General features: G+C 34.0%; 6 protein-coding genes across 6 annotated transcripts; 5 read left to right on the top strand and 1 right to left on the bottom strand.

The window, feature by feature from the left end:
- The first annotated feature begins 1,931 nt into the window (after positions 1-1,931).
- On the top strand, positions 1,932-10,324 carry LOC132552660 (uncharacterized protein CCDC198-like). The gene is made up of 7 exons (XM_060216847.1): positions 1,932-2,136; positions 5,118-5,206; positions 6,051-6,134; positions 8,162-8,269; positions 8,740-8,838; positions 9,292-9,373; positions 10,080-10,324. Exons 1-7 carry the CDS (start codon positions 1,932-1,934, stop codon positions 10,322-10,324), a joined length of 912 nt encoding a protein of 303 aa, XP_060072830.1.
- A 15,927-nt stretch (positions 10,325-26,251) lies between these two features.
- On the top strand, positions 26,252-34,762 carry LOC132552625 (cholesterol 24-hydroxylase-like). Its single transcript, XM_060216814.1, has 14 exons — positions 26,252-26,439; positions 27,235-27,312; positions 27,631-27,712; positions 27,951-28,024; positions 28,524-28,610; positions 29,213-29,351; positions 29,872-29,985; positions 30,599-30,755; positions 31,029-31,094; positions 31,774-31,846; positions 32,285-32,480; positions 33,172-33,263; positions 33,408-33,477; positions 33,834-34,762. Exons 1-14 carry the CDS (start codon positions 26,309-26,311, stop codon positions 33,978-33,980), a joined length of 1,506 nt encoding a protein of 501 aa, XP_060072797.1. The 5' UTR covers positions 26,252-26,308; the 3' UTR covers positions 33,981-34,762.
- Positions 34,763-37,514: 2,752 nt separating this feature from the next.
- On the bottom strand, positions 37,515-43,439 carry LOC132552633 (uncharacterized). Its single transcript, XM_060216820.1, has 3 exons — positions 43,367-43,439; positions 41,326-41,433; positions 37,515-39,534 (listed from the first exon to the last, which is right to left on the bottom strand). Exon 3 carries the CDS (start codon positions 39,493-39,495, stop codon positions 37,837-37,839), a length of 1,659 nt encoding a protein of 552 aa, XP_060072803.1. The 5' UTR covers positions 39,496-39,534; positions 41,326-41,433; positions 43,367-43,439; the 3' UTR covers positions 37,515-37,836.
- A 2,079-nt stretch (positions 43,440-45,518) lies between these two features.
- On the top strand, positions 45,519-49,316 carry LOC132552639 (uncharacterized). Its single transcript, XM_060216827.1, has 2 exons — positions 45,519-45,585; positions 47,646-49,316. Exon 2 carries the CDS (start codon positions 47,663-47,665, stop codon positions 49,307-49,309), a length of 1,647 nt encoding a protein of 548 aa, XP_060072810.1. The 5' UTR covers positions 45,519-45,585; positions 47,646-47,662; the 3' UTR covers positions 49,310-49,316.
- Positions 49,317-56,950: 7,634 nt separating this feature from the next.
- On the top strand, positions 56,951-58,705 carry LOC132552623 (uncharacterized). Its single transcript, XM_060216812.1, has one exon. It carries the CDS (start codon positions 56,951-56,953, stop codon positions 58,703-58,705), a length of 1,755 nt encoding a protein of 584 aa, XP_060072795.1.
- An 11,118-nt stretch (positions 58,706-69,823) lies between these two features.
- On the top strand, positions 69,824-70,918 carry LOC132552621 (uncharacterized). The gene has a single exon (XM_060216810.1). It carries the CDS (start codon positions 69,824-69,826, stop codon positions 70,916-70,918), a length of 1,095 nt encoding a protein of 364 aa, XP_060072793.1.
- Positions 70,919-72,089: the final 1,171 nt, after the last annotated feature.

The raw sequence follows: 72,089 nt of genomic DNA, 5'->3' as shown, positions 1-72,089 counted from the left end.
GTTACTGTGTACAGTTCTACAGACAATATGTTATGTTACTGTGTATACTGTGTACAGTTCTATAGACATTATATGTTACTATGTGTACAGTCCTACACTATATAACACAGTTTCTGTGTACAGTCCTACAGACACTGCATGCTACTGTGTATATTCCTAAAGACATAAGATGTTACTGTGTACAGTTCTACAGACACTATATGTTACTGTGTACAGTCCTACAGACACTGCATGCTACTGTGTATATTCCTACAGACACTAGATGTTACTGTGTACAGTTCTACAGACACTATATGTTACTGTGTACAGTCCTACAGACACTAGATGATACTGTGTACAGTTCTATAGACATTATATGTTACTATGTGTACAGTCCTACAGACACTGCATATAACTGTGTACAGTCCTACAGACACTAGATGATACTGTGTACAGTTCTACAGACACTATATGTTACTGTGTACAGTCATACAGACACTAGATGATACTGTATACAGTCCTACAGATAATAGATGTTACTGTGTACAGTCCTATAGACACTAGATGTTACTGTGTACAGTCCTACAGACCTCAGTTGTTACTGTGTACAGTCCTATAGACACTAGATGTTACTATGAATAGTCCTACAGACACTAGATGTTACTATGAATAGTCCTACAAACACTAGATGTTACTATGTATTGTCCTACAGACACTAGATGTTACTATGAATAGTCCTACAGACACTATATGTTACTATGAATAGTCCTACAGACACTAGACGGTACCAAAACACTAGATGTCATTGGATAAAGTTATTCCAATTCAGTTTTCATTTGTAGTTATACGAACGCCGTTCTATGTATGGTTTATGGACTGTCAAGTCTCATTGACATTGTTACTGGGTTATAATATACACGAATGATTTATACTAGTATTTTGGTTTGATAGATCCAGGTTTTTAGTCTCATTACGTCAACCATTTAGTTAACTTAGGGAGTGTCTAGTTGAAAATCCAATACTTAATGACTTGTACTAAAATAAGTTTCGTTTGATGTTTTCCTATGATTGTTACGCTATTGATTTGAAATATAATGTTTCACGTAGGTCATCAATAATTGTGTTTGAACTAGATTTAATAAAGCGCTCTAGCCCTGAGTACAGTTGTTGCTTAAAAGGTATAATTTCTTTTTTTTCTGAAAGATTTTTTCTCTGAGTAGATAATTCAAAGAATTTGGTTAAATAACATCGATTCCATATCTGATATCGCCTGTTGCTTTCATGTGAATTGTAATAGAAGGACAATATTCCAATATGCTATGATTTAAACGAAATAAAGATGAAACAAAATTCTTTTCTGTGTCCCATGATTAGATTATTTGTCTTTTAGAATTTTCTAACTGATTGTGATATATAAAAGTCTTTTGACAGATTTACTTACCAACCAGAAGAAAATGATTATCATTTTCTATATCATTTACTAATGATTTTAATATCTTAATTAAAGCTGTACTGATTTGCCGTGATTCAGTGATCGATACACCTCTCAGTCAAGCATGGGAGACTGAGAGAGGCCGGAGAGGCTGCACTCTACGCTTTAATGCTTATAGGTGTTTTCCTAAGACTAATGCAAGGTATCACATGATGCCAGCAATTTGTAGCTGTTACAGGTCACTTTTTAGTCCCTTTATGTATATACTGATATCTCAGTTTCGTGCTTTCCTTATCCTTTGAGGCTGGAAACTGGTATTTAGAACTGCCCATGTATGTTATTGCAGATTTAGTTTAGATCACGTTTTGTTGTTTTTTCCAGATCGTTTACGGTTAAAACCAGAATCACAGATCATAATGTCACGCTTAGTATCGCTCTGGGGATACGCTACGTAGATTTCCATCTTCACCAGATTCTAACATCCATCACATTATCAACCGCCTGAAACCAGAGCCTCGGTATGGGGTGTGGACCGTCCCACCTTGTTCACGAAGAGGGAGGAGCCGCTAATACACCACGTGATAAGCCCAAACCTCAAGAGACCAAAATCGTGTCCAATGGCCACCCAGTAGCAGTGAAGGAAAACAACGCAAAGAATAAAGAAATACGAAAAACCACAGACACAAACGCCAACCGAGACGATGTTATCACAAACAATGCTCCTGGTAAGTAATGATATCATTCAAATCACTGTCCTCCCCTACCATTGGTTAATCTCAACCAATCATTGTAATGATGTACATGTGTATTAAACAGCATTTAAAGCTAATATTAACCAATCGTTGTTGTCGTTACGTGCCGAAGAAACTTAAATGTTAATATTGACCAATCGTTGTAGCCGTTATGTGTTAACGAAACTTTATGTTGATATTGACAAATCAATGTTACCGTTCTATGCTAATATTGACGCTTAGCTTTTACGCATTGTATCACGGTATGCTAATTTTCTGTTACATTTCTAATTCGCATTGTAAATTTTCCATATGATTTAATGTAAATATTTCATTTGTTTGTATGACGCATCAGTAGTGTTATCGATTTGGAGTAAGGATTGCAATTTTATGTACATATAGATATTTATTGCTGTTTATCTGGAACAGTCATTGTAATTGCTCTGTCTTAGATGACAATGCAGACACTAAATGAATAGATGTCAATAAAGATATAGATTTTTCCTCAATTTTTGATGCCATAGAGACAATGTGACACATTGTGTTAGTTTTCTAGCACCACAAATGCATCTGTGTGTATTGATTCCATATTGCCGTCACATATTTTAAGGCATGTGTCAAATTAATGACACTATTTGACATACATGAATAACTACTCAAAAAAGTAAGAGATTGGCAGACATGTATAGCCTGATGGGTGTTATTAAAACATGTAATTGGAGACGATTATCACGTGCAACTGCTCTATATAACACCTTGTAGTAATCTACATCACTGACAACAGTTAAGGTCGGTCTGGGGATGAGGAATAATGTGTTCCTGAGACCCACCATTTGTTTATTGAAAATTTTGTCATTATTTATTCAGAGGACCAAAAGCGATTATAAAATATTCTGAAGTATTCAAGAAACGTCAAGAAAATACCAACATGGCAACTTAACCCAATATCAACTCAGATTCCATAAAAATATCGATGAAGAACAACCATTTAAAAATGTAACTGTGTTGAAAGCAATGACAGAGAAGTCAAAGATGTTTTTGGCTACTTTCAAAAATCATGAAAATTAGAAAAATAAAAAGATATATAAAAATACGAAGTAATGTATATCAAAGCAACACCAAGTTTGGTAAAGTTTTCAAGAAATTTGGACAACGCAGATACAAGGCAAAGAGAAACTAGAGTAAGATTCCAGGTACGCATTTACACGTGCAAAAACTAGTCGTAATCAAAACCTGAAATATAACAGCACACACACACACACACACACACACAACACACACACACACACACACACACACACACACACACACACACACACACACACACACACCACACACACACACACACACACACACACACACACCCTCACACACACACACACCCTCACACACACACCCACCCTCACACACACACACACACACACACACACACACACACAAACATCGCCTGTTGAACGCGTGTTGAATTAATAACGAACTCAATTAACCGCATGCATAGGTTTGTTCTCACCATTCTTCACAGATCTTAAACTTAGACTCAATGACATTAATTCTCTTTATGAAAATAATTCAAAGTTCCAGAGTTGATTCATTTGCATTTTATTACTCATATAGTTTTTTACTAGTCTATTGTAGAAATTAAAAAACAAAATGCTTGTGAAACCTAACCTCTATCACTTATGGTCAAACCTTACACCTTGCACAACAAGTGAATCATTTTGCTTGGGGATATTTTAGATAATTCGGTCGACAAACTCGGTATGGGGAAGAAAGGACACATGCCAATACTACAGCATGTGTTTCACACAACTCTCAATAATCAACAGCACAGTGAAAGTTTGACATGTGTGTGGCAGTAGCCCAATAAAATCTGCATACATTACTCTTTAAATCGTTTGTAACACGACAACGATCCTGTGCCAGGGTTTTGGTTCACCACGTGGCATTTGATATTATCGGCATATAATGCTCTTAAGCACTGTAGTAAAACGCACAGCCAAATTAAGTGCAATATCAACCTATGTTCAGACTTATTCAACACTATCCTAGATGCTCTGATAAAACCAAATTACTGTGAATTCAACGCCAAATTTCAAATCTAAACAGATGATTACTGGTACGGTGTGTGAAACTTATTGATAATTTCTAATTTGTCTTAGGGTTATATATAAATTGAAGTTACTAGACCTAACTTTATCATCTTTTGTTAGTTTCCATAACACCTTTTCTCACAGTTAATTTTGATTATACGCTGGTGTGAGGTAACGCAATATCAGAGAAGGCTCACATTAACGAAGAATAAATGAATAATTAAAAAAGAAAAATCAATCAAAAACAACAGGTGATACTTCATTACATTAAATATAATTTACCACCATCGTCTGACATATACCAATAGGGTTGCTACTTTTTGGATGCAGAAAAGATGAACAGGTGCTTATCTAATTATATACTTAGTTAACAAGCGATATTTGTGTCAAATCGGGAATCTTGTTCTCAGACCAAACCTGATTTCTGGTTTCACCTCTGATTGTAATATTAGGAGTGAGTAATTTATTTTATCGGTTCCTTAGTTTCCGTTTTAATCGTTGGAGTTCAGATAAACCCATGTGCATTAGTGAGGTGGTATATTTTTCAATTTTGACTTTTCGGTCTTTCACCTTGCCGATACAAGTTTATTTATTCTTAGGATAACGGTTCCAAATTTGACTCGTAGCTACTTACATGACATAGAAAGGGCTGAAGTTCTCTTTTCTGTTAAGAAAATTGAACATTAGACATATGTTCGTGTGTACAATGATTACGTTTATATAGTCCATCGTAGCGTTAAATAAATCACAAACATTTATTCCTCGATATCATATCTCTTTTGATATTTGAAGATACAATAAATATGTATTCATTGTTCACGTCACTCAATATGTGCATTTTCATGACGATGATTAAGTAAAAATCGGGTTTTGATATATTTTCAGCTCTTCCCAAGTCTATCAGTTTTTCTGTGGGAATGGACGGGGAGGAGAAACCGAGCCTCATCGCCAAGCACCCTCCTATGAAGCTAAAGGTAACAGAATAGAATATCATTTCGACCATTTTGGTTCGCTCTCTGTCGAGTCCTATTTTTCACCTTTACATCACTAATGAGTCCTAGAAGGACAAAACAGCTGTATGATTAAGTTTAACTCAGGTTTAGGCTCTGCTCCATCTTACTCTAATTTTATATACAAGGTGTCGTCAATTGACAGGCAAACTCATAACACAGAGTTTCAAAAGATGCATGTTGATGAAAATTATCGGGAGGTTTTACCGTCGTCATAGTGATCTCATTGAGAATTTGTTTTTGTGCGATATGAAGCTTAAGATATATGGTGCTCCATATTTTGCCACTTGGTCCCATTTTTATAAACCATGTTCGCGCTTGAGAACGTGACTTTATTACGTGAATTGACCAAAGTTTACATGACGAGTGTCGTTGATGAAGCAGAAAACACTGACACTTCAGGAACACCTGGTCTTATTCTCCTTGTACTTTTCCAGGTGTCTCCGTCTTTCTTTTGATCACATTTACCCTGGTTTTATTGAATTGGTAGCTTTGAGTAAAAATCTTTTATTTTCCCACAATAAAATTGCATTAAATCTAATCATGACGTACACTCCGATTACTTGGTGATAGTAAGGGCATTCCATTTAATGCATTTAATGTTCACCATTGTTTTTTATTGTCTTCAAATATGAGTTCACAGATGCTGCCTTACAACGTGCCTGGCAATGCATTAGCATATGTTTCCTCATATGAATTTTATTTTTATAATTAATAGAAAATATGAATTTATTAATGCTGTCTTTTTTTCCCTTTTCCCGTTTATGTTTTTATTTGCTTTTGATGTTTCTGTCGACATCTGTTTCAGCGATTAGAACCCCTGAATATGCCTATACTGACTCCGGAGCTTCTCAAAGAAAAACAAAGGCTTGCAGACGAGAAAAGAGATAGGGTATAGTATATATTTGTACTATAACAACACATGTAGTATCAGAAAGTCTAGTGCACCTCCAAATCTAGGGTTTGACTTTCCTTGTGATTACTTTGGGTGCCTACTATAGATGTACTTCAAAATTAAGGCCCGTAGTATCACTGACGAGTTCTATAAGGACGAAACAGCTGTATGGTGCAGTTTCAGTCGTTGTTTAGCTCTACTGTATCTAACTATGAAATTGTAGTAAGATGTGCTATTCACTTGTGTGTTTTTTGTACAATTTGCTTACCTTAACCAATGAATATTCTTTTTTACACTTTTCTTTCCTCTTTTTGAAATGTTTTTGTACATACTTATGTTATAATTTGATATAAAATCGGAATAAGACATTGATTACATAAAGTACAAATAAAAATATCTGACAGTTAATATATAACAATTAAATCTGGAATAATTTATTTTGCTGGTTATACATTTATTTAGACAATACTATACAATATTTGTTCATGAACACATGCATGGAGTTAAAATTGTTCTAGGGTACTCGAATTTAAAAAAAAAATCATGTTGTTAAAAAAATTGGAAGTTAAATAACACGAAATGATAGATGACAAATTGCTACCGCTATATTTACATAAGGCCATAGTCAAACTGTGTACCGTTTTTACAACTGATATTGAAATTGCTTTCTGCTTTTATGATATGGTGTTCACACCTTTATGAATGTTGCGTGAACATTTATACTTCATAGAATTACTTATTCATAGGCGAATAGTTCACATCTATTGTAGGGGTAGTGATGATTGTAGCACGTATCATTAGAGAGGCATGAAAGGCCGTATGTATATACTAGTGAATTATTGATTCCAGTTAACACACAGTAATTCGACATGTATGAACGCCACTGATGGTCGAGCTGAAAGTATACCTAGTCTTACCAGCTTAATACGAATTCATACATATATTTAACAAGGAATACTATCGAACTTTCACTCAAAACTAATTTTCATTCATCTCCATAATACATATAATCTTATTATTAATATGTTTGAAGAAAATTTCAGAAAAATCAATTTGTTGAAAATTGCAATGCACGTTGTCAATACAGGAATACTTGTTAGTACACATAGGTACCCACCTGGTACTGATAAACGCGATAGTACCGGGAAGTATCGATTATGTGTATTGTGTGATATTTGCCTTCCTTAGTAATGACCAAATATTGACCATTCTAGTCTATACATTAAACATTTAAATGCTTTTATTGTGCGATGTTTTTACTGGATACGTTGCCTTCAGACTAAGGATACATTCTATCTATAATTAATAATCCGGTCGTAAAGTGAGGTACACGTATAAATCCGACAAACACACTCCCGATACTATCCATTGATCGTAGACTCGGGAGACGTGATTCAACTTTATGAGTGTATTGTATTTTTTTTTTTAAATATGGAAACTTACAATCGGAGCAGTTTAATGTTCAACTGTTAAATAAAAAGGTGAAGGCATATGAATTACAAAAGAAAATCAACACGTTAGGTCCTTAGTCGTTTTTACCTTGATGAGGTTTCTCTGAATTTGTTTAAAGTGTTGATGTTTCATTATCAGTTAAGTTATGCTAATATAATGGACGTAGGATAACAATGTTTTGTAATCAAACTTTATTTCCCCTTAATGGAGTTTTAAAAAATATTACAACTGTACAAACTAATCGAAAACAGTTTTATTCCTTTTTCACTCGTGCCTGAACTTTACTCTAGATATGTCAATACTTATCGTGTAATGACAGTCGACATATCTATACCTTGTTTGGTCTTCAGAATATGCTCATAAGATTTGTTTAATATAATATCAAACAAAAGTTTACATGGTTACTACGAAATTGCCCCTGCACTTATTAGGAAAGGGATTAGGAAATGATAGCCTGGAACAGTTGGTAGGAATATTGAGATCTCAGGGTTAATGAAAAATCTGTCGAATTTTACTTTCTCGCATGTCTTTCATGCTGCTGAAATATATCACCCGCCTGTTTGATATTACAGGAACTGCAGCGTAAAGTTAGTGCTTCCCGAAAGTCATCTAAACGGCGGCGAGAGCTGATGGCAGCTAAAGATTTTGAATTGCAGCAAATGCAAGAACAGGAACAGACGGTAGGATTCAATAATTGTTCGAATATTTTACGTGTCGATGTTTTCTTTGTTGTTTCAGAAATCTGTTTGAGATATGGTTTCGTATTTCATGACTGTAGCTTTTTGGGTTTGTTTTTAGTGATTTTGTCTGTACTCTTAATCCACGAATATTTATGTCCACGAACTGTCTAAATTTGTTTCGGGAGGTGAAAAAAGAAGTAAAAAACCGAGCCTCACGAGTTTATATGCAGTTGGGTGTATTTTCTGCTGGTACAGACATACATAATACATTTTTTTCCTGTAAAAACAATTATCTTTCGTCATAATTCAGAATTGTATCTGTCGTCTTTTCTGTTATTGTTTGCGACAACAACGACGATAATTGTCAAAAACAAAAATGTTTACATAGCCCAATTATGAAATTAATAATCATTATCATCTGTCCCTGATTCTCAATTTATCCTAATGTATTTATGAATTTTGTTTAACAGAAAATGCAGTCGGCCGAGGCACTACGACTGGCTAAACTGAATGATATTAAAGAGAAACAGAAAATACGCGAGGAACGCGCTAAGAGAGCTAGGGAAAAGGTAAGTTTCGAAAGATTTAAAATGTTCTTTGAAATATTTTCTGAATTATGGCATTTTATAGAGAGTAACTTTCAATTTCAATGTCCGATTACGACTTTCAAACAATCGCTGCAGTTTGTCGGCGATAAATTGATTATGTGAATTTTGCTAGTAAAATCTACGTGCTAAATCGATGCTGCTATAATGTTACAAACACATTAGGTATGTTTTATTATTGATTTTTCTCACAAACATTTAAATAAAGCATGAGCAAAAACATTTGATGACGTCGACAGTCTTTCGTCCGTCAATTCAATATTTTTTTTTTGGTTCATATTTTCGCAGCTGTATAAAAAAAAGGTCATTTTTCACAGAAGCCATGAAATTGACTTCAGTTTTATCAATATTTTAAAATTTTCAAGTTACTTAATACAGAAGTTTAGTTTCATGTTTATAACCAATTGTAACTGTTAGGCCCAACGGATGAAGCAAGCTGAGCAGGCAGACCTTGGTATTTTAGAGGTGGAGAAGGATGATCACTTTAACGCAGATGATGGTAAGACACGTGTTGTTTAAAGTGGTATGGTACAAAGATTTCTCAATAGTTCATACCAGATTTCATTGGTTTAATTTTGTCTATTACATACTGCACTCTGACTTTTCCCTTTTTTTGTTTTACAAAAGATGTAAATCCCGAACATAAAAAAAAAAAAAAAAAAAAAATCCTCTTCATATGATATTTTTAAATCCAGGATCATTACGGATGATTTGGAAACATTCTTGAAAATATACAAAATTTATTCAATAATTTGACACAAATAACATTACCATCTATATGTAAATAGTTGATTCAGCCGGCTTTGATTTTTCTATATCACTCCCTAGATTTCTATACTATAGGTCCCTAACATCATTGACGAGTCTTAAGACAACACAGCTTTCTGATGCAGTTTAATTCCTTATTTGGTGTACAGTTGTTTTATACTTTGTACTATTGTAAACTAGATAATCCTGTATAGTATAGAACATTGGAAATCCAATCATAATCTGTGCTATGCTAAGTGTTCATTATCTCTCTGTGAATTTGTGTTGATAAAGTGGATTGGTATATGCTGAATAATTTAGATTAATTTAGCGGAACAGCCCTTAGGTATCACACAATGGTAATAACAACTGCGCCCATATAATATCATGGTATGAATAATGGATGGAATCCATGCTGCTTTGTAATGATAAATTCTGCACTCCTTTCGTCTTGACAGCCGATTCCTGGTTAGATGGCGACAACAACAACTCCAGGGAAGACCGGTCTGAAATGGGTGACAGAGTTTACTCGGGAGGGCGATGTAGCCCTCAAAAGCAGGTGCTAGACACGACAAATCACCGTTACCCCAGCGCTAGCACCGTCGATAGTTTCGACAATGCTTATAACAGAAAACCGCCCAGTGCTTCAGCACCTCGTCAAAATCAGCTACCAGAGGAAACGGACGATTTTTTCGATTCTTGACACGGTATACGTGCTGCACTATAGGATCTATTACAATTCGTTGTAAAGTGTCATATTGCTCAATTGAAAAGAATATTCTTTCTTAGCTATCCTGTTGACGTAATGCACTGGCCTGCCTTTCAGGTCAGGGTCGTTAAATTAAGTTATATTTTTTATTCAAAAATGTTTATTGCATTTATTATATTTTTTGGGATAAATCAGTGGATTTCACATCATTGATTACGTATAATGTGAGGTTTAATTATAAAATTTTCAAAGAAGTAATAATCAAAATAAATACCATTCTTCAGTTTAAATTAATAAATTACTTCGAACTTAATGTGAAATTCTCTGAAATAATTGCGTTTGTAGTACAATGAAACTATGATGCTTTCACCATTACTTTTATTGATTTCATTTCACTATTGAAAAATGTGCTGTTTAAATCTTTGGGACCATCCATGGCATTCTATAAGTAATGTTCTTAAAAATAGAAGAAGACCACAAATTAACTAATTTCAAAAATCTCGTCAAGAGTTGTTTCAAGCAAATCAGTGACGATTAGAAATTATCATAAAATGTCAGTTGTTTATGCAGTCTGATCTACATATTTATTTAGTATTTTGAAGATGAATACTGTTTCAAGAATTCCAACATCTCATAATTAAGTGATGTTAGTAACTTTAACAAAATAATCTGAGATGTACCACTGCATTATCTTCATATTGCATTCTATTGCTATAAAAATACAACTGAACACGTTATTTTATGAACAAAAAAATATTGATAGACACCTTCACAGCATTGGCATTAAAGCACTGAACTTTGGATGAAATTCGAATAAGGTGACATTTTGTTAAGCCTGGTATTAACGTTCATTTATTTCGTATTAGGGATTGTAATGGATATGACCTGTCTCCAAAATATCCTTGTATATGAGCCTTAGGAAGTGCCTGTATGTAACCTGTTACCTGTCTATTGATAGCATAGGCATAGAATGGGAATGAGTGTGATAAGTGAGTGTATTATTGATAATTTGTAATATATAATATCAGATTAAGTGAAGGCACTTTTTGAGTGACAAGGTGATGCAGTATTAAACAATTTAATATGATGCCAGTGCTTATGTGTTTTGACTGTCAATCAGTCTGTCTTTCGAAAGGTCGGTGCGGTGGTTAGTTTCATGTTTCATTTCTATAAGTCTCATAGTACACATGTGATATATTTGTACATGTAAGTATTTCTTCAAATCACTGCCCTACGTACACAGATATCACTTTCTGACTGGTAATATGGGACAAATCTACGAGTATCTAAATTCATGAGTTTCTTGAATTGATCATCACTTACATTGAATATGCTTTATTCGAATATTTCATATTTTTTCTTAAGCATACCGTTTGATAAAATGGAATATAGAAGCCATCAGAAAAAGATTATTAAGGACACTATTTTCACGTTACTGGTCCTTCAACACTGCTCTTTGAACGGAAAGGAAATAGAATAATACAATATTACGGCTTGAATAAAAATTCCAAAATGAGATTTTCTTGAAAAGTAGGCGATAATCAAAATATTCGATTAAAAACTGAAAATGAAAAAGCTCGTTTCTACCTTGGATTTTACGACCTGTTAAATTCTTAAATCTGTAACACTTTTCCTATTCTTTTACTTAAACATCTTTGAAATAACATCGTTTATATTTCGAAATGGCTATTTTTTTAGCTATTATTCGTCTTTTCTTCTCGTCAATTATTCACGGAAACACGTTATACTGCCTTTATCGTTTCAGAGTATCCATTAACATTCTGTTGAAATTAACTTGTTAAAATATGTGTCATGATATTGCTGTTTAGTATGCTGATATACAATAAAATTCAGATGGTATATATTTTCCTCCTAAGCAAACAATTCATTCTGACGTATAAACTGTACAGTGTTCACACTTTCATGTACTGACATTATTTTGTGTATTTATTTACTTTCATTACAACTTTGTGGCAATTCAAAAGATAATATTTAATTTATTTGATTCAATTTGATATGGTGCTTTGTATTTTTTCATTTATCATCTTCAACGTTTTTATTTTAGATAGGTGTGTGCATTTCAGTATTGAGGTGAAATAGTCCAGTTGTATAGTCTTAACTTATAATCAAGTGTTATTGTGTTTTTGTAGTTTAATTTCACATCACTAATTAAAATGGGAATGAAATAGAATCACACCATAGTTTCTTCCATTTTCGGTTTTCAAATTATGCAAATGTAGATGAAATAGACAATATATTTCCAATGAGCTGGGGCGATTAACAATCTTTATGCGTTATTTAAAAAGAAAGGATAATCTCTTGAAAATATTTTCTTTGGACTGTTAACATGATGGCATTCCAACAGAATTCATCTGTTTAAACCTGTCTATAATTGTTTAAAACGTGTAATTTAAAAGACAGTATGTGAAGTCAAATCTTATCATTTTGGCGTGAACTTTATCCAATAAGTTTGCAATGAAATATGAGAAGATAAAGAGCAAACTCAGTGAGAGTAAGAAAATAAGAATGTGTATTAGTGTTCACTTATCTCTACAAATGTGATTAAAATTTACCTTATCAAACGCCGACTGGATCCCATGAAATAGCGGTTAGTTTCTAATTAATTTCTTTTGTAGTGTTGTGTTGAAAAATAATGTGATATTTACCAATTCCGTCCATGTATAATAGTAATATAGTATGATAAACACATTGGAATATATTTATTTACTTGTATATATGTACTTGTGGCACCTGTTGATGTATTTACACTGGAGTAGATACGGAAATTATTGTATACCTCATGCCATTGTATAAACCAACTCATTTTTTGAAAAGTGAAAAAATATGTCAGTATTTGCAAATGAACCATAAAAAATGTTGTATTTGCTTCAAATTACGTTCTATATGTTGCAAATTATAGCTGATCTCTTGCTGTACGATGCTCTGAAGTAATCTAATATATACAACATCATTTGATCTGTGCTACTTTACAAAATATTGTGTTTTGAATCATAGTAATATGGATCTCCGTATATTTGTTGATTAACTGTCTCAAATAATTGCCTTGCAACACAGAAACATTTGCATGAATGCATTTTTACAAATACTATCGTTACTTGTGAACTGTTTTCCAGTTGGAAAATGTTTGATTTTTCTTCCGTTGTCCTATTTTAACAGTTGGATACGAACAATAATTAAAAAGAATTGCTATTAAGACGAAATTTACTGCATCGTTTTCAAATGATGTTTTTTCCTTTACCGAACCACAGAAATTCACGATCAAAGACCCACAGACACTCGTTATCATTTTGTCTATGATTCAATATTGATAAAACAGTTTATTTACATCAGAAAAAACCCAAAAGACAAAACTTTTTATTTGCTGTTATTATTGTTGAAGAGTGTTATTAATGACCTCCGGCTATAATGTACCTTAACAGCAAACATTTTAACAAATTTCTTTGTTTGAATTTCTTTTTTTTTCAAAGGAAATAGTAAAATAGCGTACATCTTTGAAACTAATATCGGCAAAATTAAGATTTCATTTTCAAGAAATACATAATTTTGAAGTAGCACGCCAAAATTATACAATCACTGATGGTCTTTCACACTAATAAATAACTGTTAATTTGTCATTCTGTGATACAAACATTTCCATATTTTTGTATACAAAACATGTTTGAGTTGAATATTTATATTACACAATAAATAATAAATGAATCCTTTGTCATTTATTTTGTCCACAAATCCATTGCTAATCCAATACACTTGTAGAACTATGTCATCTAGTTCCATGGTTTGTACAACGCGAGGAAGACAAAGGGAGACAATCGGAAGTTAAATTTTATATAAGATGTATATTCATACCAGGATAATCCTTCTGTTTAGATATAACAATTATATTGCGTTGAGAGATTATATAATAACAAACAATATCTGTTGAATGACTTTACAGACTTAAATATATTTCTGATCTCAAACTGAAAGCTAAGCAGATTTGCCAATAAAATAGCATGGATAGCATTTCCTTGGCTACATGCATGGGTTTATTTCCTTGCAAATTATTTCCACTCTATTTGGATACATTCTTTAACGATGCATTCGTAATGCAAGCATTCAAGGTAAAACTACAACACATCTGAAAAAAGATTAGACATAAGAGAGATAATGTGACATATATTGAACATTCAATATCAGTAACCGTTTTTGTTGATTGCCTTTTTCATATTAAACTAATTACTATATATCAATGTTTACGAAACGTCGCAGACCCGTGATGAGGTTCATGTAAGCCCCTATATTGTGTTAAGATATTAAGTTTGTGTATACAGGTGGTCGTTAAAATTGTTTTTATATATAATGTATAATGATTAGCGAATTGGTTTAACTGCATTGTAATTGATTTATTTGTATTTGAACAATGTTACCTTTCCATTCATGCAAACTGCCAGTGTAACTTACAGGTAATGGCTCAATTTTTCTTGATTACATGTTGAATTTGCCGCACAGACATTGTTTTGCTACTATCGATAAAAATGGGGTGCTTCACAAAAACGTTGAGAATGATGTTGTTTTTATGTTTACTAACAACATGCGCATTCTCAAATATGAATAATCATTTACTCCTTTATAAATTAGTGTCGAGTACACTATTTTAGAACATTTCCTTCAGGTTCGTAATGTCAATAGAAAAGGCATATACGTTCTGCTAGGTCTTTCGAGGTCTCGCATATCAATGACCAAGTTTTAAAAAAAAGTAGACGATTTGACTACAAAATATTGTTACCATCTGGTGTATTACTTGGCCTATAATCTGTTTACCATCTCGTCACACTATTTTCGACCTTAGTGTACGTACGATTATAGTACAGCCGGAAAAACTGGTCGATTCCGTACCGTCTCGCACACTACGTACGTCAGTACTAGTACGCCCCACTCTGGTCATTTGTCTAATGTCTAAGATGGCCGTGCAGTCATCGGAACGTCACACTCAAATTCACTGTTTGTATTATAAGAACTTCTATTCTATAATCGAATAAACTTTTCATGCGACGTAAGATTAAAATATTTTCTACATTTCACTTTACAAAAGAATGAATTAAAAGACGTAAACAGAAATCAACACGGTCACATTGTAGGTTGTTTTGGTACTGTGTTATCTGTTGTATGACCTTCCGCTATCATATTTCATGTTTACCAAAACTCCCTGGTTGTTACTTGTCCTATTTTACAACCCACAGGATGTGTCATTTGTGGCTTCCTAACCTTTCAGATAAAAATTATGTAAAACCCCCACCAAATGCCTGCAATTCTGAGCATATGGCACGTAACACACAATGCAGCTGGGACAAACACTAAAGATTAAAGGCACGTATTTTTACGAAATCAACACTGCTTGCAGGGACTAAATGGGTTGATATTCTTTTCATAACTGATGAAAAGCATTATGAAATTTAGATATCTGGTACAAATAGTGTAATTTCTGTAAATTATGATATTTTAAAGTTTTCAATACGTTTTATTAAAGTCAAAAATTAAAATGAAGTATGTGCAACCAGACACTAATTCATTTCATTATCGTTTGGAGAGTGAAAACAATGTCTTTGCACTTGTAATCTTAGAGTCAGATTAATTATAATTAATTAATTTCGATTTCACACGTTTAACGTGAAACAATAGGTCATTTTACAAATTAAGTTTTGGCTAATTACATAATTATACATAGTATGAAATCATATCAAAGCGGCGGAATAAAACGAGTCTCGAAAAGGTCACGTGATGAACTCGGCTATCTCCGATCAAAACAGCGATGTGTAGTAGACACAACAGCGAGTGTCGACTAGCTTTAGTTTGAAGCTGATAACATTCATCAATTTCTCTCGGAGAGTGTTAAAAATAAATTTGTGAAGAGTCTAATTTCAAGTTTTACAATGCTTGTGCATAATAAAACCCATTGGAAAGAATAACGAAATCTAACAGTTTAGTCCCTTTAAAATAATCAATACTAAACATAGGCTTCCAAGGTGAGCCAACAGGCAATTGACTTGGACTTGCAGTATGATGCCAAATCTCGCCATGCTTCTTTTCTCATTTTAGGTCACAGTTTCTTTGACATTACTCTTTAGTTACAACTACAGCGATTTGCGTAAAAGATATGGACAGCTGACAGAGTAGTTTTCATAAAAACAAGTGAGGTATCGACTTAATAGATAATCGAAATTCTAAAGATTGATAAGAAAAAACCACAAACACACTAAATATAGCTTCCTTTATATGATATTTTAATTTTTTTTCTCATTTGGTGTTGGTGCAGAGTATAGCTTGCCAATTCTTTTAAGCATATCTAAGTACAGATTTTAAGTAAATGGGCAATGATATTTAAGCATTAGAAGTAAAAATAGCAAAAAAAAATCGGTCAGATTCCTTAAAATACTCGAATATATTTCCCATAAACTCAGCTATATATTTGTTAGGTATATTTTCATTTACATATGTACTCCCGACGTGACGTCATCAGTAAAATACAATGAGAAATATAATCGAATTTTTGGTTGAAGTTTTTGACCTTGACCGCGTTATTTGCTTTTGTTACTTTTATACATCCTACCAAAGGTGATTCTGAAATGTAATAAGAATACTTCTTAATTTGATATCATAAGCCAAATTAAAAGCTTTCAGAGGCTTTCATATTTTTCATTAAAACTGTATAACGTATAACAGTTGTCTATGAAAACTTAATGCGTTCTTAAGTTCCCTTAAAGTTTATGTCATGTGACACCTCGGTCATTATGTAGTACGGTCGCGTTAAGTGTTTCTGACGTAATCATGTCTCAATTTGAATAGATATATAAATGAGCCGGTTAAACTTTTTAGTTTACAAGACTGCCCGGCGTAGCGATACATACACACACGTATATAACAGGTTTTACTTAAATCATTATCAGAATAAGTAGTCAGTTGGCATTCAGATAATCGAAACCATATAAAACAGCGTATATATATAAATGTAATAGTTGAAACGGCCGAGATATATTTTGTGGCTCTGCCTTTGTACAGACACCGTCCGCTTTCATTGTGCTCTCAAGATGAGTCTACTATTGATGGATGTCTTTGGGATTGTACTAGCTATTCTCATTTCTGTATATTTACCAATTCCGTCCATGTATAATAGTAATATAGTATGATAAACACATTGGAATATATTTATTTACTTGTATATATGTACTTGTGGCACCTGTTGATGTATTTACACTGGAGTAGATACGGAAATTATTGTATACCTCATGCCATTGTATAAACCAACTCATTTTTTGAAAAGTGAAAAAATATGTCAGTATTTGCAAATGAACCATAAAAAATGTTGTATTTGCTTCAAATTACGTTCTATATGTTGCAAATTATAGCTGATCTCTTGCTGTACGATGCTCTGAAGTAATCTGATATATACAACATCATTTGATCTGTGCTACTTTACAAAATATTGTGTTTTGAATCATAGTAATATGGATCTCCGTATATTTGTTGATTAACTGTCTCAAATAATTGCCTTGCAACACAGAAACATTTGCATGAATGCATTTTTACAAATACTATCGTTACTTGTGAACTGTTTTCCAGTTGGAAAATGTTTGATTTTTCTTCCGTTGTCCTATTTTAACAGTTGGATACGAACAATAATTAAAAAGAATTGCTATTAAGACGAAATTTACTGCATCGTTTTCAAATGATGTTTTTTCCTTTACCGAACCACAGAAATTCACGATCAAAGACCCACAGACACTCGTTATCATTTTGTCTATGGTTCAATATTGATAAAACAGTTTATTTACATCAGAAAAAACCCAAAAGACAAAACTTTTTATTTGCTGTTATTATTGTTTAAGAGTGTTATTAATGACCTCCGGCTATAATGTACCTTAACAGCAAACATTTTAACAAATTTCTTGGTTTGAATTTCTTTTTTTTTTCAAAGGAAATAGTAAAATAGCGTACATCTTTGAAACTAATATCGGCAAAATTAAGATTTCATTTTCAAGAAATACATAATTTTGAAGTAGCACGCCAAAATTATACAATCACTGATGGTCTTTCACACTAATAAATAACTGTTAATTTGTCATTCTGTGATACAAACATTTCCATATTTTTGTATACAAAACATGTTTGAGTTGAATATTTATATTACACAATAAATAATAAATGAATCCTTTGTCATTTATTTTGTCCACAAATCCATTGCTAATCCAATACACTTGTTGAACTATGTCATCTAGTTCCATGGTTTGTACAACGTGAGGAAGACAAAGGGAGACAATCAGAAGTTAAATTTTATATAAGATGTATATTCATACCAGGATAATCCTTCTGTTTAGATATAACAATTATATTGCGTTGAGAGATTATATAATAACACACAATATCTGTTGAATGACTTTACAGACTTAAATATATTTCTGATCTCAAACTGAAAGCTAAGCAGATTTGCCAATAAAATAGCATGGATAGCATTTTCTTGGCTACATGCATGGGTTTATTTCCTTGCAAATTATTTCCACTCTATTTGGATACATTCTTTAACTATGCATTCGTAATGCAAGCATTCAAGGTAAAACTACAACACATCTGAAAAAAGATTAGACATAAGAGAGATAATGTGACATATATTGAACATTCAATATCAGTAACCGTTTTTGTTGATTGCCTTTTTCATATTAAACTAATTACTATATATCAATGTTTACGAAACGTCGCAGACCCGTGATGAGGTTCATGTAAGCCCCTATATTGTGTTAAGATATTAAGTTTGTGTATACAGGTGGTCGTTAAAATTGTTTTTATATATAATGTATAATGATTAGCGAATTGGTTTAACTGCATTGTAATTGATTTATTTGTATTTGAACAATGTTACCTTTCCATTCATGCAAACTGCCAGTGTAACTTACAGGTAATGGCTCAATTTTTCTTGATTACATGTTGAATTTGCCGCACAGACATTGTTTTGCTACTATCGATAAAAATGGGGTGCTTCACAAAAACGTTGAGAATGATGTTGTTTTTATGTTTACTAACAACATGCGCATTCTCAAATATGAATAATCATTTACTCCTTTATAAATTAGTGTCGAGTACACTATTTTAGAACATTTCCTTCAGGTTCGTAATGTCAATAGAAAAGGCATATACGTTCTGCTAGGTCTTTCGAGGTCTCGCATATCAATGACCAAGTTTTAAAAAAAAGTAGACGATTTGACTACAAAATATTGTTACCATCTGGTGTATTACTTGGCCTATAATCTGTTTACCATCTCGTCACACTATTTTCGACCTTAGTGTACGTACGATTATAGTACAGCCGGAAAAACTGGTCGATTCCGTACCGTCTCGCACACTACGTATGTCAGTACTAGTACGCCCCACTCTGGTCATTTGTCTAATGTCTAAGATGGCCGTGCAGTCATCGGAACGTCACACTCAAATTCACTGTTTGTATTATAAGAACTTCTATTCTATAATCGAATAAACTTTTCATGCGACGTAAGATTAAAATATTTTCTACATTTCACTTTACAAAAGAATGAATTAAAAGACGTAAACAGAAATCAACACGGTCACATTGTAGGTTGTTTTGGTACTGTGTTATCTGTTGTATGACCTTCCGCTATCATATTTCATGTTTACCAAAACTCCCTGGTTGTTACTTGTCCTATTTTACAACCCACAGGATGTGTCATTTGTGGCTTCCTAACCTTTCAGATAAAAATTATGTAAAACCCCCACCAAATGCCTGCAATTCTGAGCATATGGCACGTAACACACAATGCAGCTGGGACAAACACTAAAGATTAAAGGCACGTATTTTTACGAAATCAACACTGCTTGCAGGGACTAAATGGGTTGATATTCTTTTCATAACTGATGAAAAGCATTATGAAATTTAGATATCTGGTACAAATAGTGTAATTTCTGTAAATTATGATATTTTAAAGTTTTCAATACGTTTTATTAAAGTCAAAAATTAAAATGAAGTATGTGCAACCAGACACTAATTCATTTCATTATCGTTTGGAGAGTGAAAACAATGTCTTTGCACTTGTAATCTTAGAGTCAGATTAATTATAATTAATTAATTTCGATTTCACACGTTTAACGTGAAACAATAGGTCATTTTACAAATTAAGTTTTGGCTAATTACATAATTATACATAGTATGAAATCATATCAAAGCGGCGGAATAAAACGAGTCTCGAAAAGGTCACGTGGTGAACTCGGCTATCTCCGATCAAAACAGCGATGTGTAGTAGACACAACAGCGAGTGTCGACTAGCGTTAGTTTGAAGCTGATAACATTCATCAATTTCTCTCGGAGAGTGTTAAAAATAAATTTGTGAAGAGTCTAATTTCAAGTTTTACAATGCTTGTGCATAATAAAACCCATTGGAAAGAATAACGAAATCTAACAGTTTAGTCCCTTTAAAATAATCAATACTAAACATAGGCTTCCAAGGTGAGCCAACAGGCAATTGACTTGGACTTGCAGTATGATGCCAAATCTCGCCATGCTTCTTTTCTCATTTTAGGTCACAGTTTCTTTGACATTACTCTTTAGTTACAACTACAGCGATTTGCGTAAAAGATATGGACAGCTGACAGAGTAGTTTTCATAAAAACAAGTGAGGTATCGACTTAATAGATAATCGAAATTCTAAAGATTGATAAGAAAAAACCACAAACACACTAAATATAGCTTCCTTTATATGATATTTTAATTTTTTTTTCTCATTTGGTGTTGGTGCAGAGTATAGCTTGCCAATTCTTTTAAGCATATCTAAGTACAGATTTTAAGTAAATGGGCAATGATATTTAAGCATTAGAAGTAAAAATAGCAAAAAAAAATCGGTCAGATTCCTTAAAATACTCGAATATATTTCCCATAAACTCAGCTATATATTTGTTAGGTATATTTTCATTTACATATGTACTCCCGACGTGACGTCATCAGTAAAATACAATGAGAAATATAATCGAATTTTTGGTTGAAGTTTTTGACCTTGACCGCGTTATTTGCTTTTGTTACTTTTATACATCCTACCAAAGGTGATTCTGAAATGTAATAAGAATACTTCTTAATTTGATATCATAAGCCAAATTAAAAGCTTTCAGAGGCTTTCATATTTTTCATTAAAACTGTATAACGTATAACAGTTGTCTATGAAAACTTAATGCGTTCTTAAGTTCCCTTAAAGTTTATGTCATGTGACACCTCGGTCATTATGTAGTACGGTCGCGTTAAGTGTTTCTGACGTAATCATGTCTCAATTTGAATAGATATATAAATGAGCCGGTTAAACTTTTTAGTTTACAAGACTGCCCGGCGTAGCGATACATACACACACGTATATAACAGGTTTTACTTAAATCATTATCAGAATAAGTAGTCAGTTGGCATTCAGATAATCGAAACCATATAAAACAGCGTATATATATAAATGTAATAGTTGAAACGGCCGAGATATATTTTGTGGCTCTGCCTTTGTACAGACACCGTCCGCTTTCATTGTGCTCTCAAGATGAGTCTACTATTGATGGATGTCTTTGGGATTGTACTAGCTATTCTCATTTCTGTATATTTACCAATTCCGTCCATGTATAATAGTAATATAGTATGATAAACACATTGGAATATATTTATTTACTTGTATATATGTACTTGTGGCACCTGTTGATGTATTTACACTGGAGTAGATACGGAAATTATTGTATACCTCATGCCATTGTATAAACCAACTCATTTTTTGAAAAGTGAAAAAATATGTCAGTATTTGCAAATGAACCATAAAAAATGTTGTATTTGCTTCAAATTACGTTCTATATGTTGCAAATTATAGCTGATCTCTTGCTGTACGATGCTCTGAAGTAATCTGATATATACAACATCATTTGATCTGTGCTACTTTACAAAATATTGTGTTTTGAATCATAGTAATATGGATCTCCGTATATTTGTTGATTAACTGTCTCAAATAATTGCCTTGCAACACAGAAACATTTGCATGAATGCATTTTTACAAATACTATCGTTACTTGTGAACTGTTTTCCAGTTGGAAAATGTTTGATTTTTCTTCCGTTGTCCTATTTTAACAGTTGGATACGAACAATAATTAAAAAGAATTGCTATTAAGACGAAATTTACTGCATCGTTTTCAAATGATGTTTTTTCCTTTACCGAACCACAGAAATTCACGATCAAAGACCCACAGACACTCGTTATCATTTTGTCTATGGTTCAATATTGATAAAACAGTTTATTTACATCAGAAAAAACCCAAAAGACAAAACTTTTTATTTGCTGTTATTATTGTTTAAGAGTGTTATTAATGACCTCCGGCTATAATGTACCTTAACAGCAAACATTTTAACAAATTTCTTGGTTTGAATTTCTTTTTTTTTTCAAAGGAAATAGTAAAATAGCGTACATCTTTGAAACTAATATCGGCAAAATTAAGATTTCATTTTCAAGAAATACATAATTTTGAAGTAGCACGCCAAAATTATACAATCACTGATGGTCTTTCACACTAATAAATAACTGTTAATTTGTCATTCTGTGATACAAACATTTCCATATTTTTGTATACAAAACATGTTTGAGTTGAATATTTATATTACACAATAAATAATAAATGAATCCTTTGTCATTTATTTTGTCCACAAATCCATTGCTAATCCAATACACTTGTTGAACTATGTCATCTAGTTCCATGGTTTGTACAACGTGAGGAAGACAAAGGGAGACAATCAGAAGTTAAATTTTATATAAGATGTATATTCATACCAGGATAATCCTTCTGTTTAGATATAACAATTATATTGCGTTGAGAGATTATATAATAACACACAATATCTGTTGAATGACTTTACAGACTTAAATATATTTCTGATCTCAAACTGAAAGCTAAGCAGATTTGCCAATAAAATAGCATGGATAGCATTTTCTTGGCTACATGCATGGGTTTATTTCCTTGCAAATTATTTCCACTCTATTTGGATACATTCTTTAACTATGCATTCGTAATGCAAGCATTCAAGGTAAAACTACAACACATCTGAAAAAAGATTAGACATAAGAGAGATAATGTGACATATATTGAACATTCAATATCAGTAACCGTTTTTGTTGATTGCCTTTTTCATATTAAACTAATTACTATATATCAATGTTTACGAAACGTCGCAGACCCGTGATGAGGTTCATGTAAGCCCCTATATTGTGTTAAGATATTAAGTTTGTGTATACAGGTGGTCGTTAAAATTGTTTTTATATATAATGTATAATGATTAGCGAATTGGTTTAACTGCATTGTAATTGATTTATTTGTATTTGAACAATGTTACCTTTCCATTCATGCAAACTGCCAGTGTAACTTACAGGTAATGGCTCAATTTTTCTTGATTACATGTTGAATTTGCCGCACAGACATTGTTTTGCTACTATCGATAAAAATGGGGTGCTTCACAAAAACGTTGAGAATGATGTTGTTTTTATGTTTACTAACAACATGCGCATTCTCAAATATGAATAATCATTTACTCCTTTATAAATTAGTGTCGAGTACACTATTTTAGAACATTTCCTTCAGGTTCGTAATGTCAATAGAAAAGGCATATACGTTCTGCTAGGTCTTTCGAGGTCTCGCATATCAATGACCAAGTTTTAAAAAAAAGTAGACGATTTGACTACAAAATATTGTTACCATCTGGTGTATTACTTGGCCTATAATCTGTTTACCATCTCGTCACACTATTTTCGACCTTAGTGTACGTACGATTATAGTACAGCCGGAAAAACTGGTCGATTCCGTACCGTCTCGCACACTACGTACGTCAGTACTAGTACGCCCCACTCTGGTCATTTGTCTAATGTCTAAGATGGCCGTGCAGTCATCGGAACGTCACACTCAAATTCACTGTTTGTATTATAAGAACTTCTATTCTATAATCGAATAAACTTTTCATGCGACGTAAGATTAAAATATTTTCTACATTTCACTTTACAAAAGAATGAATTAAAAGACGTAAACAGAAATCAACACGGTCACATTGTAGGTTGTTTTGGTACTGTGTTATCTGTTGTATGACCTTCCGCTATCATATTTCATGTTTACCAAAACTCCCTGGTTGGTACTTGTCCTATTTTACAACCCACAGGATGTGTCATTTGTGGCTTCCTAACCTTTCAGATAAAAATTATGTAAAACCCCCACCAAATGCCTGCAATTCTGAGCATATGGCACGTAACACACAATGCAGCTGGGACAAACACTAAAGATTAAAGGCACGTATTTTTACGAAATCAACACTGCTTACAGGGACTAAATGGGTTGATATTTTTTTCATAACTGATGAACATTATGAAATTTAGATATCTGGTACAAATAGTGTAATTTCTGTAAATTATGATATTTTAAAGTTTTCAATACGCTTTATTAACGTCAAAAATTAAAATGAAGTATGTGCAACCAGACACTAATTCATTTCATTATCGTTTGGAGAGTGAAAACAATGTCTTTGCACTTGTAATGTTAGAGTTAGATTAATTATAATTAATTAATTTCGATTTCACACGTTTAACGTGAAACAATAGGTCATTTTACAAATTAAGTTTTGGCTAATTACATAATTACACATAGTATGAAATCATATCAAAGCGGCGGAATAAAACGAGTCTCGAAAAGGTCACGTGATGAACTCGGCTATCTCCGATCAAAACAGCGATGTGTAGTAGACACAACAGCGAGTGTCGACTAGCGTTAGTTTGAAGCTTATAACATTCATCAATTTCTCTCGGAGAGTGTTAAAAATAAATTTGTGAAGAGTCTAATTTCAAGTTTTACAATGCTTGTGCATAATAAAACCCATTGGAAAGAATAACGAAATCTAACAGTTTAGTCCCTTTAAAATAATCAATACTAAACATAGGCTTCCAAGGTGAGCCAACAGGCAATTGACTTGGACTTGCAGTATGATGCCAAATCTCGCCATGCTTCTTTTCTCATTTTAGGTCACAGTTTCTTTGACATTACTCTTTAGTTACAACTACAGCGATTTGCGTAAAAGATATGGACAGCTGACAGAGTAGTTTTCATAAAAACAAGTGAGGTATCGACTTAATAGATAATCGAAATTCTAAAGATTGATAAGAAAAAACCACAAACACACTAAATATAGCTTCCTTTATATGATATTTTATTTTTTTTTTCTCATTTGGTGTTGGTGCAGAGTATAGCTTGCCAATTCTTTTAAGCATATCTAAGTACAGATTTTAAGTAAATGGGCAATGATATTTAAGCATTAGAAGTAAAAATAGCAAAAAAAAAATCGGTCAGATTCCTTAAAATACTCGAATATATTTCCCATAAACTCAGCTACATATTTGTTAGGTATATTTTCATTTACATATGTACTCCCGACGTGACGTCATCAGTAAAATACAATGAGAAATATAATCGTATTTTTGGTTGAAGTTTTTGACCTTGACCGCGTTATTTGCTCTTGTTACTTTTATACATCCTACCAAAGGTGATTCCGAAATGTAATAAGAATACTTCTTAATTTGATATCATAAGTCAAATTAAAAGCTTTCAGAGGCTTTCATATTTTTCATTAAAACTGTATAACGTATAACAGTTGTCTATGAAAACTTAATGCGTTCTAAAGTTCCCTTAAAGTTTATGTCATATGACACCTCGGTCATTATGTAGTACGGTCGCGTTAAGTGTTTCTGTAGCGATACATACACACACGTATATAACAGGTTTTACTTAAATCATTATCAGAATAAGTAGTCAGCTGGCATTCAGATAATCGAAACCATATAAAACAGCGTATATATATAAATGTAATAGTTGAAACGGCCGAGATATATTTTGTAGCTCTGCCTTTGTACAGACACCGTCCGCTTTCATTGTGCTCTCAAGATGAGTCTACTATTGATGGATGTCTTTGGGATTGTACTAGCTATTCTCATTTCTGTATTTGTTTCTGCGGCATGGTATGTTCATCGCCAACATCAGAAATATGACCACCTTCCCGGCCCAAAACGCGACAGGTCAGTATGATGCATATGTTCATGATATTAATTTTTTATCATTTTGAAACAGAATTTCTCATTCCTCAATATTTTTGTTTTGTTGTTGTTTTTGTTGTTGTTGTTGTTTTTGTTGTTGTAGTTGTTGTAGTAGTAGTTGTTGTTGTTGGTGTTGTTTTTGTTGTTGTTGTTTTTGTTGTTGTAGTTGTTGTAGTTTTTGTTGTAGTAGTTGTTGTTGTTGTTGTAGTAGTTGTTGTTGTTGTTGTTGGTGTTGTTTTTGTTGTTGTTGTTGTTTTTGTTGTTGTAGTTGTTGTTGTTGTTGTTGTTGTTGTTGTTGTTGTTGTTGTTGTTGCAGTAGTAGTTGTTGTTGTCTTTGTTGTTGTTGTAGTAGTAGTTGTTGTTGTTGTTTTCCCTGCTGATTTTCCATGGGTAATAAAAAAATATTAAACAGTTGTAAAAGGAGAAAATAAAATTCGTGAAAACCATATAAGCATTGACGCATCGCCATTATTGCTTCTTTTCCCCTATCTTTGACCTGTCATCGTCATATCATAGAGCAATCCAATCGCAATACGTCCGTAATTTGCCCGTACGACCGTCCGTAAATATATCCTTGTTGGCGCTATTGCTTGAAAAATACTATATGAAAAGCTTATGGAACATCATTAACATCAAGATTGAATTTCGCAGTACATTATTTACTCTGTATTACAAACTGTAGTCGCAAAAATGGCATGTGAAATATGAGTATGCTTCACTCTTTAAATGGTACAGGTAAACTGCTTCTTGTTAACGATATATACCTTACATATGCAGTTTCTGGAGTGGACATATTCCATCTATCTCAAAAACTATTGCTGCCGGCGGTATCATAGATGACTACTTCCTTGAAGTGTAAGTAAATACAAGTTTTTGTTTATTCCGTTGGTAATCTTAATGTACGAACTTATATGTCAACGAACTGCTGAATTAATGCAAGTAGATTTATAGATTTGTCCATTGAAATCCACGGAAATTTAGCCACACGAAAATTTATGAGAGAACGTTAACACTGTTTTACTAAAAGAATTTATATATATATATAAATTACTCTTGGGAAATACATTCTTTCTAATAATTGTTTACAGTGTCATTCTAAATGAAAAAAAAAATGTTTCCAAATACGATTCTCATTTGTTAAGTTACAATATTGCAATCATAATTTATTTTCAGATCCAAAACCCATGGGCTGATATTTCGTATCTGTCTCTGGCATCAAGTTTTGGTCATCGTTTTAGATCCAGAATATATAAAGGTAAAATTTCATATACATACAATTATTTGTTAAATGCCTATAATTGCATATCAAAACTACCTACTCTCATGTTTTTGAGTTTTGTTTGTTTTTTCTCGATTTCCATAATGTCTTATGGAACTGTGATATGTATGACAGCATATGGCTGATGATATGACAATAGAACAAACGAAATGGATGAAGTAAAACTGTTGATTTCATGTTTCATTTATATACACTAGAATTTATTCCTTTTTAGGATGTTCTTGTAAGTGGAAAACACCAGAAATCCAAACGTCTGTATTCAAGACTTGTCAACCTGTTTGGTGTAAGGTAACGTAAAGAAATTTTTGTTTGGAATAAAAGAGAAAAAATATCCTATTCTAATTATTGTTATTATTTTCAATATCTCGGAAAGATGATAGATTTATTTGCTACAGAAATTATAAATTCATATAAAAGTCCAATCCATGAAACTGTACACGACGTTGTTTTGAGATAAACGAATACTGCGAAGTTTTGGGTTGCGCCTTCGAATCCTGTTTCGCTACTGTTTACTTCGGCCAACTTTAATCTTTCAACTGGGTTTCAATAATCACGTTACTGATATAAACTGATATAGATTTACACGATGGAAGAAAACACGGCGGATACTGTAATACTATGCACATTTGTCTTATTTTCTTTGTACTTCTTCATGATTTCCAGTGTAAATTTGGTCTAATTTTGCCCTGTTTTTAATTCGTTTTTAAATATGAGTTTGCATCATTTTGTTGATTGATTGATGTTTGACCTTATTGTTTTTTTTCTCACTCTGCTTTTCCTGTTTCAGATTTATTGGACTTGGAATTGAAAGTCAGATTGATAGGAAAATGTGGATAATACAACGAATGCATCTTGATAATTGGTTCAAACCACAGTAAGTTACGTTTCTAGTATTGAATCCCCCCCTCCAAAAAAAAAAATATTCTGATGGGTGTATAGATGAATAATTGAAAGGACGGATGAACATACGGACTGGCGATTGAACTTAGTGTTTATGCTTTATATTATTGCACATTTTGGTGACGTCTGAAAATGTTTACTTTGCTTAATTTAATTAATTATTTAACAATGAAAAAACAACGTTCAATATTATTCTAGTGCCTATTCGCATTATTACAATCGTGTAAGAAGTCATCAACTGACGGACAAACGCATGACACAGTGTTTCAAAAGATGCAGGTTGATGACATTACTTTCTTGGATTGACCAAGGTTTACTTGGCGGGTGTCATCGATGAAGCAGAAGACGCTTACTCTTCCGGAATACCTGGTCTTATTCTCATGTACGTTTTTCAGCAGTCTCAATGTAAATCTTCTCTCTGTTTTATTGACTTTGAGTTTGGATTATGATTACATTGACAGATCTGTTTTTGTTGATTTTGATAGAATGTATTAAGAAAACCTAAAACGTGAAAAGTCATCCTTGTCGTTTCTGAAATTATCAGTCGTTATAATTCATTTTACTCACTACTTTCAGCTACCTTCGAAAATTTGCGTCTGATTTCAATGAATATTCCGATCGCTTCATAGAGCACATGGAAACACAAGCGGACGGAAAGACAGAGATACACATGTTACATTCTTTTAACAAACTTTCGATGCATCTGTTATACAAGGTTTGTCTGAAATAGAGTATAATAAGAACAACACAGATCTTACTTGGTGTAAGGTTTGTCTGATAAAGTCACGTTGTGTGCAAAGGCAGATACATTGTAATCAATATTTTTCTTTGTTAATTTATAAACAGTACATTAAAAGTAATACAAAATTGTTATATATTACAGAAGGTTGTGCTTTAAGATAACACGTCTTCAATTGTTAAAAAGATTGTATTTCGACAAAATTAAAAAAAAGTATATAACTGAAATAAAGCTCAACTCAATGTGATTATCATTTTGCATGTAATGTAGTTGTTCGAAAGTACAGTGAAGTTTTGTGTGATAGACAGTTGGAGGAAAACACTTTTCTTTTCAACGTAAACAGCTGCTTCTGTCTCTTGTGATCAAAGGATCAACAAAGTAAACGACTTTAAGATCAAAATATTTGTCATAATCGCCAAATGGGACATACTCTGTCAGGAAGAGTAGTATATGACAAACATATCGGGTATTTAAGAGAATCTGACTCTTATTACAGGTTGCGTTTAGTGTCGACATGGGACCATTGAGTGAAGAGGATCATCCCTTTGTCAAAAAATTTAAGACAGTTTTATCCGGATTTGCAGCGCAACTGGAAGATCCTTTCGTTGCTGTATGCATAACACGTTTTTTATTATATCGGTCGATTTAAATTGTCAACAAATTTGAGGTCTTATTTTTAAATGGTAATGATTTGAATCTTAATATGTTCATAAATATTTTTGACGTATTGGTTAATGAATCTTAGATTACAAATTATTAAAGTGGTTATGAGAACTATCAGTCATGTTATTCAAACAGTTTGCAAACGTTGTGGTCGAAACACTAACAAAAAATCAATTAACACCGTATGAAGATTTCCTTATCCCTTACAGAATACATATATTTCATTTTAATTTATATTGCTGGGAATTATTTCTTAAGGAAAAAAGAACATACTGAGAAATTCATTAGGTAATTATAGGATATTGTCTATTTAGATTAGGAAGAAGAGGATCAATAATGCGAATCAATAATGAACAAGTGAAAGTGCTGCAAATGTTCCTTATGTATAAAAGCATTAACTTGAGTTACAGTTTGCCAAAGTTGGAAATAAGTAGTAGATTTCTTGACTGATTTAGCATCATGATAAGAGAAATTAAAAAAAAAAACATGTTTCATTTATCTTGAATATAGCTCTTACTCTTACCGTCATGCTTTTAAAATAACTTACACTAAATGTTTAGGTAAATCCGTTTAAATGGCGATTTCGTCGAGATGTACTGGACGCTTTACGCTATATCAGACAAACCGCCAATCAAGAGCTGATAGACAGGAGAGTAGCGAAAGACAAAGGCGGTTATTTCCCCGAAGATCTCTTGGAGTACATCATGAAACTTAAAGGTACTGGGGGGAAATGTGCTCTGTCGCTTAAAGATACATTATAAAATTATCTGACTAGGCAAAAGGTTGTAAAGAAGACAGGCACGACAAAGTGAACAAAGCTTTTTTTCACTATTCCAAAAATAAGTTATCTTGATTGGAATAAGCCTTTTGTAGCAATTGCATTGAGAATAACTTAATGGTTTAACGTTTTCAACACAAGCAAATTATGTAAAAAGAAGAAACACGGTTTTGTAAAATTCGAAAAGGTCAAATGTTTTCTATTTCTTTCAGAAAAGTACCCATCCATCGTCACCGACGAAATCTTGCTAGACAACTATGTAACATTTATAATTGCCGGTAAATATGTTAACTAATACTAGATATGTCAATATTTTCCAGTGTTTTGATTGGATAAAAGATTTCATGTGGAGGTCGACATCTCCATATTTCTAATTTGAAAAAAAACCCAGACTGTATGGACTTTAAGTTTCTAAATTTAGAACAGTCGAACCATATGGGTCCCTGAATATGATACACATATTTTAGGGGATGGTGCATAAGTGAATAGTTTGTGGTATTCTAAACCAAGATTTTATTTGTTATTAGAACGTTTGTTAAGAAAACAAAACGCACTTGGATCAAATTAATCAAATTTCCATTTCATATGTAATATAAAATTAAGGACATATGATTTTAGTCTCTGTGAATATTGTCTGCCATTTCGCGATAATACAATACTGACCGAAATTAAAGGGCAAAAATTGAAAAAATTAACACAATTTCACCATCCGATTGCGAGAATCGGAAAGCATAAGGTAAAGTAATCTCAGTGATGTTTAATGTAATATCATGATAAGATTTATCTATACTCCTTAGGTATCGTTTGTGTCGAGACAGAGTTGATTGAAAATATACTAATTTTCCCAAATAAAGTGTTTATTCTGGACGTTTCATCTAAAATAATTTTGAAAATATATGGAAAATGTTGGAGTGATATTTGTCAACTTTTAATTCATTCTTTTGTGTTATGATATAGGACAGGAAACATCTGCCAACGCTATGAGTTTCATAGTGTTTCTTCTCGGAAGGAACCCAGAATGTTATAAGAAGTAAGATCCGTCATTAATTTTATATGGTAGTCTTTCACATGTACTTAGGCAATGATAAAGAAGAACAAATGAAAGGAAATAAAAATGAATTTCATTGGAGTAATGTTTTAAATCATCTTTTACCAGCAATAACACAAATTACGAAATGTATTCTTAGAAACAGGGAAGCATAACATAACCAGGTTTATGTCATTATTTTGTTTTTGTTTACATTGTCTTCAAATTGGTAATATCAATAGAACTCTCCACACTGGTCATTTTTCTGATGAAGGTGACCGTGAGTCATCGAAACATTACACTCTAATCTTGAACTAGTTGTGTTATATGAACTTCTATTCTATTGACAATATTTCGTTTTCCAACCGAGTTTTACTTTGTTGGCAACGAACCGTACTATGAAATGTTTATCAATGAATTTTGTTTATATTACTTTAAAAGGCTACAAAGAGAGATAGATGAAAATATTGGTACCATGTCTGTGATCACTTTGAATGAGCTTGAGAAGTTACCCTACCTAGACATGGTGTTCAAGGAGACACTCCGACTTTATCCTATAGCTAAAGCATCATATCGAGAGACAAAGAATGACTACAGTTTAGGTGATCACGTTATACCAGCTGGAACCGATATGCTGGTAAGTATAACTGTATAAATATTTACCTTTTTCATTGTATTTGTGAATTTTCTAATGGCCAGAAGGGACATAGGAGACAAAAGTCGTAAAGCATACTAGATGAACTTTGTAAACGTGGTGTTTTTTTCTTTCAATTTTCGGAACACCTCCACCTCTATGCTTATCGCCAACAAAACAACAAATGGCTGCGTCTACAAGGCTTGCTTCTTCGCCTGCAACTGAAATTATGACACAGACGAAGTCGAACGGGGTTACGATTTAGTCATTCAGAAAGATATTTGAGAGTATTTTACAATCAAGAATTTGGGGTATTTTGAAAATATCCCCCGAGATGGAATTAAAATGGTACCACGTTTCTAAGTATGGCGTCACAGCCCCAATAGTTGTTTTTCTCGATACTCACTACCTCCATCCATTCACCCCATCTCCCTAGCCTATCTACTCTGACAACTTGATTTGGTCGTTTTGGATACTCATGCCCTATACGCAGACCGGAAATTGGCATTAAAGTTAGTTTCTTGGGAAAAACATGACAACTTCATGAAAATAATGTTTTAATTCATTGAAAATATGACGAATAGTTGTATGTAAATCTTGGTTTATATCTCAATATATAATATTAGATAAGGGGAGCGAGAACAAATATCTTTTGCAGAATTGGTTAGCCTTAACTGCGAGTGCTCCATTACAGGTTAGTTTCTACGGTGCATCAAGATCAGAGCGAAACGTGAAAAACCCGTTAACGTTTTCACCCGAACGATTTCTCAGCGACAGCCCAGAAGAGTAAGTTTATAAAACGCTGTGTAACACAATTCGAAAAGGTAGTAACACTTTTTGAATTTTTGTTGCCATTAAATGACTTCCTGAATAATCATACCTTATATACATTTTGTTTTGATATACAGTGTCTCTTTTAATTTATTTTAGAGTCAACAAGTATGTATCCACACCATTTTCAGCTGGACCTCATACTTGTATTGGGAAGAAGTTTGCAGAGGTATGCAATGTATTCTCTGAATATAAAAATACCACCCGTATCCTAAAGATAAGAAATAAAAACAAGTTACTCTATTTTATGGTATACTCCTTTTTCTTCAAAGAAATTAACCTTTTCCCGTTCATCGCGCTCAAACTTAAATAATAAGCATATTGTAAATTTCCGAAACAATGGACTGTGAAGCCTGTAACCACCAAAAGATCTTGTACTTGACAAATGATCTTGGTTATACATCTGAAGTTATTTCATAAAACAAAGATATTAGCCATTGTTGTAAACTTATGTTGTCCGCCCCAAGTTTTGATGCTACATAAAATGTTTCTGTAATAGGAAATGATTTTTTTTTTCCTTTTCAGATACAAGTCAAAATCACCATTGCCAAGATCATTCAGAAATTTGACTTTGATTTGAAGCCCGGTCAAAGCAGTGAAATAATAGACCATTTAACTATACAATTAAAAGATGGCGCCGTATGTTTCTTCCGTCACAGAAAATTGCAGTAGCTGAAGTAACCAACAACGAAAATGCTTCAGCAAACTTGCCATGGTATTTTGTAGAGATTTTTTAGCGCTTTTCGCGTTGAACGTATTGCGCTAAATTATGATCGCCCTGCTTGTAGTTTCTGTATACTGATTATATAGCATATTTTGTGGATGGAATCTTTTTATTATTATGCTACCTTACTGAAAAGAGATAATGCGCTTCAATTTCACTGCGCTGAATTGATTACGTTTAAAGTATCTTTCAATAATAGAAGGCTATTCAGTAGATGTTTAAACGTTTTGTTTGATTTGTTGCAAAATTTGAATCCAGTATATACTTTTATAAGACTCATTTGTTTTAAATGAACGTGATTAGTTCCACAAGTATATGATATAATGTAAGTAATCTGCTTGATAGTGAAGTTTGAAACAACTGACAGTATTTAAACAGAGATATACCTGTATATCATTGTATTTATATCCAGATCATACAGAGTATCAGTGTATCGATTTCAATTACTATCAGACACATTTATTCAATTACTTATTTAATCACTATGTTAGACCAGGAACATGTTGGCATATTACCTGATGGTTAGATAACCTTCAATGACAAGTGATTAAGTACCATCGTGTCCTTTCAATGGATCGTAGATATTAAAGTGACAATAGAGGGGTTGATCAAACGAGTCAGAAATGAGGAATCAATTGAAGTTGGAGTTTGGAGTTCACTCCATTGTTTGAAATGTCATAATGAATTGACTTATTTCATATTTGACTGTAAATAAAGTATATATCCAGCATTTTAGTTCCTTTGTACCTGGTAAAGTTAAACCGTATAAGGACTGGATGAGATAACAGTTACACTCTGTCTGATAACTAGTTAATACATGTCTAGAGACGGACATGTCTCCATAAGGAAAACGCTTATATCGTCCTGAGTGAGTCTTGCATTATCGCTTAATGATTTTCCATGGAAGAGGAGTGCGTTCAAATGGAATCTTCGGAAAAATATCTCACTAATACGAGGCGTTTTGATTATAATTCTGCTACATTTATCAATAGTTAAATATTTCAGGTTGCTATTAAAAAGCAACAAGAAAATACTATCATGTCATAAACTCAAATTTGATATAACTCAGGCTAAAAATTAACAAAAGAAAGCTTTACACAAAGGCTCTTAAAAAACCGGGGAGAATAAGATCAGATATTCCGAAAGAGTAAGAGTCTTCTGCTCCGTCAAGCGTCATGCCATGTAAACCTTGGTCAATCCAAGTAAACTATGTCACGCTCTCAAATGAGAACAAGGTATACAACAACGGAATCAGCAGGCAAACTTACGAGCATCAAATACGTTCAGCTTCATGTCGCACAAAGAAATAGAATATTTCTCAATGAGATCACTATGGCGACCATAAAACTTCCCCATAATTTTCATCAACCTGCATCTTTTGAACCCTTGTGTTACGAGCTTGTCAGTCAGTTGACTTCTTGTACGAAAATCATGATGACAGGAATAGGCCCCAAAATATCAACTACGATATGTCATGTTATAACATGTTATAACGTTACTCACAATGTGATAGTGTTATCATTTTATGTAGCATAACCTTGACGCAAATTGCTAATGTTATCAATCTCGGTGCATATTTCATGGAATAATGATAGTTGTGTAATAAATAGGTTTCACAAAAACTTAAAAATTGTTGATAAAGTATGTTAGAAAATTATCTTGGTTCTATTCCGTGACATTCTATTAGTCATAAAGTGATGGACTGACGTGATCATTTTGCCTCCCTACGGAAAGATAAAAATAAAGGGGATTTACAATTATGAAAACCCCTACAACCGTCGTCAAAGTGATAGCATTGAAATGAATGCGGTATCCACCAGGTTCTATCAGAGTTGTCTCCTCTTCGACCATTGACTATAAAGATAATGTAACCACAAGTTACTTCCCTTACGTCGGTAGCTCTCTTATTTGAAAACTACATAAGTCGTAAATAAAAAATGTCTTGCATAAAATGGAGTCTTGATATCCTGCAAACAGAAATATGGATTGTACGTCGTCCTGACCACGTCAACGACCAACATAACATAAACACATATTACGAACAAAAGGAATATGTATAGATGACTCAAGAAAATTTTAAAGAATACTAAATGTTCGGGAGGGTAAGGTTAACATTATCTTGGATGAATGGAATAAGTAATGCCACGTTCCCAAATGAGAACAGTTAACAACAATAGAGACACATGACATACAAACGAGCATTAACCATGTCCAACGTCATCTGACACAAGAGACTAAAATCTTTTCGAATGGGTTCATTAGAACAAGCACTAAACTTCCCAACTAATCTTCATTAACCTGCGATTGTACAGACCCTATGTTGTATATCTATTTGTCAGTTGTCGACATCCAATCTTGAAAACTATTGTCAGTTGTCGACATCCAATCTTGAAAACTATAAATGTTGGTTTCCATGCAGGTAAATATCAAGATAAGCGGTTAATAAAAAAGATCCTTGTATCCTTAATTCCCAATGGTCTGGTGTGTATACATGCGATGAATATGATCTTTAATATAAATGTGGCAAGGTATTTGTGATGTTTTGAAAAGCCATACGAAAAAACCAGACTTGCATGATAAACGTAAACGAGTCAGCAAAGAGATTGGGCAAAGTTTGCTCCTATTTTATACCAATAGTAAAAATATATCAAATATTCTATTCTCACCAAGGAAAAAAATCAGAAGAGGGTTTCATGATAGGTCAAAATCTCTTTGGAGTTCTCCAAAATCCACATAACATTAGTTTCATTTCTCTAGTAAACAATATCACAATAAGACTGTTAGTACTCAGAATGGTCCTGTAGCAGAACAGTCACTGTGGAGTATTACCTGTTAAAAAAATCCAAGGACAACTTGGTTCATGTTTATATAGCATAGATTCTGCATTGTCAATTACAACAACATTTCCAGTAATTATGGTTATAGTTCCACATGTTAGTTCAATTTAACGTGTTTGCTTCCGGAAGTATGAAGATACATCACCAGAGATGAGTGTTGAGTAAAGAAACAAATGTTTCGTAAATCCGCAATTTCATTCGCAATCAAGGTGATTGGTTTTAATGATTAATTTTAACGCACATATTTAGAAATCAACCAACTGAAATTCAAAGAAGTAACGGTTTACATCTGAATCTGTAACACCACCATTGTGACTCTAAGACCATTCGACTGCTTTGTTGAATGAAGTACGTAAAAATCGTCAAACATCCATACCTAGAAATTGCTTCCGAACTCAGTTCAAGTTTTAAATTTTGAAATATGGATATTGTAACAAATGGTGGTAGAAGTGGCATATCTACTCTAGCTGTGGAGTGATCTTATATTCAACAGTCCAGATAGATGGCATTCAACACTCTAATAATGCCATCGTAATCATTAATTGGGTTGATTTCAACAGAATGATATCATACAAGATAATCAATTTTGAGAAGTTAGAACTACAACAAACGAAAAAGCAAACACAAAAACAACATAACTCGATGTTTCTCTTCACAAAGTTTATCAAATAAATAAGTTTCTAGAAGGAGATTTCCGTCTACAAAATATATCAAAAACATTTTCATCTCACAATGCCATAAATCTTGGCTTCATCTGCAATAAATAATATAATTATGCATTATAACAACTATACAGTAAATAAATATCAAAACTCAGGAATCACATTCATATTAGACCGGGCACAACATATATATTTTTTTCATATATAGAAGCAGCGGGCAGTTCAGAAAGGAAACAAGTAGATCTTAGGAAGTCCAATGGAGTAACGGAATGTTGAGTTTTCACATCCTCGAGAGGAAGAGGTCATCATTTATCATACCATAAACAAGGGTGTTGCTGGGGTCTCATAAAAGTATGACTCTCGCCGAATCGACAGGTGCCTTCAGCGTGATTGAAATGCCCTCTGTAGTAATGACTGGTTGGTTTTATGTCAAAATTGCCCTTTATCTCACAGCTGTCAAATGCCACTAGACCATCGTTTGGAAGAGATAATTGTGTGAAAGCTGACACAAGATGTAGGCGTGCACTCATGGAAAAAGACAGATCCATTCCGAATGCGCTAGTACCGCACACAGCACCAGATATAAGACGCCGCGCCGTTCGTATAAGATCGTTATAAGATACACCAGTTGGAGACTGGTATGAAGTTTTTAGTGAAACGTAAGCCTGTGAAGGACGGTCGCTTTTTGGTTTACAATAGTTTAGCTCCTCTAATACGAGGTATGTTACTTTTGTTTTTAAATCCTTCCTTGAGCAAAGATATTGAAGTTCGTCAGAAACCTTGCTACCTCTCCAGGGCGCTTGTATAGAGTACCAAATACTTGTCCGGTGGTCAAATTTACAAATGCGTCTGTGGAATGCCGCAGCCACCACCAGGTTTCCCATGGAATGGGAATAGATTACTGTATTTGAAATCGGTCTCGTTGAATTACCGAGGGCAAACTCACAAAACATCTCATGTGATTGTATATCGTCCCATCCACGTTCTATACTGTTGTACCACATGAATCTGCGTGTAAGGCATTGTGGAGTGTACTGTTCAATGTGTCCCCAGTAACTCGGCAAAGTTTTCTTATCCAGATAAGTATCTGTTGGCGGGTGTTCACCAGCTCCGTGAACAAACAAACAATGTTTCTTTGGTTTTCTGTTTAATAATGACGGTCTGGATTTCGGTATAAAATTTTCTGTCGCAGCAGACATTTCTTCTAAATGTGATATATCCGGAAAAGTGACATTACATTCTTCTAACTTTTGAGGTAAAATAATCATGTTAGATGAACCCGTTTTCCACTCTGTTACTATGGCACGTGTTCCTTGATGGCCGATGTACACCAATTGTGACCCGTGTATACACAAATCTATAGTTTGACCTGCAGCAGTGGTGTATAACTTGTTTCCGGAACAAGAGGGATTATTTACACCTGTTCCATTAGTGTACAACATTGCTTGTTTTTGAAGAACGATTTCAATCACCATGAGCCATTTGACTGACTCTATGTCGTTCTGACAAAACCATTGTTCTTCCTTGCCGTATATCACACCCAATACTGCGGAATGTTTGGCATATATGAATCTGGTAATGACTTGATCTACATGTACAGATGAACTGGAATTACTTGTTCGAGTTTCTTGATAGGTAAAGGTGTGTGTGTCCGAGTTCCAGTGAACATCAATCCACGTATTTGTATTTTCTGTTCCTGCTTCTGGTTGCTTTAATAACTTCAATTTGGCTTGGAATGAGTGTGAAAATGGGTCAATGTGCTGCAAAGTTGGACTTTTTGCAGAGAGTGCGCCTGTACCGGATGTGACAGCACCGGACATTAAGTCAGCAGTATGGACACCGACGAGTATAAATATTACGACAACTCCAAGCAAAACGACAGCCAATGCCACTTTACAGTGTGGTAGACTTGAAGGTTGTCTCGTTTGCGTTTTCAATAGACTTGTTCTTTCCTGATCTGCCATTTTGTTCCCCTTTTCGATATTGCGTATTTCCACTAAACCCTGGAAAAAAACAAAACCATGGGTTAAAGACAGTACACAACAATGGTTGACAAAATAATCTTCTTTTCCATGATGACATCTACAAAGACATACTTATATAAGGCACGTAGGCTCACAAGGAACATGCACCTATGCCGTAAGTGTAGTAAATAAAACACGGGAAGAATTCTGGTATAAATGCAACACAAAACGAAAGTAAGGAAGCTAGATTTGTAGGAAGAAGGGACGTTTGAAAATAATCTTCCTGGTAGTTTATACAGTGAAAACTTGACAAATATTCGTAAACATGTTAGCCAATCACCATCACACCAGTAAATTGATTCATAGTTAAATACAATATTGTGAATTCAATGATAATCATCGGACTCCAGGGCCCATATTCACGAAACCATTCTCATGCTCAAGCATAGATTTTGTGTTCTAGCAAACTTTTTTTATAATTCACCTGAATAATATAAAATAATACAAATGTAAACCTTGAATATAGCTTTGACTTGAAGTCCTTTCAAAATTGTTTTAAACATTCGGCAAAATCAGCCTTATATATTATTTTTTAACTTAAACAAGATATAAGGCTTGAGCACAAAATTCATGCTTGAGCATGAGAACGGTTTCATGAATACGGGCCCAGGTTACATTTGCATGAAGCTTTTACATGTGTAATAGTCTTGGATTAGATGGGTTTTTTTTTTTGTTTACTTATTTAACAAACGAATTTTTACATCTGCATTGCAGCATTTTGGCCTTTCATCTGACAGGAAAAGATAGAAAAGTGTTTGGAATGGGTAAAGCAATGAGCAAACGTAGACAGTTGGAGGAGGGGGATGGTGTCACGTGGGAGAAGGGGGTGGTGTCACGTGGGAGAAGGTGGTGTCACGTGGGAGAAGGGAGTGTCACGTGGGAGAAGGGGGTTGGTGTTACGTGGCAGAAGGGGGTGGTGTCAAGTGGGAGAAGGGGGTGGTGTCACGTGGGAGAAAGGGTTGGTGTCACGTGGGAGAAGGGGGTGGTGTCACGTGGGAGGAGGGGGTGGTGTCACGTGGGAGAAGGGAGGTGTCACGTGGTATAAGGGGTGGTGTCACGTGGGAGAAGGGGGGTGGAGTTATTTATTTAACCATTATTTATTCATTGCATCATTATTGATGCGAGTCAGACATTGTGGTTTCGGCAAATATGTCAATTCACGTAAGTTAATAATATAACATTGGTCAATCATGTGATTACTGTTGTGGTAAATGATTTAGAAGATCTAAAAGATAAAGAATATTAAATAATACACTGCATTTAGGCAATTTCGGTTTAGAAACAAATGTAGGTTCGATATACAATGAATATCACCTACTCCTTAAAAAAAGACAGTTTACTAAATATGATGTATAAACTCATATTTAAACGAAACCGCTGATTACGTTAACTACTAGAGAGAATGTCAAACAATCCATGGTTTGTGAATATTTTCAAATATGAATTTAACAACATAGAAATAATCTATATCACTTCACAGCTGTAAGTTGTTGAGACAGGACAGATGTTTTTGAGAGCTAGTTTTGTTGCGACAGTTCTTGTTCATTCTTTTTTCACTAACCACCCGTTCTTTCTAACCATGCTTTAATTAGCTGAGATTTCCAATCTTTGAATTCCAAGTCAATGACATTGGAGGAGGCCAAATGGGAGGTGGCGCCAATTCCAAATCCTTGAAATCTGTACCCCATCCCCATGGAGGATGCTGGATCGACATAAGGCAACACCTGCCATTTAAAATATAAGTGACCCTATGGGCCTGTTTCCGCTCACCTTTTACTAAATGATGCTGGAAAATGCATCTCATATCTCTGGTCCTAAAAGTCGAATATGTTTCAACCGATTAGTAGTGATGGAAGACATCTCAGATTTCAAATCAACCTGCAAGATAAAAATCAAGTATAATCAATGATTAACATGCGCAACGGCAGAAATCGTTGGAAAATGCTTCGTCATTATGTATCTGGAAATAGCCGGTGTGGGGTGTATATACTTGTGTACTTGCCAGCCGTTCAGAAACTTAATCCAGTCACCTTTAAAGTGGGTTTTGATGTGAAAAAAAAACTTTCTCGATTCTTTGTGGGTTACGATCGCTTTCACATATTTTACTGGTCTAGTGCGGGTTTGAGGAACCCCCCCCCCCCCCGCAAAAAAAAAAAAAAAAAAAATACAAAAAAAACAGATCAATCACAGACTGATACGCTACTTTGAAGATTACAACAAAAAAAAGTTAAACTCAAAGAAATAAAAGTGAGTTTGTTTTTAAAAAAAAAGATGATGTTAGGTCTAAAACTGTAAACTTTCAAAAATGTCACCACGATATCTACATCAAAATTGTCTAAATATCTATCCTTAATATATAATGATTATAAATAGATGTGTGTTGATGTATATTTATGGCTTTAAAAAAACATAAACTTTTTCCCTACATTTGCCTCAAAAACTCCATTCTGGGTTTAGAGACGCCCAGGAAATAGCTTAAATAGCTAAAAGTGACTCGTAACCAGTGAGCTAACTATCACATGTACAATTCTTGATCAATGCTTACATGTAATTATTTATCATAATCATTTGTTCGTAATAACTCTTGAGGACCATGGCGTACCATGGAAAAGGTGAGTCATAATGATGATGATGATGTTGATGATGATGATGATGATGATGATGATGATGATGATGATGATGATGATGATGATGACGAAGTGTGAGAAAAAAATCAAATTATGTTTGTTAATTACAAAAAAAAATAATAATAATAATTTCTAGAAATATAAAGACTTTGATATAGGAAGGTCAATACGTAAGCTCATATGTTTCATGCTCACTACACGCAATTTCCAACAACTGTTATTTATTTGTATTTGTTTTGATAAAACAAATCTGAAATAGAAATAAATCTAAACCACAAACACGATAATATTTTGTGTAAATTAAGCTGCTAAGTCAATTTATTACATAAGTTTGCTCTCGATTGTAAAATCAAAAATAGAAGAAAATCCAAATGCTGAATACAAACGTACAAATGAATAATAGAATAATCAATAAAGAATACACAAGTGACAGTAAAAGAATAGAAGATCTACTATCAAAATAAAGATCACACATGTAGTGACATGAGTAACAGTAAAGGACTAATTCCAAAATTAAGAACACACGTAACAGTTCAATCTAAGAATTAACCAATCCCCTTTTACATAGTTCTTTCTTCGGGCATTTTAAACAAAATCGTGTGTTTAGATTTTTTTTTTTTCGATACTATGTCCTGACAAACATGTTTGCCGAAGGGAAAATCGATTTGGATGTTTGAAATTACTAAGCTCAGCCGATCAGATCAAACAGTCAGATGGCAAGTGCCTGTCTTATTGGATTGATGTTCGTCAAAAACACCATTACCTGTAATAAAGTACTGCTCGAAGGTTTGCTAGAAAGGATGTTATGCAAGTGAGCGTGAGAGAATTTTACGACTTTGTGACCATGAGTGATTCATAAGTGTAAATAGGTCTGGTGCACATAGAAAACGGGGACGTGGCTTTCACAAGTCAAGGATATGTACGTGTCTACTTAGACCATATTAATCAATATAAACATGTTTATTGAATTTCATATTTAAGACGACAGATTTATTATATTGCTATTAATATTATGCCTACGACAAATTAGTCACAAAATCTATTTTACAGTAGTATTGATGCAAGCACACCCACCGTCTATAAGTACACATGCGATGTTGTACACACGTACTTACGTTACACTAACACATTTCTAAGTTATATGTAATCAGCAGACCTAGTATTCGATAAAATTCAAAACTTACCTCTACATTTGAAATCAGTGATCCCATGCCTGGTGTTGGATCTAACATATATGTGTACGTACCGTCCAATTCGACCCAAATATAGGACGGATTTTGTGTGTCGTACGATACGCTAAACCGGATACAGTATACTGTTGCAAACCTAAATAATCAGTCGTTATTCTTCACGCACTGGTCGCTCGTTTGTAGTGTTAAGGGCGTAAATGAAATACCGTTGTGTAATTATCACCTGACGTTTTTCAAGCGTCCCGTGGTGTTTACCATGCGCCTCTCGTGGGTAACTAAGGCGTGTTAAATCCGACAAGCTAGTGTAAACACACGCTCCAAACCAGATAACCACACTAAAATTTCAATTCATAAGAGAGCCCAATTGATCTATAATATACGTTATGTCAAAATTAGTTGAAGATTGTGTTACTTCATTAATATGTGTTTCAAGGGAAAAAAATAAGAAAGAACTTTCCCCTTCGTCATCAAAAGAATAACGACAGATCTTCTATTCGCGTGTATTTCTATTAATGTAAACTGTAAATAATTTTCGTACCAGTAAATAAAATAAACCCAGTTCTCTCTTAACTCAACGATTCAAAATACATACATTTAGTATCTATCAAATTATGAAAAGTTCAGCTAGAAGACGACACAATTCCTCTGGGTTTGAAGAAAAGACTATTTTTGGAATTAACATTGATATATGAAATGGTCATAATATTGCAAACCATCGCTGTTTGTCAGTTCTTCATTTTAGTAACAATGTGTTAAACATGATGATTAAGACAAACAAGTTGTCCGTACCCCAATAAGAAAAAAAATCCTACTATGTCACCATTAAGGGTTTTAATTAAATTCCATAGTCAGCGTAAATAAAGGGGAGAGAACTGATGAACAGTATAGCATCACATTATAATTGAGTTTAATTTATTTTAATTTATGGCTATATTTAACTAAAGGCATTATCGAAAGTGATTAGCATAGTCAACTTCTCGCACGACACATTTTTGATGTTTTGATTCATGTTACTGAGATATCAATATGTTGATTTCCTGCCGTCGTTGTACTTCTTCCTGGCTTCTTTTTTAACGCAACAATGTAATTTATTGTCAATTAGTAATACATATACGAAATTTTTGTATAAAAACTGGGTTTCAGACCTATTTAATGGCTTAAACAAAGTTACAACCGACTACAGAATTTCATGTTACTCTCCAAGTAATTCAAACAACTTATTGTAATTGAATTATAAGAATCAAGATAAATAAACTGATATTTTGATAGCATGTATAGAATAGTTCCTGTACTACATCGTACTAGTCGGATTACTGTTCAGGAGAGATAACTCTGTCAACTTTCTCGAGAACTTTCGATACGACGAAGAACGCTTATTTCAAACGAATTGTCCCTCAGGACATTATATTGACACTAATGAGATAAAAGTACTGCCACAGAATTACACAATAAATACTCCTTTCCGCTGTCACTAAATCCTGATTGTTTCTTTAATTCTATTGTTACAATTGTGTAACTATTTATTTAGACATATACTTAGCGTTTAATCTAGAAATTCCATGTTGAAATACACCACATTAACACTGTTTTCCTCATACAGGTATTTTAAATCGATTACAGTGTCGCTAGTGTTTGTGGATTGACCAATCAGACAATCTTACATTATACATGTAGACCGTGCCCTGTAATGGTCCAAAGACTTCAAATCTTCCGCATTCTTTTATATCGAAGGCACGCACTAGTCTGTTGAAAGGTCGTAATAACGGACAAAAAGCCAAGTAGATAAATCAAAAGATAAAGGAATAGATAAATGAAAAATAAACTAATACCTCAGCGATTTACACAAATAAACCAATATTGATAGTTTAGTAAATATATATTTATAGATATATATATATATTACGATATCGGATTGTACACACAATTGATACTCAACACATCAAGCAATTTCCTGGTTTGTTTAATATATGAACATACCCTATCAGATTTTAATAGCGATGCGGAGATGACCAGGGAAGTATTTCAATCATGTGACTTCGTTGGAATTTCCGTTTACTTTTCTTCCGTGTTAACAAGGAAACATTAAATTAAAAGTTTAAAACAATAATTTAAGAAGATGTTATCGTGCTAGCAGACACAGAAATGTTTAACGTATAAATGACACAGGAGCGAAAACAGTAATCAACGGAGAACAGTAACGCCCGCAAATTGTGGTGAGTTTTTATGCTGGCAAACACATTATTGTTCTTTTCATTGAACCTGTTCATGGATATTAATAAGCATATCTGCAAACATCGTCATCGATATTACGACGGCCAAATAAATATACTGTAAATTACGACGACGACGTTTGTGTTTGTAGTTACAACAGATTACGACATTTTTACATGTATTTACATGATATCTCGATGTTTGTTTAGTATAGGTAGTCACAGAAGATTACGACCTCTGTATAGGTAGTCACAGTAGTTTACGACCTCTGTATATGTAGTCACAGTAGATTACGGCCTCTGTATGTGTAGTCACAGTCACAGTAGATTACGACCTCTGTATATGTAGTCACAGTAGATTACGACCTCTGTATATGTAGTCACAGTAGTTTACGACCTCTGTATATGTAGTCACAGTAGTTTACGACCTCTGTATATGTAGTCACAGTAGATTACGACCTCTGTATATGTAGTCACAGTAGATTACGACCTATATATATGTAGTCAAAGTAGATTACGACCTCAGTATAGGTAGTCACAGTAGATTACGACCTCAGTATAGGTAGTCACAGTGGATTACGACCTCAGTATAGTTAGTCACAGTAGATTACGACCTCAGTATATGTAGTACAGTAGATTACGACCTATATATATGTAGTATTCACAGTAGTCACAGTAGATTACGACCTCAGTATAGGTAGTCACAGTAGATTACGACCTCAGTATAGGTATTCACAGTAGATTACGACCTCAGTATAGGTATTCACAGTAGATTACGACCTCAGTATAGGTATTCACAGTAGATTACGACCTCAGTATAGGTAGTCACAGTAGATTACGACCTCTGTATATGTAGTCACAGTAGATTACGACCTCTGTATAGGTAGTCACAGTAGATTACGACCTCTGTATATGTAGTCACAGTAGATTACGACCTCTGTATATGTAGTCACAGTAGATTACGACCTCTGTATATGTAGTCACAGTAGATTACGACCTCTGTATATGTAGTCACAGTAGATTACGACCTCTGTATATGTAAATTTGTAGAATAGTTATCTTCCTTGGAAATGAGATTATGATGGTGGATAGGTTGTGAGCAATATATTGTTAAGCAGGAATATCCCTTTTCAGCTCTACTTTTTCCTGATTATTGAAGTCGGTTAACTAGTGTTAATTGATCAGTTTATATCGAAAGGATAGCAGTCTAAAGTAAAGAAGACAAGTGACCTTTGCGAAATGGACAAAGCAGAGCAGTGATTCAATATTTGCATAAGAAAGGTTTAGCACCCTAGGATATCCATACTGATATGGTAGCAACACTTAAGAATGATGTCCCTCCATATACTACAGTGAAAAGGTGGGTGACGGAATTTAGGCGTGGAAGACAGAGCCTTATGGGTGATGCCCGTCCTGGAAGGCATGTCACTGTTGCAACCCTAGAAATAGTAAATAAAGTCCATGGTATTGTTATAGCTGACATATATATAGTACAGTTGGGATTTCACAGGAAAGAGTACATTCCGTTCTTACGGAAGATCTTACAGTGAGAAAGCTCTCAGCCCTTTGGGTGCCTAGACTTCTGACAGTTGACCAGGAGTACACCAGGCGTGCCATAAATTTAAATTGATTGAACATTCGCCTTATTCGCCTGAATTCGTTCCATAAGACTTTAATCCATTTCCAAAATTGAAAAAGGCCATTTCCGGTACCCACTTTCGGTCAGATAATGGCGTTATACATGCGGTGGACGACTTTCTGAACGGTCAAGAAAAGAACATCTTGAAAAGTGGCATGGGGGGCGGGCCAAAATGTATAAATACTAAAGGGGAATATGTTGAAAAAGAATGCAATATGTCCGCCAAAAGGCAAACCCTTAAATATGAGTCTCACAACAATCAGACCTCGTTATAAAATCTTTCACCTCTTTGGGATGAAATAAGAGGATTTCAACCCAAGGAGAAGATTACTAAGTTGTAAAACACAAGGCTTGCCCAGTCGGAAATAATCAGAAAAAATGTTCTGTCTTATTTCATTTATGCATGTGTTATCTATATTTTCAGAATGGTCATACTTCGAGATGACAAGGAGCATGGAAACGGAATATCTTTTAAGACAACCAAACAAAAATTGTCGGGATCAGAAGTTATACGTCTTTTTAATAATTTCTGTAACGTTGGTAGTCCTGTCAATTCTTGTCGCTGGACTGTTATTAGGCTACATCTGCTGGGAAAGAAGTAACTATGACAACGAGAAGGTTGTTCATTTAAAAAACGTTCTGCCGAGCTCGCATGGTGTTGTGTTCAAAGTTTCTGCTGAAAACTCCTCTGCATACATCAGTACAGATGATATCAAGATCAAGTGGGAAATCGAACCGAACAGTTTGAGATACCAACAAGAAATCGAGGATACGACCGGAAACGAAAATATTTTCACAACTGTCAGTATAATGGATCAAAGAGCAGTGATTTCCTATCGACTAGATAACGAGACAACATGGACATGTGCAAGGGATTTGAAGATATTTCAATGGTTTTCTATTTTGCGTGTCATGATGGATTCCGTGCAGTCTTATAGCACGGAAGAGGACTGTCCTGAATATGTATGGAAAGTACAGTATGAAGGAAAACCAGTTTCGATCTGTTTCACTGACTCTCAAATCACTTACATAAGGCATGGCAACAAACTTGCCAAATTGGAAGAGTGGTCGACCCCATCACGATCTTCCATCAAGCTGCCTCAGGTTGCTCCCAGTTGTGAAGTCAAATACTCTCAAGTACATTCACTCAACATGCCCAAATACGATCATCAACCGAATATTTCGGAGTCAGTCAATAACACAGGAGCGTTTCATTATGAGGCGTTGATACGATCAGATTTACTGACTAGAAGCAACAAGCCAGACTGTTTGTTCGTACACGGGATAGGTGTAGAGACACCAAAGACAGGATTCAATGTTCTCAAAAGCATGGATTATTGGGGCCATATTGAAAAGGATACTCCGCAGTGTTCATCACACAGATTTATTCAATTCAACACGGTCGACAATGGCTGGGACTCAACAGCTTTGCATCAGATGTTTTGCAAGTTTGCCACTGGCTCAGAGTCAGGAGGGAAAATTTCCAACAAGATGATATTTTCCCACTCCATGGGAAACAACATCGTGGCGGCCGCGCTTTACAGGAAGACATGCACCTTTGATAAGATCACCAGCAAATGGTTTGCTGTCTCTGCACCCTGGAAAGGTAGCAAGGTGGTTGACACTCTCGAAGCCCTCTGTGCTGGTTATATAAATTCCAAACACTCCTTCAAAATCCCACGCGTAGTTACATATGTATTAAGACACACAAAGTATTGCTTAAAGAATGGGAAAATGTCGCCAGCTTACAGAACACTGGCACCCGCATACAAGTCCAAAACAGGAATCACTTACGAAGACCTTGTGTCCCAAGCCCGTCAATACGTTAAAGGAGCATTGTGTGGAACGTCACCGTGGGGCATCGGTCTGAACCTCGTTTTCAGTGAAGCTTTAAAGCTCATACAGGAGTACACCAATCTCGAAAAGCCAAACGATGGTGTCGTGGCACTAAACAGCTGTGATATCTTTGGTGAGAGATTCCAGAATTCAGCAGTTAGCAAATTCTACAAGGCACCCATTAATCACCATGAGAGTTCTACGAGGGAAGGCTGTCCTGATATCATCTGCGGCTGGTACAAACACTTGTAGAGCGATGGATGGCATTTCAAATATAATAACATGAAATTCTATTCATACAGAGAGAGAGTTTGAAACTCTTTCACCATTTTCTTTTTGAGATGCGGAAATAAGTTTTGTATTGGTTTGTGATTGATTGTTTATTTTTGTTGTAGTTACCTATAGTCTACAAAACTGTATCAATCAGTTTCGCGTGAAATAATTCTTTAAAAAACATCTTTATATACAGTGCATCTGACAATGAATAACGGAACACTATCAAACTGGAATACAGATTATATGAATATGAACATAAATTCCGTTGCATATACGTTTGTGACATAAACAAGTGGAAAATTCATTATTTAAAGGTGCTAAGTGAGGTGTTGCATGAATTGCATAAGAAGTTGAAACAGATTTCATATCCCTTTAAACTCTTTAAACACCGTTTTCTCCTTTAATTCTTGAACATATCTTCATCCTATGCCTATGGTATCTATCATTAGTAATTTTGTTATCATCTACTGACGCCATAAAACACCTTAAATACGTTAGTGTAATGCGCCAAAATATTGCAAGGAATGCCACGACAAACAATTGATATATATATATATATATATAAATTGTTCATTGTGGCAATTTAGCAAACAGAATTTTCCGAGGCGAATATTTAAATGTCTTTTCGTTTGGCAAGAAATCTATTAAAAGATAACCTGATGTTTTTTGCAGACATTTTATTCAAAATTGTGCTTTTATTATTGAAGATAACAATTCGCCATTGTTTATGAATTTTTACTGACATTGCTGGTATGAGTACAAATGCTTACATGAAGAAGTGATGTGTTGATTATTGGTGGATATGTGAAACATTGCATGAAATTTCTGCAAACACTTTTGAATTTCCATTTAAATATCAATTCAGAAAAATGCATTTTCTATTTGGTTGTGAGATGTATTGCTATCAATAATGATCGTTGGTTTATACTTAAAAAGTAAATGAAACTGTAACACCAATAACAACATTGTCCTCCAAATAAAATGCAATATCCTACCAATTAATTATCTCGTTATTACTTAAGAGGTTAACTTAGAAAAAAAAATTATCTGTGTTCCTACCACTCACAATTGAAAGCTCTAATGTTCATGAAACATTAGTGCTTTTTAAAGAGTCGAAGAAGCCTAATGCTGCTGTATATTCAAAATTGTTTACATAGAATTTTGTCACCTTATTGATTAGTATATTGGTGTTGCATAGTCAATGATTCTGTTTTGTTTAACTCCTTGGGTTTATTAAAATCAGCTAATGAACAAGACTATAAAATGCATTTTTATTTTATATAATTTGTATTTTTTTTATGATTTCTGTAATTTGGAAATAGTCTTTAATAATTCCCCATGTCAGTGTAATTTAAATAAAGCACCATGACAATTTTCTACTATTTACACATGCTGAACTATATACAAGCTTGTAAGTAACCTATGTATAATGTTCAAACCTGCTAAATTTAATATTTCTAATTTTTATAGTGTATTTCCTACTAACATTTTTATAACACCAATGGTATACACGTACCATTTTAATCTTGTTTAATTATATCACATGTTTTTATTTTATTCGATAATAAATAATTGCCATCCTCCACCTTTTTATGTACATGTTACGCATGAATTTCCCGCACATCCGCAACCCTTGGCCCGAAAAACAGATCAAACGGTGACTTCAATCATCAGCTCTAAACAGTGTCCAGAGACAGGAAGGTACGGCATGCTTATTTCGGAACGTTATCTTCAGGTTGGTTATGTCAATATCATAGCAGTTCTTTTAACACAACCAGTAGAATATTAGAATGTTATGTTTCGATCACTGCACAGTCACCTTCATCAGACAAATGACCAGTGTGGAGCGTTAAAGCATTAACTTACGTAGTGTACGAGATGGTAGAGTATCGACAAACTTTTTCGGTTTTACTATAATCCTCAGTACACTTAAGTCGAAAATAGTACGACAAGATGTTAAACAGATTATAGACCAAAATACATAAGACGGTAACGATGTACAGTAGTCATATCGGATAGGCTCTGGTCATAGATGAGCATTTATTAAAACTTTGGCAATATATTAACAAAAGAAATATTTGCATGGTGACTTCCTAACAAGTACAAGGAGAATAAGGTGTTCAGGAAGAGAAAACGTCTTCTTCTTCATCGACGACACCCGCCATCTCAAATGAGAACAAGTAAATACAATAACCATATCAAATGGTTCTGTTTTGCCATGTTGAATATTTGATAAACGGAAACATCATACGGTTTAATATCAGTACCAGATCAAACAAACACTTTCCCGTCGGATGTACGTGCCAAAATCAGATGAATCATAAAACAGTGCGTTGCTCATACAGCCAAACACTTTAGTGATGTTTAAAAAGGTCTTCCATCGGATAGCTCGACAATATTAAAGACAAAAAGACATCTTGTCGTGTTCTGGTAACCAGTGTATATGAAATGTTCGTATAGTGACCTTTCAATCGATAACATTTTGAAGCAGTTTCCAGACGAAATCCTACAAAACTGAGCCTGTCAGGAATGACATCCAGTCTGGCGTACATATTGTATTTTATAAATAACATGTGGATAGAAGAATACAAATCAAAACTGTTTAGTAGAACAGAAAGTTTACATATTTATTTTTTTCTGTACAGAGTTTTTGTTAACAATGGATTTATACTGACACTTATATATATATGTAAATTTCAAAATGAATCTGACACAATAATACTCGATTTCAATACTCACTATATTCAATATTCATTGATCACGCGACCTTCATCGGATAAAAATCTTTTAACTAAATTATTAGTGTATCGTTTCTCAAACATTAACAGTCCTAATTCAATGCTTTAATTGTTAAATAGAAATTTAGTTCGTTACGACTAAGAAATACACTCGGGTAGCGTGAAACAAGGCTTACTGTAATCTGGTAAATATAGACGGAAGGTATACCACCTCCCAGACCTTATAATAAAGGATCAGCTTAAAGAGGAGGTGTCGATTTCCTATCTCGATCCATCCTTAAATTTGTTTAAATGCCCTACCGCTATTTAATGTGAGTGACAGGCGAACGCGTTAGAGTTTGGGGTTGTTTGGTCTCTCTAGTTATACCTGTAGAAGACTATACTGTACTGTTCCCAATTCCTGCTTTGGTTTGATTCATGCGATTTGTTGAGCGTCTAACACGTTTTAACAGGAGAACATTGAGTGTGACAAAATATGTATTAAAAAGGTAAGTAGAAATTAGTACAATCTAGGTTTGTTTTCGTGATTAGATTAATTTCACACATTTACATACACAGATGTATTTGATTTGGTTAAAAAAATATGTACGTAGTGCAATTAAGACATTGGTATACCTTACGTTCTGGATACTAACTTCAATAATATTTATAAAAGTTTGGTAAAAGTTATAACAATATCATTATCGACGCTGATCCCACATATGATAGGAAGCGTACCTTCAAAGAAACAACCGAAGATAAATTACTTCCAATAATAAATAATAACTAGCACCTTTTATCAAACCCCATTTCCTTATTTGGCAGTACTGTATGTAATCACAAATCTGTATGATAAGGTTTTATTCCATTGTCTTTGGAACAATATAAGAAATAAATAAAACATTTTATAGAATACAGGATTATGGTGGAGATAGCCGGCGTCCGTACTCAGTAGACATGTATCATGGACGTTCAACTTTGACGTATATTGTGTGTTAATTTCTATTATATCGTTTAGATTTTAGGCAGAAATGATCTCTTTTATGCTTTTTATTTCTTTAAAAACTGCACACATGTGGTATCAATAAAGTAATACACTTGAAATTCCTCACACAGTGTTCCTTAAAACTTAATTCATGTAAAAGCATAGTCACGCGCTGTAGGAAATGATTGCCAGTGTGACTTACCTGAGTTTGACCTGATTAGAATGATTGGTTAGTTATGTTGGTATTTAAGTTTCTATTGTGTCTAAGGAACACTCGTCATGATAATCCTTATATTACGACACTCCTAAAACAAATCTGCCTAAAGCATCAATATTGATTATGTTTACCAGTATTTAGATCAATATTTCATTGTAAGAACTATGATGATGTTTTCACAGGGAAGTTGTACTTCATTTCATGACATAACCAGAAATTCTTGTCTTTATCTATGTCGCCACTGTGAAATCTCCCTTTACCATGACAAGTGTTATATTTGAATAAGGCCGTAGCGAAAATAAACAGGTCACTTGACTTTCGGATACCACTGGATACATTTCATGGTGAGTCAACTATATATCTATTACTGGTAATTACACATGTATAAGGTTTTTTGTTTTGAGTATTATAAGTAAGTAATTACGTAAATATTATTTAACACTTATCGTTAGATAAAATAATCAATAAATAAATCAGAAGTTTTTTGTCCTTTCAGTTAACCTCTGCTTTCAGATATCTATGAAAATGGGATACCACAGATATAAAGGATGATATATGTTTACGTCCTTTCTAAAATCATTAATGTCGACTATAACAGTGACAAAGAGTTTACAATAAATATACTCAATTCCAACAGAGATACAAACGTAATACAAATTTAATTAATGTAGTAATATTAAACACGACAGTCTAATCCTTGATCTGTGACGACGGTTAGTCATGTTTTGTATTTTGTGTTTTAGAATTTGTAGATTTTTGTTTCTGAAGAACGCTATCCTGCTTAAAAATTCTGTTGTGTTGACAAGGTAGGCGATCGCACCACCTGCATTTCATATTGAAAATCACAACGAAAACCTGAAGAGGATTTTAGTATTTTCCATCAATTTTATGAATATCCTAACAGTACTTACTACAGAATAGGTTTTCGCTCCTTGTATTTTACTTATTCTTTGCCTCCCAGCTCCTTCGTATCGTATTGAGTTTGACTTACATCGTGTTGTATACTTAACGAATAGATTAATAAGTCTTTCTGATATATGTTTAAAGAACAATGATAACTGTAAGCAATAGTATAACGAGTAGGTCATGCTTCGCTGGCAGTTATTTTGAAGAACATTGTGCCTGTTAGTTTCACTTTGACAGTCTGTGCATCATTTCATTTGTCCAGTTTTGGCCATTTTCCTTTAATCCTATAAGGGATCGTCGCATACAAAATGTACAAGTCGATATCACACCAGTGTCTCAGTGATACGACTGACTTATTTACAGTTGTGACTTTTAGTTCGAAACACCTATTACAGTTGGACATGTGTTTCTGTTTGTTTCCATGACATCTCAATTCAGACTTACAGTTCTCTTATCTCTGGAATGCAGATTTGATTTTAAGGATCGCTGAAGACTACTGTTTTATTTGAGATTCCGGGTCAATTTGGTCAGTTTGAATTATTACGTGTAAATCAAATGGCGAAAGACATACATATTCGTCTGCGTATGATGTGAGAAAATTCATATGAAATAAACACAGAGGAAAACAAATTGTAATTCAAATTCATAATAAGAACCAGCAAAGCCCATTTCTTTATCACGTGACTCCGCACTGGATGATCTGCAAAATTCCGCTATACTTATTTTGTTGCTTTTGTGTAACCAGTTTGACTGGCTCATTTTCAAAATATTTTCTCAAGCCATTCCCATACGAAACTTTCTTGAGCGTAGAATGCAATTACAGATTTATCTAGATTCACAATCTTTAAAAATCTCAATTGAGCAGTTCAAAACGCCACTTATTTGTTGTTAGGCTGAAAGGTAGAAAAAAATTGTCTGCAAAAATTTAATGTCGCGAATATCAAAGAATTTAAAGCAAAGCTGTCACCGCTTTGAGAGAAGACAAAAACAGAAGGTAACAGAAATGCCGATCACTGTAACATGTAACACTTTAAAGGAAGAGAGCTGTCACACAGAAGTGAGAATTTAACGACACCTTCACTTGCAGAAGTCAAATGTGAGGAAGCAATTCGTTTTACATATCTATGCGATACACCTAACCCAATGAATAGGATATTGTAAGCAATTCAAGTACTCCAAACTGAATAATACCCGGAATAATTTACCATAATATCGGTATCAATTACCAGTAAATGTATGATGTTGTGTATTTAAAATCTATTTAGAAGTGGATATTGTCAATACCTGTTCTTTGTAGTATAAAGACTAGTTACATTATCACGGGAATCCACTATGAATCAATAACGACAGGAAAATGGCCATGTAGATTTCGATCAGTCATTTTCCTATCGTTTACATATAATATACCTTGCATATTTACCAGACTGTGGTTACATTCCATATCCAGTCTCGTATTTCTCGTCAGGTGAAATAGCACTCTAACAGATATCTATCAAATATTTGTCGAGAGGGAACATGTACGTGTGGCCCACAGGAGTAGTTACCGTACGTTGGGGTCGATGTCTACACGCACGTGTACTTGATGTTTAGATTTATTGCCTTTTTCAATGTTTAATATTCGATTGACTTGAAGTAATATAAGCATATCCCTCTCAATTTTAGTTTAAAAGTTATAAGTTGTCCTAACCAGAGTATATCCTGTTAACATAATAATTAAAGAGGTACTCGATGTTTTCGTAATCCTTTACCTGTTAAATGGGGACTCATTCACTCAGTAGGGGCTTGGTTGATTTTTTTTATTTAGGCCTGATTCGATCAAACAACATTTTCTGCATATTAGATAAAAAATAGGATTTTCAATGTTTCAATATATTCATGTATTGTATATCATTTATTATTATTTATTTTAGTATTTGTATCTTTACTATGGCTTTCATCACGACAGTTCACCATTTTCTATTTAAATGATGTCAGTATGATGTTGTTTGCTTTTTGTTTCTAGTCATTGAAACAATCTATATACAAAAAGTGAATGATAATACAATGTCTTGTTTACTCCTTTCAGCCAAGTCCGAGCCATAAAACAGTAAAATTGAACTAATTTAGAAATACAAACACAAACATCGACTACAAGTATTTTGCTTTGATTTTATCATATGTTGTTCTTGTTAAACAGTCACTTAAGTCACGTCTCTTTTCTACAGTGATCCGGGCAGATCTCTCGGGACATCTCCAGGTGGGCGCCAGTCCTTACCAATCTGTATTTGCATTCAACTATTTAGCCAATTGCTATCAACAAACAAACTCAACCTGCACGCCCAAGATAGATTCGCCACTAGGCCAGAACTATCAAAATGACAGAAGCGATCATACCTAGGGAAATATGTGAATATTACATACATAGAGAAGGAAGGTGTAACAACACGATGACCGAAGCCATTGTTGAGATGAAGTCGTGTGGAAACACAAAAGACACATTGACAGTTTATTCAAGGACATAGACGTTTTCACTGGATTAGTGTTCAGTCAATTATAACTAATTTTTAAATTCCTACTCATAAGTGGCAAAGATCTACCAGGTACTTCATAGTCCGGGCTAATTTTGTCACAAGTTGAGTTTCTTTATGATGATATTCCTTTAGAGATTAGACGCTTTCGTGAGTATTGAAAAGAAAAAGTGATTATCTTACCAATATTTCTTTAATTTCTAAAGTATATATATTTACAAAAGAACATTTGTTTAGGTATTTGCACAAACTTTCATTTGAGAAAAGAAAAACACTGTTTTAACAATGGCTTCAGACAAAGAAAATTCGGAGGTTAGAAACCGTAATTTGAATAGACTTAAGAACAACAAACGTACAAGTGGTAAAAAAAGGAAAGCGAAGGACAAGGACCATGTTGTTAGGCCCGCAACAACACCAGGATACAAACCCGGAGAATCGACTGTATCTGCGGAAGGGTTCGGATCTGATGTGACTACTGTAAAGGAATATTCTTATTCGGATGATGCTAACAAGGTTGTTATACGAAATGATATTGAGACAGTCGGAGAAGAAGACTTAGATCAAAGGATTAAAATTCATGTTGATTTGAGGTTAAATCATTACCAGGAAACAAACAAAACTGATGAAATAGACAACGAAATCGATGAATGTGAATATGACACCGTGACAGGTGATAACAAGAGTGGAAAAGAATCCCACTTTTCTTGTCACACAAAATCGATAATTCGCAAGGATTCGTCGTTAGATGTGATAACAGAAGAAAGGGACATAAATACTAATCACAATGTTTCTATCAAAAAAGAAACAATTCGACGGGAAATAACTTTTGACGAGCTAGCGTTAGATGAAACGGAAATATTGAGGACAAGCACTCCAACTGAGTGTTCTGCTCAGTCGCGCATCAGACCAAAGACTTGTTCCTCACTTTCCAAACGGAAAGGTTCCTTAAGATCCTTTGATAGACCGAAATCCTCTTTTAGTCCAAGGACGTTTAAACAATCTGCCAGCTCTCCTTTCCCTCCTTTCCGTGACTTTCATCATCGTTCTGTTACTTCGCAGTCTGACCGTCCGTCAACAGCATACACAAGCATGTCAAATTCACCCAGAAGAAGCATGGAAACGAGGAGATCATTCAAAATAACAAAAGAAGATCTTGAACATTTTCTGCCGAAAAAGAGTTTCTTTAACTGTCATGACAAAGTTCTAAAGGATGCAGGATTTGAAGTCGAAGAGGTTTCACCAGCTGGTGCAAAAAAGCGTCAGTTTATGCAGCTCTTACAGCAAAGAAATAAAGACAGAATAGAAAGAGATAAGGCCAGAAAAATGCCTCCTCCAAAAGTTCTGGGATTACTGGATCTGTACGAACTGGAATGTAGCGCCGACGATTCCAATTCCACATTGGTTAGTTTTGAGGATCAACAGTCAAATAACAAAAACAAGAAAAATGCTAAGTCTACATCTAAGAAAAAAGGTGATCTCGACGAAGAGGAAATTCGTGTGGATTATCAACTGCTTTTGATATATCTTAAATATATAAAAGCGAACCCAGAGGAATTTCTTCAGTATCACCAAAAACACTCCGCTTCAGTAAATCTTGTGCATGTTCGACAAGGGGATTCCCTTGTGAAATTAGGAGGGATCTTCCAACGTGGTCGCCATGGAATATCCACCGAGAGTATCCTTGTGAAAGCTGTACATGACATAAGACCTCGATTTACAGACCCTGGTCAATGGACTTCCGCAAACAAAGAGAAGGAACTATTAGCCCTCACAACTACCAAAAAGGAAAACAGCACACCTGCTGCAAAGCCGGAACAAACAAAAAAAGAAACGTCCAATAACCAAGATGAACCAAAAACGGAGTATGAGAGGATAAAATTAAAACTCGACGGATGGTTGAAAACGGTGACAACAGCACAGCTGAATAAGGCTAAGGAGTTGGCCTTGAAAGAGTTAGGGCAAGAAGATGTTTCCCTATCTAGATGGTGGATCTCTCTAAAGTCATGTAACTATATCAGACAGAGAGGTCACAGAAGCTAAATGTTACATCGATTTTCATTTGTGATCATTATCTGTAGTTACACATGCAATATAGTGCTTAATCACTTAAATATAGCATATTCCCAAAAGTTTTGGAATTGTATGTTTTGTGGCTGTATTACCAAGAAAGATATTCATTTAAAACATTTTAATGACGATAATTAAAATGTATTGGATAAGATATTCTTTTCTATATAGAAATTTAGCTAACTTGTTTATAATGCTTTTTTTGCTCTAATAAGATTTTTCGAAGAATTATGTTCTCGTCTATTGGCTGTGTATTTGTTTTCCATGTGAAGATCCTGTGACAACACCTGCATATCATATGTTGTGAAATCACTGTGTAAACACGATAGATCCATTCGTCATCGTCATAGGTATTTCATTAAGATTGAAGCATGTTACACACAACATTTTATTTTCAATTCGCAAGTTTAATTTTACGAATTAAAACAACATTAACTATGTTAAATTTTAATTTTTCCGTATATTGATCGGGATTAATAACTTAAAACGTGGAGTTTAGCAGCTAACAGTATTTTAGGGTAATCACGTGTCTTATCAAAAGTTATCAATGTACGACTATCTGTGTAGCTATCTAGTCTATTTGTTGTTTCACTTCCGTAATAAGAACAAACATAATTAATTCCTTCAAATCATGGTTTTTACCTGTCAAGATGTCGACATTTGAAAGATACGCTCACAACACAGGATATCGAAAGAAGCAGATAAATGAAAATTATGGGGAAATTTTACGACGTTATAATGGTTTAACGGGGAAATATTCTATTTCCTTGAACGACATTATATACCACGTTTGCTGTTCGTTATCACGCCTTGTATTTAAAAAGCTATTAACTTTTCTAACCTTGTTAACATTTACTTGGTAGGTGTCGCTGATTAAGCATAAAACTCTTAACCTTTTGGAACGTCTTGCTTTATTCTGTCCTTTTTCAGGGATATCCGTGTAAAAGTTTCTATAGTTCGAATTTTGTCCTATTTGTGTTGAATCTGAGTTTAGATGAGATTGTGTTGAGATGTTCGCATTTCCTCTGTTTTGTTTTCGAATCGGGAATTTATAAAATCTGCCATTATGTACTACTCTTTCCATTATTTGTTTATATTCTAGAAATATTTCTTTATTATGTATAGTATTCAAGCCCATTTCAAGTGTGTGTCATAAATATGTATCGTCTTTTCCACCACAGGTATATTTTGGTCCAAATGTGATACATAGAGATTTTATATTATTCCTTATGCAGAAACGTTGTATATTTGTGAAATATTATCTGTACTCCTATTGTTCTTTCCTTGTTAAGGTGAATGTTGTATTGCATGTAAAATGATACGTTTCTGATTGTTGAATGTAGAAAAAAATGATTTTAGAATAATAAATTTCTGTATATTTTGTTTAATAAATGCATACTTATTTATATTACTTTTTAATATAAATTCCATTCCATTTCTAAATGACAAGAAACATCAAAGTTTTAAACATTCTCTCATAATCATATGATCTTTACAAAGGCAGTTAAAGAACACGAGTTGCTGTCTTCAACATGTGCCTCTTTCTAAATCGTAATTGCACAAATGTTTTAACATGTTATTTTTTTGAAAATAAAATTCAATATGACAGTAAATGACCTTTGTTATTTTTTGCAAAATAAAAGGTAAATTTTCATGTTCTCGTGTTAATGACACCGTTCAGTGTGTGACGTTATAGTGCTGCTGTTTTCATATTAAACGATGTCACAATATGTGCCTCTCTGGGAGAGATTGGTATATAGCGTGCTTCGTGTTTTGGTGCCGTGAACAGGCATGCATCCTGAATAACAAGTTAAGATGTACTTTACAAATTTTGTATTAAGCCACGAACACAAATATAGAGCTTCACGACAATATTACACCAAGTAAAATGGTGTTTTCTTTTTACAAAAAAATGCTATTGTCTTTACGTTATCCGTTTAATACATAAACTTTATTTATTTTACAACAATTGCGAAGCAAGATTTAAGCTTATAGTAATAAACCTTGTAGGTCTGGATGGCAGCCGGAGTTCCCGTGGAAAACCCATATGGTCGGGCAGGTGACCCAATACCTTTTCATGGGAGTCGAACTCCGGACGGCTGAGTAAAAGGCGAGTACGTTGCCACTGCGCCACCCGACCACCCAAATATTATTCAACAGTTATCCATTTATTGCATACATAATATCATACGTTTATATTGTTGACCCCAGCAATCTGTTCCATCAGAAGAAATAAACTAAAACCGGAAGTTCACTAGGAAAAACACAAATTCGTGATGTATCTATATTGGCTCGTGACCTGTGAATAATGCGGAAATGTTGGATGACTGGTAAGGCAATTAAGGAAAGAAAGAAATAGATACCACATGTTTATCAGGGGTAATAGATTGTAAAGTCATCCTTACTTTAAAGGACACGTGTCAATTAAGACTGATTATCTATATTTGTTACGCTCGTCAGCAAATTCTTTTTATTAGCCTTTGAAGCTCCCGTATCTGTTTCCTTATGTCTATTTTGGGGCGGTATATCACTTGACATTTGTTTCCGGTATTGGGTAATGGATGTTAAGTGTGGTATATTAATTTGAAATTTGTTCCTGTTTTCCGTGTGGTATGTCCAGTTTGATTATTGTTCCTATGTCCGTTTGGTATGCGACTTTAAATGCTACCGCTGTGTTGAGCGTTGAGTGTGGCTTACCGACTTTGAATACTAGTAATATTAATGTGCTTGGTGTTTGTTGTTTGTTGTTGTTTGTTTACTATTGTAAATGTTTGGTGACGTTATATTTTTCCATTGAATCTTTTTGCCCTTTAGTGTAGATCTGTGATGTATTGAGACGCTGTAGTAGATTTTCACAGTATGTATAAAGCTTAGGTTTACTTATTGTATATTTTTGTCTTTGTGATAAGACACTGTTGTGAATTTGTCCTGATCTCTAAACGCTCCGTACTATTTGTCCTCACATAACATATGTACATGTATATATGTGTGTTGACGCTTTTATTATGATTTATCTCTATATGTTGGCATTCTGAGATTGTTTCGGATGTTTTGGTAAATATTGTGCTGCTGTGTAACTTTGTCCTATTCTTTTGACACCTTACTATATTCCGGGTAGTGATACTGTGGTACGTAAATTTCCGATGTGTTAATTTAATCTGATATGTTGATGCTGAGGTTTAATTTCCCGGTTTGTCTGTCACCTGAAACGTAATCTACTACCCTAACCTTTACCAAGGGTCGTAGTAAGATATCTTTACAAATAATTCTCGCACAAACACTGTCATATGAGCAACATTTAAATATTTTATCAAGAGTAAAATATCTTCATTAAATAATTCAATCAATGAAGAACAAACTGCAGCATTCCGAATTCATTATTTGAATTCACACGTTTATAAACATTATTGTGTTTGTTTTAATTTTGAAATGAGATTATTTCCGTGTAAATTTACAATTTATATATTTACTTCGATACCCTACCCGTGTATAATAAATAGTGCTCGGTAATTCGGTCAGGTCCACCTTTCATTTACCGTCACGCGTGATTTCCGTCAAGTGAGCAAGTCCGACTAACCAGAGTAAATCATTGAAACAAATTGCATGAATTAAGGAGTCCTTTGATATATAATTTCATCTCGAAAACATTTAAATGTATTCAAACACGTAGGTTAACTGTAATTCTGTGTCACTGTTTTCATTAGTCGTGTGTGTATTTTCAATCATGGTGATTTAATTCAAATATGTTTATACTCTAAGAATTCCAAAAAAGAATGTTTTAATTTTGTAAATTGGATATCTGATCTCGCCAGAGTACAACTATCAATGGAGAATGTAATATCCCTTGCCTTGGACAAGGGTATCCACGCTTTTAGTGGGGCGAGACTTCCTTGCTGTACCCCTGTCAGGACAATGGATTAACGTCACAGATCATTCGTCCCGTTGAGGGTGAGATCGGATATTCTCAAACTTTGGGGAAAGATTATTAAGTTGATTCCCCCGTTTTGAAAAAAAAAATAAAAATAAAAACTCGCAAAGGGATGAAAGAATCTATTAATCTGTTCTCATCATTCCTGAGTGTAATTTGCTTTTGAGCAAACATGATATTTACATAGTTATTATAATTTCATCTAAGAATATCTTCGAGAGAGACATTGGTTTTTGTTTTGGTATCATCTGTTCGAGAGTTCTATGTATGTCATTTTTTAAATATTATATCTGTTTTGTCTTCGGAACATTCAAAATTTTGAAATGGATATGCAACTTACATTCGGTTATCAAAAGTGGAATATCATGTTACGTTCTTGTCAAATGAATCATTGCATTGTATGTGTTCTGTTCGTGCCCTGTGTGTGACGTATTGATATTAGATTTCGAAAATCAGAATAAGATATGAATCGAAAAACATAAACGATCTCATTCAATGTGCACTATTTTCCGAGCTATCACTGTCAATATGCAATTCCATTTCTGAATTTACAAGAGTTCAAAAAACAAGGTCAAAATTCCTTTACATGCAAAGTTTAATTGACAGAAAAATACGATATCTTTTTATCAATGATTAAATTATAGATCTGTGCTTTACGGATTCATAGCAACTTTTAAGTATGTGCGCTGAATGCATCTTGAACATGAGTGTGTGTGTTATAAGTACGTGGGCGACCTGATGGTATCTCTTTTGTATTATATCACAGGAATATCTTAAGTTCAAGAGTTTTATAACGTCATAAAAGTACTTATGACCTCATATTTAAGTTCTTCAACTTTTCTCTTTAAATACTAGTTTAGAGATCTGACTAGAATCATATCACGTAATTCTCACACTGAATACATCAATAAATATATTTGAAAAAAATGTCATATTTATGAAAACCACGACACTTCATGAAATTCAGTTATTTAATTTGTCAACAACACGTCTCTGGCAAACAGAATTACTTTATTAGGGGGTAGTATATCTGTTAGTCACCATATCAGGTTATTTACACAACAATTGGGCCACATCTCCACTCCCTAAGGCTCAAGTACCGTTGCATGCACTAAGCGAAGTGTATTTGTTTTTAATTAAAGCACCCCATCAACTGCAAGTACGGCAATTGGAAGTTGTGTTCACAAAACGTCACCTGCTGTAATCTTGGAGCGTTGATATTCACGTTCTTGCATGTTTACTGTTTATACGTGATTGGTCTTGTGGAATATATTGAGTGACGTGTGAAATAAAGATCCTATACTCTTAGAGAACATTTAATATTGATACGAAATATATTTCAGTTAAAACCGGTAATAAAGAGGTTTCAACTCTACGTACAAGAACTGACCGCATTTAAACAATGGTCTCAAGACAGGGGAGGTAACTCGTACATAATACATACAAATTTGACATTATACAAAACACTTTCATTCATGTATTTTGATTGCATTACTGTGTTTACAATAACGCATCTTGGCTTAGTCATTGTAATCAACGAGTTTAAAAAAACTAGGCTTTTAACTTTTTAGCAAGCACGTAAAACAAGCGGAAATAACTCATAATGTTGTCATAAGGCATTCGCTGAGCAGTTTCTATAGCTCTATGAAGATACCAGTTTTAAAGATAGATTGCAAGTATTTTCAAAGAAACAGCGTTGAATTTCATTTTTAAGAGAAAGTGATTTTTTTTCAGATATACTGCATTAAGGAGAGTTCAAGGAAAGGTCTTAGATTTATCTTATGTTTGGTAAATTAATATTTTCGAGAAATGAATAAAACTGATGTGTTTTTATGATCTGGAAACTCGACAATAACAAAGTACTATTGCTTGCGTCGATTCTAAAAGACATAATCTACAGCCTGGTACATTGCACTACGGGATACGCCCATGTCACTCGCGAAGCTTGACAAGATATGAAATGAAATTATCAAATTACGATCAAAATGCAGTAGAAGCGTAATGTTTCACGACACTCAGGTTAAATATAACTTTCATTATCAACCGATAACTTTTAAAAACCAGTTCATTAAACTCTAAAGGGACAGCACTAGAATTACCTCCAATGAAATACCGTAGAACCACAAGTACGACTAAAAATGCTACATCACTTCCGTTATAATTAAAGAGTTATTAGTTTTTTTATAACGTTTACACACAGAAATACCCACGTCTTGATAGAGGAACAGACCGCAGTCAATTACATAGGACTTCAGATATCAAACGGCTTTAAAAGTAGAATTCATATGAGCATCGTCACGCGGAAAACGGGCGAAAGTTCAAATTTAGGCTTAAAAAGGAAAAAACTCATGAAAAGAGTGCAGGAAAGCAAAGAAAACATAATACACATTACGTTTTAGATTGATTATTGGCAATGACAGTAAGTTGGACCCTTCCTAAAATCGGACGTAGAAAAACTAAAAAGAATACAAACCAGAGCGGCGCGAATAAATACTGAGGACTATAGAATCCGGGATAGAAGGATGCCTCTCGGAAATGTTTCATCATCTGATATTATACTAAAGTTACAAAACAGGAGGAAATCACACCAGTCAGTATCCATGTACTAAGGTACTATAACACACCAGAAGAACTAATGATAATAAATAGTAATAATAATAACGAAAAAACACGCTCACAAACAAAGAGTTAAGAGAGATATAAAACACCAACAACATTAAACAGAAAGATTGTCAACAACTCGCAGACATTAATTTTCCCTTAATGCAACATATTTGTCAAAACATCTCTTGAAGGGAACCACTAGCGCAGTGTGCACAGAAAAACCTAAAGAGATTTAGATTTCCAAAGAAACAACACTATAACAAGTAACATATAATTTTTTCTCTCTCTTGGTAACTTCTTTGTACCCATTTTAAATGTGTATTAAGTAAAACTGAATTATTCGCACATCAATTTTGTTTGTCAAATACACATTACTGCGTTGTATTCCGTGTTTAATAAAGACACGTGTCATAACATAATTTATTATTTTATGCAAATAGTTTATGCTATGAACACTACAGTACCTCCTTGATCAACCATTAACACATTCCAATGTCTTGTAAGTATCAGTTCTCTTGATTGAATTGAAAATCTTTCATAAGAACTGTTGGCAATACATCCCTACATCTAAATACGTTATGTTTACACGAGAGATTTAATTGTGGAAATTTTGTGTACCACTAACTTTACACTATCTTGTTTGAAATCACAGAAGAGCAATACTTGTACAGTCTATTAATGCCAACGTAAACATGCCAGGTATGGACAGCCATTGAGGAAGCCGGTGTTGTTATCATTGGCCGTAGTCTGTGTATAGACTCGAGTCAGTATCAAGGTTATTAACTGTACTATTTATACATTGTTTGGTGTGAACTTTCGGAAGTACATCGACACAGTATATGAACAAGTTATGAACAAGTACATGGCTATGTAGACGAGTTTCGGCAAGTATATTTTTAAATAAAACGATTCACAATTAAAAAATTCAGTAGACACTAACCTCTGGAACAAGTTATTGGTTACGTAGAAAAGGTTACGAATGTCTATCTTAAACTGTGCTGTTGGATGTGACAAACGGACACTACACCATTATTCCTTGTGTATACAATAACTTGCAATGGTAGACTATGTAAATTGAGAAGAATGTCCTGATCAATTTGGCGCAATAAGAACAATGGGTAGTAACTCTGTATAATTACATTTGTATGTCTCCCCGGAAAATGAAAAAAAGATACGCTACCATGAATGATAAGTAACTTATCAACTTTACATAGGTAGTTCAGAGCAATTCTATAAGTTGCGACAATTGGCAATTCTAAGGAAAAATCACTTTGTAAATGAGATTTAAATAAGATTCACGAGATTCCAAGAGTTCAACCCTAAAATGTTACATAGAAATCCATTTGACATTTTTGATATCTTTCCTAATTTGGCACGATTGTAAGTACCTAATTATTTCTAATTTCAAATATTTAGCAATATCTATTCCTATTGAAACTTTTTCGTCAATGTCCCTAGTTCGTTTTAATTTTAAATCAATTTAATTAATGATATAGATAAAGTTCATCAGCATACACAAAGACAACAACAAAAACAGCGTCCTGTCAACGGAATATGAATTCTTATTGAAATTCGATTAAACGGTAGCACAACATTAACAAACGAAAATGAATTTACATAGAAACCATGATAAAAAAATTCAAGGAAAAACGACCAGTTGTTCCGGATGGTAAAGCGCCTTCTGCTTCTTCGAAAACCGCATTGTAAATCTTGGCCGATCCAAATAGGTAATGTCTTATTCTTGTATAAGAAAAAGGTAAACAACAAGGAAACCACTAGGAATAATTCTTAATGATATTATTATAACGACCATTAAACTTCCCAATAATCTTCTTCATTATGCATCTCTGGAAATGCTCCATTAAGGGATTAATTGTCAACTGTATATATCTTGCATGAATAGATTTGTAACAAGCCTTTGAATATCAAACTAACACTATATGTTTTGTTAATGTTATTTTATTATTAATTAGGGGTCACTGATAAGTTTTTGGTACCTTTTTATATCAATATTGAGTAAGAAATGTAGTACGTTACACGCCAAAGATATCAATAGATACGATGTTTTTGTGATGCTTTCTACACATTGGATATAGAACCACAGACCAGAAATAATCGAATCATCCACATCAAGTGTTTAAAATCACATCTTCACGAGAGACTTGTTAAATGCCGACACATATCAAAGACTCTGGAAGGACTATCGACCATGGGTATATAATCTAAATCACCAATACAAGAAAGCACTTCATTAAATGCCACAAGAATTGCAGAAAGGAATGTTTAGTACGGCATGGATAATTTCTATCGTTAGACTTACTTATTGGATATGACAACAAAGAGGGGAGTTAAAAGGTAGGTTTATCACCATACATACTCAATGTAGTAAATTTTATAATTCAAATAAAACCATTTTGATGATGAATTGATGAAACAGGTAACACATTGACCTCTTTGTCGAAAACATTCAATATACATAATCCTCAGCTATGTGAAAGGATACATTATCTCGCAGACCGAGGGCGTGTTTATATCAACGATAACCACAATTTTTTTTATTAATATCTTATCTCAGAACAAACGGCGAGTGTTCTCAGGATAAGAGTTATTTTAAGTTAAAAGGTTAGCTATTTCTCTGCCACTTACATTGTATATATTGGTTATAGTGATTGTAAAATACTTAACAATCGTTCCTTATGCCCTCCACTTTTACAATCCGATGTAAGCTTGGATTCTGGTGGATTATCATAGATAGATATCGGAGTTGTGCCACTCTCACCTGGTATTCAGCTCTGTTGACTTGCTACTTAACGTTACATTGTCAGCGTAAGGGACAAATATTGATCAAATTTTAATCTTAAGTAAAGATTGTCATTTTCACGTCCGGTTTTATAGATCTGTACGCTTTTATCGGAAACTGAACGAGAAAGAGGGTTTGGCAAGACTACGCTGACAACTCAAAGACTGATGACACCAAAATGTTTGTGAGCAGACAACCACTAGGTAAGTTTCTTTTATAAATACTATTTACATTGAGAACAGAAAATATAGACATTCATTTGTATATTTTTAAAAAATTGCTCCTATCTTAAATTTGAATAATGTATACTTTACGTTCAAAAAGTATTCTTCCGAATCAGGCTCAAGGACAAGCACTTGTCCAAATAAGCAGATATTGCATCGTGTTCAATGACTAGTGCATATCTTTCTTCCTTATTTTAGAGGCAGAAAAAAATCTATAAATATAGGATTCTGTTTAAATATGACAATTCTAACTCTGAATTCTTACGAAGTAAATCTGCGACCAGGGAAAAAATCGTAAAATTCAATACAAAAACACATACACTGCTAACCCTTGGAAATTGCTTAATTTTGCGAAATTTTCAAAAATTCGAACTTATTCCGAGACTAATTACAAATAGTAGATCATGTAAGTACGTATCGTTGTGATCCAACCAATAGAATTTCTTTTCAGGACAATAACTAGAATTTGTTAAATTTTACATGGAATCGGAATGAGAAATATAACGCTAACGGACCTTAAATGTAACCAATATACATGGAAAGAGGTTCTTTTATATGTCAACTGTTCCACGCACCCCTGCGATTGGCATGGATAAAGATAATGCAGCTCTAAACGTGACTATACAAATGAATAGGAATATATATTAATTGCGTCAACACACTAATATATATTTATCCTTTTTATATTTTTATAGTTCCTAGCATGATTTATATACGACATTTACAAAAAAAAGTTGACATTTTTAGTTGTTGTGGTCATCAGCCCCTGACATAAATATATCATCTATCAAAGGGTATTGGAGACAGATGGTCCTGTTTGTTCACAATGTAAACTAATCGTGTTTCTCTGTTATTAACGTTAGCCTTATTAAATATAAATAACAAACAACAGATCGAGCGTTATCACTATACGTCAATACTATTCAGGAGTGATCTGTGTACTGGTATCAACCAATCGATGACGAGAAGACAGTCCAACATTCCTCCATGATAACCGAATCGTGGGTTCGCTAATCTATTTCAAATGTCGTGTGTTTGACGCTGAGCCATTTCAGGTATTTAGCTGATATTATCAAGATTTCTGCATGAAACATTGGAGTAACTGTGGATGTGAATTATTTTTCAGGGTGAACTCCAGGATTCAGGTAAACTCCATGGTACAAGGCTTTGAGTTATTATTCAGGTGAACTCAAGAATTCAGGTAAACTTCTGGGAACAAGGGAGTGGCTGAGGATTATTATAAAGGTAAACTCGAGGATTCAGGTAAATTCCAGAAAACAAAGGAGTGGCTGTGGGTGGTTATGCTGGTCAACGTAATCAATGTAAAGAAGTTAAAGTGGATTTAATGGATCAACAATGGAAGTGTTTACACCTTTTTCAAAAAGAGTAAAACTATAAAAAAAAAATGCCTTAACTTGTGTTGAAAATATAAAGATATTGAAGAAAAATGACACATTCAAATTTTGTTATTATAAGAAACTTTACAATAACTTAACAGTACGTTATGCTGATATTAGGATTCTAAACGCTTTAAAATGAGTTTGATTCCTGAAATAGGACACCTTTATCACGACTTCAGTATCTCCAACGCCTACACTGCCCTCGACGCACGTGAACAGTTACGAACACGTCAGCTCAATGCACGGGAGGATAAACATCTTGGAAAGTATACGGAGGTTCTAGATAAAGCTAAGGACATATGTAAACGAAGGCGAGAATGGGAGGAAGACACTTTGCGGAGGCAGCTGAGAGTTCTTCAGATGAAAACTCCCTCGTTAGACAGGGGTTTAAGACAAGAGACTGAGAGATTACGGCGATACGAGACGTCTATGACGTCACGGAACAACACAGCTGGACGAGGAATGCAGTCACGGATGACAAGTGTTTCTGAGAAAGCAACTTTGTATAGTCATCAGTGGCCTTCACATACCATGATGTCATCACCTCAATCGTCTTTGAGTCGACGTGGAGTCGAGTCTCGTAGGACCTTCACGAGAAGTACGGATTCTAGTTCTGGTAGTAACACACGCTCTGATCAGAATACAGAAAGTCAGGTGAATTTCATGCGACGAGCAGAACGCGTAACGAAAGAACTTCACAAACTCTACCGGCGACATGGAGAACGCAAATCGTCAAATCAACATCTAACGGACCTTCTCAAAGATAATAACAGGGAATTACTAATGAAAGCTAGAATATTTTTTAAAGACGACGAGGCTACTGCCGTACTAGAATCCATTCTTTCTGGTGATCATTCTAAACGGAAAAACGGTGTTCAGTTTCGAAAGGATAATGGGCTTTATCCTGATAATGAGTACACCGACATGCTAACAACAGTCAACAATGACACTACAACTGGCTTGGACAGGGATTCATCAAGAGATCCGACTTTGATGCCGTTGCTAAATGATGTCTCGGACACTGAGTCAGGACCAGCATCATCAACAATCGCGAACGCTTCTGATAACGAATCTCTTATCAATCGTGGTCGTACTAAATGGACCGAAATATTCAAAACACCAGAACTCTGGAAAATGTACACAGATAGAAATACAAGCAAAAAGAAACAGGACGCAGTATCGTCACTTGTTACAATAACCGCAAGATACAGAAGAACGATGGTCAGGTGAATGTTTGAATGATATATATATATCCAGGCAAAAATATTTCATTGGATAAAAATCAATTCGATGTTTACGTTAATAGTAAATTAATCACTGTTTAATTTTACAGTCAGCAGAATACATTAATTTATGATGGTCGTCAGAATGTTTGTCTATTATAGCTACTGATACTCTAATATTTTATGTTTTTGTACTCACTGGGGGGGGGGGGGGGGCATTTGAATATTGATATAAATGTTGATGATCATGTGAATATTGCACAAAATTGTTGGATGCAAATCTTCGCAATGTAATGCGATTGTTAATTCACGCATGGGTGTATTTTTGTAATCAAGGGTAAATACCCGGATACATTTTCGAGTTCTTCATCTAATTTATAAATAGTTACACGTTTTAAAATTCGAAATAAAAACATAAAAACATGACCGTATGTGTAACACTGGAGATTAGTCCTATTTGTTTTTCATACATTTTCACTCAAATACTCAAGCCTACGCTTACTTCGCGGATTAAAAGGTGTGAAGTGAATATTCAAATATCTCACCTGGGTCCTGGTTTAACTGGTAAGTTCGCAGGTGGCAAATGAAATCACCTTACACATATATCCAATGTCCCTGGTCCTGCTTGTGTCCGTGTTGATATAGATATAATGAAAATGATTTGGTGAGAATGTCAATTCCACTTTAATTTACAATGTTTGTTTTACGTGCCAGTAGTAAAAAACACCACTATTTTTACTAAATGAAAAAAATAGAATCAGATGGTTGTTATATGCACTATATCTACATATAATTATACTGTATTATAACCATTGTTCTCTAATGGCTAAATTTGATAAATAATCCCAAGTTTCCTCTCTTTACTTGTATACGTTTATTTATACTTTTTTGTCTTTAGAATAATAATATTTCTGGAATACTAAGTTCAATCATTGGTCTGTCGATTTTGCTTTCTCTATGTTTATAATTATTTTTTGTTTGTGTTTTAGAATTTTGATTTTATAACGAGTACATTCATTTAAAACTCGTAACTCGATTACTGTGAAATTTAGATTTTGTCTTTAAAAATAAAATTTCTGAAGACTACCTAATACATTCTTTTATCAGTAAATATATATGGTAGGTAAAACTTAAATTTTAGCATGTATGATATTTTCTTGGGGATAAATCAAAGTTGT

The sequence above is a fragment of the Ylistrum balloti genome, unplaced genomic scaffold (assembly GCF_031769215.1).
Source record: "Ylistrum balloti isolate Yb309-2 unplaced genomic scaffold, AGI_CSIRO_Ybal_v1 Utg370264, whole genome shotgun sequence".
Lineage (NCBI taxonomy): Eukaryota > Metazoa > Mollusca > Bivalvia > Pectinida > Pectinidae > Ylistrum > Ylistrum balloti.
This window is presented reverse-complemented; position numbering and strand designations above follow the sequence as displayed.

What these genes read in the sequence shown, in the direction of transcription:
- LOC132552623 (XM_060216812.1), top strand. Translation starts at nt 56,951, where the DNA reads ATGGCTTCAGACAAAGAAAATTCGGAGGTTAGAAACCGTAATTTGAAT.
- LOC132552625 (XM_060216814.1), top strand. Translation starts at nt 26,309, where the DNA reads ATGAGTCTACTATTGATGGATGTCTTTGGGATTGTACTAGCTATTCTC. An exon ending in CCCGGCCCAAAACGCGACAG is followed by an intron (nt 26,440 to 27,234) that starts GTCAGTATGATG and finishes TTACATATGCAG; the next exon opens with TTTCTGGAGTGGACATATTC. An exon ending in GTCAACCTGTTTGGTGTAAG is followed by an intron (nt 28,025 to 28,523) that starts GTAACGTAAAGA and finishes TTCCTGTTTCAG; the next exon opens with ATTTATTGGACTTGGAATTG.
- LOC132552660 (XM_060216847.1), top strand. Translation starts at nt 1,932, where the DNA reads ATGGGGTGTGGACCGTCCCACCTTGTTCACGAAGAGGGAGGAGCCGCT. An exon ending in ACCCTCCTATGAAGCTAAAG is followed by an intron (nt 5,207 to 6,050) that starts GTAACAGAATAG and finishes CATCTGTTTCAG; the next exon opens with CGATTAGAACCCCTGAATAT. An exon ending in CAGACGAGAAAAGAGATAGG is followed by an intron (nt 6,135 to 8,161) that starts GTATAGTATATA and finishes TTGATATTACAG; the next exon opens with GAACTGCAGCGTAAAGTTAG.
- LOC132552639 (XM_060216827.1), top strand. Translation starts at nt 47,663, where the DNA reads ATGACAAGGAGCATGGAAACGGAATATCTTTTAAGACAACCAAACAAA.
- LOC132552633 (XM_060216820.1), bottom strand. Translation starts at nt 39,495, where the DNA reads ATGGCAGATCAGGAAAGAACAAGTCTATTGAAAACGCAAACGAGACAA.
- LOC132552621 (XM_060216810.1), top strand. Translation starts at nt 69,824, where the DNA reads ATGAGTTTGATTCCTGAAATAGGACACCTTTATCACGACTTCAGTATC.